The 56378-nt window shown below is 51.3% G+C and overlaps 1 protein-coding gene and 1 pseudogene across 3 annotated transcripts; both read left to right on the top strand.

Annotated features, from left to right (window-relative positions):
- The first annotated feature begins 14312 nt into the window (after window positions 1–14312).
- Window positions 14313–38584, top strand: FGD2 (FYVE, RhoGEF and PH domain containing 2). Of its 3 annotated transcripts, none has more exons than XM_037063281.1 (17): window positions 14313–15005; window positions 17724–17955; window positions 19692–19772; window positions 20440–20588; window positions 21690–21846; window positions 22012–22150; window positions 22687–22745; window positions 22977–23123; window positions 23811–23903; window positions 32092–32171; window positions 32255–32285; window positions 32725–32817; window positions 33385–33516; window positions 36190–36336; window positions 37485–37628; window positions 37833–37907; window positions 37995–38584. In XM_037063281.1, the coding sequence occupies exons 1-17, from the start codon at window positions 14938–14940 to the stop codon at window positions 38208–38210; spliced, it is 2043 nt and encodes a 680-aa protein (XP_036919176.1). In that variant the 5' UTR covers window positions 14313–14937; the 3' UTR covers window positions 38211–38584. The 3 variants fall into 3 exon arrangements, with proteins under 3 accessions (XP_036919176.1, XP_036919175.1, XP_036919177.1); XM_037063280.1 differs by having other exon boundaries at window positions 14317–15005; window positions 37482–37628; XM_037063282.1 differs by lacking the exon at window positions 37833–37907 and having other exon boundaries at window positions 14446–15005; window positions 37482–37628; window positions 37995–38583.
- A 4599-nt stretch (window positions 38585–43183) lies between these two features.
- LOC118998984 (phosphatidylinositol N-acetylglucosaminyltransferase subunit P-like) lies at window positions 43184–44204 on the top strand (annotated as a pseudogene).
- The last annotated feature ends 12174 nt before the right edge of the window (window positions 44205–56378 follow it).

The raw sequence follows: 56378 nt of genomic DNA, 5'->3' as shown, positions 1-56378 counted from the left end.
TGATGATAAGGTCAGCATGAGAGTTCAGGCCTCATCTGGAACAGATGAGGCACTGTGGTATCAGAAGAATTTACCCTGGTGTAAAGCCTGGATGTGGGCTCCCTGTTCAGTAGTTCTGGGTGAGAATGTTCTGGCTGCTGCCTCTGTTCACCTGTTGGCCTGGGTGTGGGTAGGGAGCACTGGCCTCCTGTCCCAAACCCCCCACCCAGGGACCAAGCATCAAAAGGAGCCGACTTCAGGTTCTGGCATGCCTGCCCCCATCATTCCTCCCATTCCCCAAAGAGCATAGGATTCTACTGAGCAATTTCAAGAGCTAAATTCAACCAGCTATCCTGTATTCAGGGGCTCTGCTGCTGTGTGAAGTGAGGCGTGCCTGTGCAGGTGCCCAGGTCCTGACACACACAGTTGCTACTGGCTTTACAAGTATTAACTCCAGTGATGATTGCAATATGAGGCCAAAGCTATGAGGATCACCTTCATTCCACAGGCGAGGAAACAGAGACCCACAGTTCAGTAACTTGCCCGGGTCACACAGTCAAGAAGTGGCAGAGCCGCGACTCCGACCCAGGTCTGCCTGAGTGCGATACCTCACACTCTTAAATGGAAGTGAAAGCAGGAAATGGACGGATGTCCAGGGGGTGATCCTGAGCCTCCAGCAGCTGTTGCCAGGGGGACCAGTCCCTTCACCATCACTGACGGCGCAAAGGCCTTCTGGATGCACAGGCTATGAAGAAAGCAAGACTTCAGCAGCTGTGGCACAGACCCTGTTGGCCCACACCTACGGATACACACTCAATGTGAGCACCATGCACTCGTGAGCCAGATGGCTGCCTGACGCCAGCCTCACTCTGGTCTTCCTCCCTCATGTCTTCATACCTCCTGTGGAGACAGCACCTCCTTGAAAGCTCATCAGTTTCCCCCGAGATCACACTCTCCGCAGGCTTAGTCCAGCCCGGGGGCTCTGCAGTCACTGACTTCTCCAGAAGCGGCCTACCCGCTGAGGAAGCGTGCTCTCTGGAGTCAGGGCTGTCTGGTTGTGAATCCTGGCATTGCTGCTCCCAGCTGTGCGGTCGAAGCCTCTCTGAGCTTTGGTTTCCCCAGGTGTGCAGTGAGAACTGGGGATAAAGAATGTGACAGAGTGACAGAACCACACACTCAATAAATGTTATTAATGCAGAAATATCCAGGGTTTGACATTTTCCTCCAGGGATGGCTTTGAATATTTTCCCAGCCTCCCATCATTCCCTTCTTTGTGGGCAGCTCTTCATGGTTATAGTCCAATGGTTTCTGCACAAAGCCGGTTGATTGCCTTGCTGGTGTGGGACCACCTTCCCCCTGGAAGTAACAGGGCTCTGGCTGGCTGATTGACAGCCCCAGCAGTTCCTGCCCAAGGGGACTCTCTGAATGAAGGGAGCAGAGCACTGTGCTCAGGTAGAGCCACTCAATTCAAGAAATACCTCTTGTCCTGATTATGCTAAAAGAAGGTGCATTGTAACTGTGATCGTCTCAAGAATCCTGGCCCATCATGCAGGTCACCAGAAATGTATTGGCACGAGGAATCACTAAGCCTTCGGGGAAAGACATGGGCGCCAGCCTTGGGAGTGAAAGGCCCCCAGGCCTTGAGATTAAATGTATGTAAGATCTAAGAAGGGAAACGGGGCCTCAGTTCTCCGGGAAAGTGGAGCATGCCACAGTGAGTGCAGCACTCACCCCGGGTCAGAGAGGGTTGGAGGCCCGGGCTGTGTTCTGCTCTGTCATTTTTCCTCTTGGTGGAGAAAGGTGAGTCCATGTAGATCTCTTGTGTTTAATGTCTGTTTATCCTAAGCGGTGGGAAGGCGTTTTCTTCTCCTGCAGCAGTCAGTGAAAATCACACATTAACGGGCCCTTGTCCAGAGTTGGGGTGAGTTTGGGGACCAAGAGGAGCTCGTTCAGTGGGAGACTATTCAGCACTGAAGGGGAAGAACTACTGATCTGGGTAATGATGCGGATGCATCTCAAAAACATTATTCCGAGTGAAATAACCCACCACAGCCCTGGCTAGGTAGCTCAGTTAGAGCATCGTGCAGATATGCCAAGGTTGTGGGTTTGATCCCCGGTCAGGGCACATATGCACGTGTGCCAAACCAACCAGTGGATGCATCAGTAACTGGAACAACAAATCAGTGTTTCTCTCTCTCTCTCAAATCAATAAATTTTAAAAAAAACACTATTAAAGAAAGAAATATTCCAGGCACAAAAGAACACCTGCTGTATGGTCCCATTTATGTAAAGTTCTAAGACAGGCAAAATTAGTCTGTGGGGATAAAAGTCAGCACAGCAGTTGTCTGGGATGGAGGAATGACTACACACAGGCACCCCGCCCCCTAGAACTTTCTAGGGGGATGAAAGCAGTTATGTGATGGCAGTTATGTGAGTGGATGCACTAGTAAAAGCTCAATAAACCATACTCTCAAAATCTGGGCATTTTATTGTGTGACCGTGATTCCTTAGTTATGGAAAACATATTTCAGGACTGAGATTTTTTGTTGCTTTCCCTGAGTGGGTATCTAGGGATTTTAAAGGGAAGGTTCTGTCCAAATGCCTGCTGCACACACATCCATGCGGATTCTAAAGNATCCCCCCCCCCCCCCCCCCCCCCCGGCCTTGGCAGAGTCTGACCGCTCCTGTGCCGTGTGTGCTGGGATTAAACACGTACCAAAGTGTTTAATGACTGGCTCTCTAGGGAACACAAGTTCTGATTTGTGGCCCTTCCTGATTCGTGTGATATAAATGTCCTCACCAGGTCTGACATGAGCTGCTGCTGTGATGTCATAGAGCGCGGGGTGAGGACGAAAGGGGCACAATTGGCGTCTGCGCACCCGTGGGGACTGGCTGCCGCACACCACTGCCGTAAGCCTATTTCAAAGCTTTGAGGCATCCTGGCAGAGCTGAGGGAGCTGCAGATAAGCAGCCTGCGGCTCTGAAGTGAGCAGCCATTCCCTATTAGCTTGAATGTGAAAGGTGGCGGGAAGGGACGGACCTGCCCTGAAGTGAAACACTGAACCCCCGTGTGGGAGGGGTTGGCCTTGTCGGGTATGGCAGTTTGGCAAGCATGTAACTGGGGTTAGTGACCTGTTGGCGGCGTCAGGACTTGTCAGTGAAAATATGCGTTCTTTTATTAAATTTTTCTGAATTCTAATTCCTCCTGGGGAGGACAAAGGAGAAAACCTGGCACCGCAGGTCCTGCATGCCCTGCTGACCAGAGCGGGGCAGGGCAGAGCAGCCCTTCAAGGAGGGCACAGATTCTGCACCCATCTGCACGTCTCGACGACACACCTGCGACGGCAGACAGCTGTGTTACCTGCACGGTTCTGGTTGGCATCTGAATTTGTAAATCCTGGTTTCACTGTGCTCTCTCTCAGAATCTGTCTGCTTTCTGGTAGAACAGTGTGCGCGTGTGTGAACCTGCTGGGTGAACCGAAGAACATCTATGCACACCCACAATTCCCCCAGTTGGAGAAGCCAGATTTGGCATCCTGGGGTACCCATGCTCACTCTGGGTGTGACTGGGACTCTAAGGGACAACAGAACCTGGCCAGGACATGGGCCAGACTCCTCATTCCCAATCCTGGCTGAATATGAGAAGCACTGAAGAATTTAAAAAAGAGCCCAGGCCTCAGCCAAGACAGTTGACTAAGAATCTCTGAGAGGAGTCTGAAAATAAAATGTTTTAGAGACACCCTACAGATGACAACTCTAATGTGCACCTTTTTATTTTTTACTTCTATTATTTATTTAGTTGGTTAGTTAGTATCCTCCCCAGAGGATACATTCTCATTGCCTTTAGAAAAAGCAGAAGGGAGGGAGGGGAACATCAGTGGGAGAGAAGAGCATTGACCAGCTGCCCCTGCGCACCCGCACCAGGGATCACAGGCACTCGGACTGAGGATCGAACCTGCCACCTTTCGGTTATGGGACAACGCTCCAACCGACCGTGTCACACCAGCTGGGGCTGTTCTTATTTTTATTTTTATTTCATTTCATTTCATCTCATCTCATCTCATTTTATTTCATTTATTTTCAGGAGGGCCCCACTGAAGGTGCTTTTTCCTGTGCTAGGAAGTCACAGGGAGGAGCAGTGTGCATTCTCATCCCACCCCAGGTTGGAGTTCCTATTCCTCCGCTAACCAAGTGCCAAGGCAGTAAGGGAGGTGTGGCGTGTTCCCTGCCACCCTGGTGGGTACCAGGTGGAAGCCAAATCCTGTCCAGGAAATGAGGGCTGGGGGACCCAGCACAGACGAGAAGCAGAATGAACTTTGGCTCACGGTGAAGCTGGGCACCCTGGAGCTTCTGTCCCGTGAGAGCTCAGAAGGGACAGAGTAAAAATTCCCAATTCCTTCGACTCTATTTGTTGAGCACCCACTACATGGCAGGCGCTGTCCTAGATGCCAGGGCTACTGCAGTGAGCAAAGTAGACAAAAACGCCTGCTTCTGTGGAGCTGGCATTCTAATGGGGAAGACCAACAATAAACACAATAAAGAAGTCAGTACATTAGAAAGTGATAAGTGAGAAAAACAGGGCAGGGAGGAGAACTGAGAATGGGTAGTGGTGCTACAATTTTGGAAGTATGTGGGGGCGAGGAAAGGCCTTGGTGAGAAGGTGACACTTAAATAAAGGCAAGAGGGTGCGCCATGCAGCTGTCGGGCAGAAGAGAGTTCTAAATAGGAACGGAAAGTGCAAAGGCCCTGAGGTGAAAGTTTGTCTGGCAGGTGCGGGGGCAGAGAGGAGGCCAAGTGTCCAGAGCAGAGTGAGTGAGGGGCAACTGGTGGAAAAGAGGCCAGGGAGTCGGGCCTTGAGGCATTGGCTATGAACTTGGCTGTCACACCCAGTGAGACATAAACTAGACATATCCCTAACGTAGACCACAGGAAGGTGGCCTTCCAAAGGTGGGAGGAAACTGAGGCTAGAGGAGTGGCCATTCAACCAGCACATCTTTCTGATTTGCCCTGTGGGGGACGGTGAGGGGAGAGGGCTGGGCCTTGATGGAGCCTGGTCAGGGTGGACAGCGAGATTGGGGGACACCAAAGCCAAACTCAGGGAGGGCAGAAGATGGAGGAAAGAAAACACGACACTCTCCCTCAACCCCTCCATCTGCTCCCTACTCACAAAAGATGTGCTGAGGGCCTACTGTGACACACGGCAGGCGCTGTGCTCATATCTGGGGACTCAGAAACAAGCCAAGGCCCTGCCCTCTTGGGGTCTTTCCAGGACTAAGGCCCCAGGCAACATTTATAAGTTTTGTTTGTCAAAATTTCCTAAGTCTGAGCACAGGCCCTACTTGCTGAAAGAAAAAAGGGAGAGAGAAACCTGGTGGGCAGGGAGGAAGGAAGCGTGCAGTTCTGTGATGGGAGAACTGGATTTAGTGAGCTTCTGAGTGGTTGGTTACATAACAGCTCTCTTGGAAATAAGTGATAGAGAGGCTTAGAGAAGGTGCATTAACATGGAGTGTCAGGCAGAGAATAACTCCTGCCGTCGTGTGGGAACATGGGAAGAGGTGGCACAGACTAAGAGGTGGGTCATGGGAGGAAGGTCACCAGTGGGCAGGGCGGCTGACTGTGCAGGACAATCGTTCTCCAGTTGGAAACCTGTCGATCGTCTCCAAGCTGCTCAGGTTTCTCTGTGCCCTGCTGTGGGAGGCCCCAGGGGTCCTGGAGAAAGGCCCGCAGCTGTTTGAAACCTGACCTGAGCGGGAGGAGGTGAGCGGGGCCTGCGGCCCAGTGCTAGAGCTCTCCCGGCGCCTTCTCAGGCGTGGCCTGGCTCCGTTCCCGGCCTCTGGCCTTGCTGTGCTGGCTCCCTTCTGGCGCCTTCCTGCCCAGACCCTGGCCCTGGCTCAGCGGGGCCCTCTCTCCTCCCTAGAAACACATCGGTCACTCTGCCCCCTCCCAGTCTGGGGGAGGGGGGAGCAGGGTGGTGGGGTGGGGTATGGCTCCTACCTCCTGCACATTGGCTGATTGTTAGCCCGACCCTGCTGCCATTTCACAGACGCAGCACGCCACCCCTCCTCTTCATTCCTGGTTTCCCAGGACACCTCCCTCAGCCCCACCTGCTGTCTGCCTCTGGTGACCTTCAGTCCTTCCTGAATAGTGGGCCGGATGCCAGGGCCCGGTGCAAGCCTTGTCCAATCCTGAGAATGCCAACTTTGAAACTAGATCGTTCACACTCTGCCAAAGAAAAAAGCTGTTTACGTTCTTCACTGACGTCCTCAGGCCACCCACGTCAGAACTGACACATTGGCTGTCTTGTCTTTCCTCGTCTCTGCACCCCTGAGGGAACCCTGTGCCTCGACGCTAGTGCTTCGAAGGAGGCTCCTTGTGTTCCTCATAGAGCAGAATGGCTTGGAGTCATTGCAGCCCTCAGACTGACGATACGGTTTAGGAACACCCAGACAACTAAGAGTCGGGGGCATTCAGAAGCCAAACGTGGGAGGCATCTGGGAAAAGGTCAAGGGCAGGAAGGCAGGAAGCCTTCAAGCTGGACCCAGATCCTCTGAAGGGGCAGGGGCAGCCCCCAGCACCCCCAGAAGACAGCCCAGCATACGGAGTGCACCAGAGGGAGCGCGTGGGGAGATTCTGGCTATTTGGGTGTGGGAACAGGCCCTCCCATGAGGGAGGCCAGCTTCTTCCAGCCTCCTCCCTCCAATTCAAGGGCTGGTGACAATTGCCCACCACTCCCACTGGCACTGGTCGTGTGGCCTCTGCTCATAGCCGACTACCCAGACGACCCCTGCCAGGGTCTCCTGACGACCAGAGGGAGCAGGAGCCAAGGGGGGAAGAGGAGGCTGTGCGGCGGGCATGGGGGTGGTTGGCAAGGGCTATACCAGCCCCAGGAACAGGCTTCAGCCGGCTGCCTGCATCTTCCCTGGAGCCATGTCATCCCTCGCTCAGAGGGCTGTCTGTCACAGGCCATTAAGCTCTGGCAGGTTCTGTGCTTGGCTGAGGCTGACGCTAGGCGGGCAGTGGGGGTTGGAGACAAGGGGGAGCCTAGGGAACATTCCAGGCAAGCCTGTCTCCTCCTGAGCCTTGGCTTACGGGGGGTAAATGCTCCACTGGGGAGTCCTCACTCTCCCCTGAAAAAAATCACACCCTCACAAACCCCTGCACATACTCACACCACACACAGACATCACATAAATACCACATGTACACTGCACACACATGCACATACCACATACACCAAATATAGCACACATCACATATTCATACACCACACATATGCACACCATACATATACATGCATACTATATACACATCACCCACACACACCACATACCTGCACCACACAGGCATACCCCATATACACCATGGACACACATACCCCACACACACACATATACATGCATACCATAGATACACGCCACACACACATACATACCACATACACATACCACATAGACCACACATAGCACAAACATACAACACATGTATACTATGTGTGCACAGGCATATTACACATACACATACATGTCACACACTCCACAGACACAAAGCTCACAGGTATACATACCACATGTTGTTGGCACATACAAACCATACACATGCACCACACAATAGTAGCATCCAGGCCCCAGATTTTGATATTTTCTCCATGGAAGCTCCCAAATGCCTGCTGCTGCCCCAGGTTCTCAGGGAGAGGCCTTCTGGGTGCCCCAGTGTGCACACTAAGCCCCTTTGCATCCCAGGGCAGCACTTTTCCGCTACCCAGCCAGCCAGCCACGACTGCCCAGCCCTACCCATTGTCCGTGGGTCTCCCTCCCTCTCCCCTCCCTTCTTCAGTCTCTCCCTCCCCCTCTCCTTCTTTCTCCACATCTGGGCTGCAGGGAGCTGAGCTCTCCGATCCTCCTTACTTGAAAGCAGATTATAGGAGAGAAAGCATGAGACTCATTTATGCCAAGGACCCCAACAGCCCTGAAATGGAGACATTGCTCTCACTCAGAGGGACATGAGTTCACGCCCATTGTTTCAGGGGCTCCTCTGCTTAAAATTCTGAGCTCACTCTCCTTAGCTGGCAGGGCCCTCAACTCAGCAGACAAAGCCTGCCAGGGGCAGGCTCCTAGGGCCCCCTCAGCCCATCCCGACATTCCCCAGCCCCTGGACACCCCAGTGTGCTGGACTCCCCAGTCTTCTTCCTGGTCTCATCCTGGTTTCTCAAGTCCACACCCCTGCGCACATGCCGTTCCTTCTGCTTTGAATGCTTTTTCTTACTTTGTCCACCTGGAGAGCTAACTCAGCCTCTACCCTCCAGACTGCTTCTGCCAGGAAGCCTTCCTTAATAGCACTCTTGCTCTCTGGAGCCTTCCGTGTCCCTTCTTTGGGTGTTCAAAACTTCCTTTTCAAAGCATTTCCTACATTGTATTTTCCCATCTTCCTCATTACATTGTGACCCAAGGGGCAAGGGACTGTGATTAACCCATAACCTCTACCATAGTGCTGGCACACAGTAGGTGTTCAAGAATACTTGTCAACTAAATTTATGATGCAATGAATGAGGCAGAAGAAATGAAAGTAATCAAAGAGGAGCACCAGGTCTGAGGAAGGAAAGGAATTTACAGCAGTGGTTATCAAGGAAGTCTTCCTGGAGGAAGTGAACAGGCTGCTGATATGGTATATAACTGATTGGCAAAAGAATTGATTGGTCAAGGCAGGCGGGAGCCATGGGAAAGGTCTCTGGCCAGGAATAGGAGTGTTTGTAGCCACACTCACTGAGTACCTACTCTACCAGGCCTTCCTCTAAGCCCTCACACGTTCATTATTGTCCCATTTAAACATCACAGTACCGTAGGACATGGGCGCTATAATTGTCCCCATTTCACAGACAAGGGAAGTGAAGTTCAGTTACTGGCCCAAGGCATATAGGTCAGATTTTTCTAACAATGTTTTATTGTTTATGCTATTACAGTTGTTCCAATTTCCCCCTTTTGCCCCACTCCACCCAGCACCCCCACTCCCTCAGGCAATCCCCACACCGTTGTCCATGCCCATGGGTCACGCATACAAGTTCTTTGGCCAATTCCTTCACCTTCTTTCAACCAGTCCCTACATCACCCCTCTCCTCTCACAGTTGTCAGTCCGTTCCATATTTCTATGCCTCTGATTTCTGTTTTGCTTTTTGGTTTATTTTGTTCATTAGATTTCACATGTGAGTGAGATCATATGGCGTTTGTCTTTCACTGACTGTTTTATTTTTCCACTAAGCATAATTATCTCCAGGTCCATCCATGCTGTTGCAAAAGGTAAGGACTCCTTCTTTTTCACTGATGCATAGTATCCCAGTGTGTAAACGTACCACTGCTTTTTTATCCACCAATCTGCTGGTGGGCCCTTAATACTGTTTCCAAATCTTGGCAATTATAAATAATGCTGCTATGACCATAGAGGTGTATATATTCCTTTTAATTGGAGTTTGGGGATTCTTAGGATATATTCCCAGAAGTGGAATTGCTGGGTCAAAAGGCAGTTTCATTTTTACTTATTTGAGGAAACCCCATGCCATTCCCACAGTGGCGGCTCCAGTCTGCATTCCCACCCAGTGCCCTAGGGTCCCTTCTCTCCACGGCCTTGTCAGCACTCGTTGTTTGTTGATTTGGGTATGATGGCCACTCTCACCAACGTAAAGTGGTACCTCATCGTGGTTTTAATTGGCATCTCTCTGATGGCTAGTGATGTTGAGCACTTTTCATATGTCTCCGGGCCCTCTCTGTGTCTTTGGAGAAGTGTCTGTTCAGGTCCTCTGTCCATTTTTTAACTGGGTTGTTTGTCTTCCTGGTGTTGAGTCATATGAGTTGTTTACTCATTTTGGAGACTAAACCCTTGTCTGATGTACCACTGACGAATATGTTTTCCCATACAGTTGGTTCCCTTTTGATTGTGATGATGGTTTCTTTAGCCATGCAGAAGCTTTTTAATTTGATGTTTATTTTTTATCTTTGTTGTCCTTGCTCTAGGAGATATATTGGCAAAAATATTGTTACACAAGATATCTGAAATTTTAATGCCTGTGTTTTCCTCTAGGATTTTTATGGTATTGCAACTTGTATTTAAGTCTTTTATCTATCTTGAGTTTATATTGGTGTATGGTGTTAGTTGGTAGTCTAGTTTCTTTTTTCTTTTTTTTTTTTTGGCATGTACCAGTTCAGTTCTCCCAAAACAATCTATTGAAGAGATTGCCTTTACTCCATTGTGTGTGCTTGCCTCCTTTGTCCAATATTAATTGGCCATAGACATGGGTCTATTTCTGGGCTCTCTATTCTGTCCCGTTGATCTGTGCATCTATTATTATGCCAGTACCAGACTGTTTTGATTACAGTGGCCTTGTAACATAGTTTGATATCAGGTATTGTGAAATCTCCAACTTTGTTCTTTTTCTCAAGATTGCTGAGGCTATGTAGGGCCCTTTTTGGTCCACATAAATTGTTGGAATATTTGTTCTAGGTCTGTGGAATATGCCATTGATATTTTAATAGGAATTACATTGAATTTACAGATTACTTTGGGTAGCATGGACATTTTAATGATGTTAATTCTTCCTATCTATGAACATGGTATACACTTCCACTTATTGTATGTTCCTCAATTTCTTTCTTCAGTGTCTATAGTTTTCTGAGTACAAGTCTTTTACCTCCTTGGTTAAATTTATTCTTATGTACTTTTTTGCTATTTTTGTTGTGATAGTAAATGAGATTGTTTTCTTAGATTCTCTTTCTGATAGTTCATTATTGGTGTATAAAAATGCCATAGATTTCTGAGTATTGATTTTGTATCCTGCTACTTCACTGAATTCATTTATTAGGCCCTAGTAGAGGTTTTTCATTTATGTACACTATCATGTCGTCTGCAAGTAATGACAATTTCACTTTCTCCTTTCTAACTCGTATGCCTTCTATTTCTTCTTCTTGTCTGATGTCTGTGGCTAGGACTTGCAGCGCCGTGTTGAATAGAGGTGAAAATGGAGAACCCACCTTATTCCTGATCTTAAGGGGAATGCTTTTAGTTTTTGCCCATTGAGTATGATGTTGGCTGTAGGTTTTCTGTATATGGCCTTTATTATACTGAGGCAAGATCCCTGTATTCCTACTTTGCTGAGAGTTTTTATCATATAGATCAGATTTGATGAGAGAAACACAACCACCAGAGTGAGACAGTATGTGAGATTTGATCTCATGCAGTGGGGAAGCTACTTAAAGAACTGATGCTTGTGAGTTTACAATCATCAGGGCAGGCGGTGGGTTTGCAGAGTTGGGGGTGCAAGACTGATCTGAACCAGTGAGGAAGAGCAGGAACTCTGAAGGATAAACAGGCAACCGCTTCCAAGCCGCCCACTTCCATGACACCGGAGACCTGCAGAAGAAGTTACACCCATTGTCCTGGAGCTAAACGCACACCTGGCCCGAGGAGCCAGATAAGCTAGAGAGGAGATGCGTTGAGAGCCCAGAAGCCTGCATCCACTTGTGAGAGGTGCGGCTGCACTGGAGCCGCCCCAGCTGCTTCCTCCCCTTCTGCAGCCATGGCCGACCTGTGGGAAAGGGGGTCTGGAACTGCGGTTCTGCTTAGCTCGGCTGACGCAGCACAGAGCCACCGCTTTAGGTCACAGTCCAGACCGGGGATGGGGGGTTGGGCTTGAGGAAGAAGTGGCTGGGAGGGTTGGTCAGAGCCAGACTGGGAGTTTGGGAATCCTTCCATGGGATCACAGGCTGGCTTTAGATACTGCATGTTAAGTTGGAAGTGAAAGTGGAACACATCCCTGGTGATGTCCCGAAGGTGCTGGGCATACTCAGTCTGGGGCAGGAGGACAGGAACCTTGGCATAGATTCTGAATTGGGTGTGTGTGAAGGAGGAGACCAGAGGCTGTGGCTGAGCCTCAGGTGATGTCTGCAGGTGAGGTGCCAGTCAGGCAGAAAGCCTGGCAGAATTGTGAGGGGCCAAGGCCAGATGGGGGCCCAGGAGGCAGAGCCCTGGAAGATGTCTGGGGGTGTGGCCATCTTGGCCCTCCTTGCTGGGCAGATGCAGCTTTGCTGGCGCTCGTGTCGTGTTCAGAGCTGGGCTATTAGGTGGCCTCCTGCAGGAATCTCTATCCACTCTTCTGCCTCCGTGTGATGGGCCGGTCCTGCTGTTCAGGCCCAGACTCTGCACTGGAAGCTCAGGCACTGGATGCTAACGTGTGCAAAAAGCCTTCTGAGGCCTCACCCTGTGTGGGACACTGGGCCGGGCCGGGGACCAGGCAGGAAACATATGGGCCCTGGCCCTGTCTGCAGGGAGCCAGGGTGTGGTGTGGGGGAGGCAGAAGAGGAAACCAGGCACTACAGGCGAGGGAAGAGGAGCACCAAGGGAGGAGGCCCCCCAGACCTGGGAGGGCCTCCAGAAAGAGGCAGAGTTTGAGTATGAGTCTGGTCAAGCCCCCAGATCTAACCGTCGTGAGTAGGAATTCAGGAGCCAGTACTGTCACCGTCCTGAGGGAGGGGCCTGTTCGGCCATCAGGCAGTGTCCTCTCCGCTGAACTGTGCAGGGAAATGAGAAGAGCGAGGCGCACCTGCGGATGTCAGAGGGCACAGCTCACAGTGCCGCGTGGGCCTTATTTGGATCCTGAGTTTTTTAAAATGACGATGAATTTCTCTACTCAAATTGTCGTAGCAAAATACCGCAGACTTTGAGGCTTAACAACAACAGAACTTATTTCTCACAGTTCTGGAAGCCTGAAGTGTCCCAGATTGAGGTCTGGCAGGGCTCCATTTCCAGGGAGGGTCGACTGTGGCCCCACGGCCACTTACCCTCACGGGGCCTTTCCTGACAGCCATGCAGGGGTGGGGGAACAGGAGTGTGGGCAGGGGGCGATCTCTTCCTCTTCTTGTGAGTCCACCAGGCCTACCAGATTAGGACCTCACTCATATGACCTTATTTTAACCTTGATGGCCTCCCTTTTTCCAAATACAGCCACACTGGGGGCCAGGGCTTAAATATGTGAATTTGGGGGACACAGCTCAGTCCACAGCAAGTGGTATTCAGGAGTGATTGGGTCTTTGAATGTTGACTCACTATTTGATTATATTGAATATAATCAATACATCTCTAAATATCGCTGAGTTATGATAATGGTAATACTGTTTCATATGTACATAAACGTGTATAGCTGACCCTTGAACAATGCGTGAGTGAGGAGTGCTGACCTCCCACGCAGTTGAAAATCCGAATGCACTTGAAGTTGGCCCTCTGCGTAATCATGGAAAACACAGCTTAACCTTGAAGAAAACGGGTTTGATCTGCAAGGATTGATTGAACTGTGGCCAGTTGAAACTATCTGTGTGTAAGGGGACAAGTGCAGCTCAAATGTGCATTTTTTGAGGGTCAGCTGTATACAGCATGTATGAAATATGTGTGTGTGTGCATGTACAGAATACATGACCATTATATGTATGTGGGGGGGGGAGAGTGTATTGTGTATATGTCTTTATCTTTAAGTTACACAGGAAATATTCATGGGTGAGATCATCTGATGTCTGGGATCTGCTTCAGATGATGTGGGAAAGGGGAGGGAATGTGGCTGCCTGCGGAGGAGGCCTGGCTATGAGTTGATGGTTGCTGGGTGTGGGTCATAGCTTCACGGGGTACCTTATATTATTCTGTATTACAGAGTAAAAACAAGAATTGAGGAGGATTAGTCCAATTTAGGGTGGGGAGGAGCCAGGCATCTGCTGACAGAACTTGTTCAGGAGAAGCTCTGAGAGAGTGAGCTGTCTGTGTATGGGCCCCAGTGCACATGCGCTGGAGCCTCACTCTGTGCCTGCGCTTTGCATACCAAGTCCCTACACAGCAGGACAAGGACCAGTCTCAACAGAGGGCCCTGGCTCAGGAAGAAAGAGACCAGAGACCAGTGGGAGGGCCCCAAAGGGCCTAAGAGGCTTGAAGGGAGCAGAGGCAGTGGCTATCTGCGCTCCAAAGGCTGGAGACCAGGTGGTGGAGGAGACGTCAGGCCCCACAGGCTGGGAGCAGGGGAGGCTGGGGATGGGGCAGTCAGAACGTGGTCATCGAGGCTCCCAGCTGAATCTTTGCTGGCACTGTGCAACATTCCCCCATGCTTTGGAAACATGACTTCTTTGGTGTTTCTACTGGGTGACTTTGAGCAAGTTACTTAACCTCTCTGGTCCTCACTTTTTTCTGCTGTAAATTGGAAATAGTAATAGGATCCACCTCATAGGCTGTCATGAGATTAAATGAGAAAATACTTGTAAAACACTAAGGAGTGTGTGTTAACTATTATTATCATCAGAGTTTCAGGGAGGAAGCTGCCCTCCCCAGGGGGCAGTGAGGTGGAGACAGCAGCCATTGAAATGAGAACCCCAAAGGGGAGGTGAGGGCACCAACGACTCCTCCCTGCCAGCCCTTAAGAGACTTGTGGTTATTTTTAATTTTTTAAAAAAAGCTGTTTTCTTACAGTAGTGAACAAGGTCAGAGGCAGAAAAGAAGTTGCTGAGAGAGGACCAAGTAGAAGTTCCTGAATCTTGTAAGGGAGAAAGTGTGGTTGGCCAGAGATGCTCGGGCCAAGAATGCAGCCAAGGGCCTAGCTCCACAAACTACCTCTGGGCCCTGTTGGCCCCTGTTGTGTGGCTTCTACAAGTGGGGGTCTACAGGAGTGAAAGGTCAGCCCCTGGGAGGGGTCTCGGGTGAGCGAGCTCCTCCCCCTTCGAGCAGCACCAGCCTTTCCCCTTCAGGGCTGCAGCTCTGGAACCACTTCCTCTTTCTTCACTCTGAAGCCGAGGAGCGGGCCTGCCCCTGGGCCTGCTGAGCCCTTGGGAAAGAGCGGAGCAGATTCCTGATGCTTTAGCCCACCTGTGACCCCAGGTGGGGGTGGCTGAGTGTGCTGGCTAGAGGCCTCTCTCCCTGCCTCAGGGGACCCTGGAGGCCTGCAGGATGGAGGCAGTCAGTAAGGAGAAGCTGACTTCTGTGTCCAATCTGGTGACTGCATTTGAGAACAGCAGGTATGGGGTGGTGGGGGTGGGAAGGATCACCATGGCCAACCGGCTGCCTCCCTTCAGCTCCTCTGCCCACCCTGGGCCCCTGGGCAGCACAGGCTGAAGAGCAGGACCAGGGCCACCTCGGCCCCTCAGGGAGCAGCTCTCTCTCCGGATCCTGTCCTGGACACCCCCTCCTGACTGGGCAGCGCCCATGTCGCTTGGTCATGTCGGTTGGTCATGGGTTCCTAAGAGCACGGGAGAACGTTGTTTGGGCACTGAGGAGCTGGGTAGGGATGAGAGCGCGTGCCGGTGTGTCAGGGAGAGTCCAGAAGTGTGTAGTTATAATAAGTGAGAGTGGGCCGCAGACCCCCACCCATTGCCCTTGCAGCGGAAATTAGAGCTAATACTTATCAAGCACTTATTCCTTACAACTAGAATAACCATATAATTTATTACTCAAACCAGGACACGCTTGACACTGAACATGAACACCTTTAATCATTTTTGTGGGGGTGGGTAATGGGGAAATCTGAGAGTACCAGACAAACCAGGATGTATGGTCTGCTTACCTATGGGGCTCTGTTCTGAGTGTATTGTATTACTTCATTTAACCATCAAACAGCCTAACAGGGGTGGGGGGAGGTTCTATTTCTATTCTTGTCTTATAGACAGGAAAATAAAAGCACAGAAAGGTGGGGAGGCTTTAAGTGCTTTAAGTTCACTGGCAATGGGTGACGTGGGGCCTTCCGTCGGAGGGAGAAAGGCTGGGTCAGGTGTGTGGAGGCCATTGCTGGCTCGGTCAGGGGTGGTGTGTGTGTGCATGTGACATTAACCCACTCTGCAGGCATGTTAGGGACTGTCATGGGTGGGTTCTCTGGAAATAGGCTCTGAGGTAGAGATTTATTTCAGGAGATTTCTGGAGGAAGGCAGCACGGGGCAGAGGAAGAAGCTAGACCACTGTGCACTTGCACCAGAGGCCCCGCCGGGCTCAGGGGGCTCTGGGCCGGGCTGCCCATCAGGTTGTTCCAGTTGAGGCAAAGAAAGAGCTGAGTCTTTGTACTCCATAGGCACTAGTCACTGGATGTGGACCTTGGGTGAGGCAGCTCTCGTCCGGGAGGGCAATTCCCAGTAGGAACCCAGCAGCCCCACACCGGCAGCAGCTGTGGGGAAGAGTGCCTCCATCCTGAGGGGCTGTGGGTGGCACAGCCCAGCACCACACAGGAACCGTAGCAGACGTGGGAGCCTAAAGGATGATCCCTGTCAGGAAGAATTCGTCTTCCGATGCTAAGCTCATGGCATTAACAGATGCCAGCTCGTGGACAATAGAGACCCCAGAAGGGGCCCAGACACTGTGCTGGGGGCACTCAGAGCAAACAAAGCCTGCAGTGGGCTTGCTGGCGGAAGTGGCATAGGTGGGGACCAAGAGGGCAGTTCAACTTCCTGAGCTGGGTGACCTCACCCTGCCTCTGCCAGGGTCCTTTGCCAAGCACACTGTGTTCAGCACCGAGGACAGCTCTAAGAGCCACCTTCCTGGCCCACGGCCCCCTTGGGTGTGGAGAGATGGCATGGCCCAGCCAGTGCTCCAGGTATGCCCAGTGGGGACCTTCAGCATGTGTGCCCCGCCCGGCAACATTCCTAGCAGGAGGAGGCAGCCCTCAAACCAGAACTCGGTCAGAGCAGACCCCGTCAAGAGGGTGAAAGTCACCCCTTATTGTGTGAGGGGGCCCCATGCCAGCTGCCTTGGCCAGGGCTTTCTTGTGAGGTCTTCCAGGGCTTTAGCTGATCTGAAACTGCGGGGTGAAGAGGAAAGAGAAGCTGGTCTGGGGCACTGGGAGAGAAATGCAGAAGCTGAAACTACATGTAGAACAGGAGGCCTGAGGCTCGGCTACTTCCACGAGCTGCAGATACACAGGCTGAGGAACTAGGCACCAGCAAGGGGTGGGAGAGCCTCTGCGGGGCTACGGGGGCTGGATCCCAATCTTCTCTGCCACGGACCAGCTGCGTGATTTAGGACAGGCCACACTGACTCTCGGGACCTATTTCTCCTTGACTCACAGGGGCAGGGGCAGTTTGGGGCGAAGGCTCAGGAGCCAGCCTGCCTGATCTGAATCTCACCTTGGCTACCCCCTAGCTGAAAGTGACTTACCCTCTCTGTGTCCCAGTTTCCTTAGCTGAAAAATGGGGGTAGTGAAGCTTTCTCACAAAATGTTGGAAATTTTGTACCTGGCAGACTGTCCATTTCCCAGCCTGTCTTCCTCCCCCTGCCCACGCTACAGGTGTGTAGGCACAGCTCCCACTGGAAAGCCTCAGCTTTGGCAGCTCTACCCTTCTTTCACAGTGTTCTCTGGTTCCCACCTTCCCTCGAGGTAGCAGGTACTGAGCTTCTAAGGCCTTTCCTGCTGCAGAGACTAAAAGCAGGGGTGAGGTCCGCAGGTGAGAGTGATCGGTGGCTGGAGGCTTCGGGGCACTTCAAAACCTCTGTGTGCATTCCTGGCTGCATTTTAAACAGGGAAGTCTGTAGTTCCCCAGAGAAACAAGCACAGTTCATGCTGACTCATTTCGAAGATTGGAGTTCCCTCCAAGAAAGTGTTGGGAGGGAAGTGGATGTTTTGCTTAGCAAACTCCTCCTGAGGGCCAGGCACTCAGGGGTCATGGCACCCCTGTAATTTGCATTAATCGCCCCAAAACCCTGGCCAGGGGACTGCTATGGACAGGGAACCCTCAAGTCTACTCTCTTCTCAGAATGCCAGGAGCAGCGCCTGGAGCCCACATGCTGGAGGCCAAGCATCACCACCCTGGGGATGGGCGTCCTCTACCCACTGGGCCATGGGAGAAGCCCAACACGGAGGAGGCCCTGGGGTCTGGGCCCAGGACGGTCAGCAGGAGGTACCTGAGCTCCCTGAAGGACAAGCTCTCCAGTGGGGCCTGGAGGAAATCTTGCCAGCCCAGGACCTGCCCTGGACCAGGGATACAGGTGCCTGGAGGCTGGGATAGGGGTGGGGAGCTGGGGGTCCCCTCCACTGACCTCTTCCCCACACACTCTTCCCTATCTGGAAGCTACATTGTCCTCCTTGAAGGCTTTTGATTAGCTGTCTAGTGTGCACTCCACTGCTGGCATCATTTCACATATCCCTCAGTGCAGGAGTCTTTTAGGCCAGGAAATGCAAACCCCGATAGCTTCAGGAACTTGTCCAAAGCCACACAACTTGGCACAGTCTCCACTTACAAACCAGGTACCCATTCCAGGTGCAGCCTCAGCTTACCCACTGAAGGAGGCAACAATCCCCACTAGAAATAGAGGTCAGTACTAATTCCTGCCCCAAGACGGATCCGGGGAAGCTCGCCTCCTTTCTCTGGGTTTCAGTTTCCCCCTCTGTGCAGTTCAAAGGTCAGGCTGTACCAGTCTCGGACCTGAAGCCAGCCTGCCAGGGATCATGTCCCAGCTCTTCTGCTTACAAACTGTGTGACCTTGGGCAAGTCACTCGAACCTCTTTGGATGATCATAATGGAATGTTTTGGTTAATAATTGCTACATAACAAACCCCCCCACAATGCCATAGTCGAGTACAATTCATTATTTCTTACAATTTGGGGGTTGACTGGAATACTATTCATTGGTTTTTCTTTTATTTTTTAAGATTTTATTTATTTATTTTCTTAGAGAGTGGGGAAGGGGAGAAGAAAGAGAGGGAGAGAAATATTGATGTGTGAGAGAGGCGTCAATCGGTTGCCTCTCATACATGCCCCAACCAGGGACCACACCCGCAACCCAGGCATGTGCCCCAGCCGGGAACTGAACCAGCCACCTTTCACTTTGCAGGACAAGGCCCAACCCACTGACCCTCCCACACACGCCCCCCCTCCCCACGGTCAGGGCTGGATGGTTTTTGTGCTGGTCTCACTTGAGGGTTTGTCCTACTCAGCCAGGGCTTCCACAACAAAACACCACAGATGAGGTGACTGAAACAACGAATTTATTTTATCGCAGGTCTGGAGACTTGAAGTCCAAGATCAAAGGGTTGGACTTTGAACTTGGCAGGGTTGGTTTCTGGTGAAGCCTCTCTCCTTGGCTTGCAGGTGGTTGGCTGTCTTCTTCCATGTCCTCATGTGGCCTTTTCTGTGTGCACTGTGTTCCTGGTTTCTTTCCCTCTCCCTGCAAAAACAACAGTGGTTAGGGCCCTACTTTACATCTTCCGTTAAACTTAACTACCTCCTTAAAGGCCCTATCTCTGAACAGTCACATTACAGGTTAGGGCTTCAACACAGGAATTTGAGGGAGATACAACTCAGTCCATGACAGGGTCTCCCACGTGGCTGCAGTCAGACAGTGGCTAGGGCTGGGATGCTCACAAAGCTCAGTTCTCCAGCCTGGGACCGCCGAAGCCTGGGTTCCGAGGGAACGCGGCACGGCCGGGAGTCGCAGGGCATCTCCTCTCCACGAGGTGTCTCCAGCAGGGCAACCAGACCTTTGGATACAAGGCTCCCAAGAGAGCACAGGCAGAAGCTTGCAGGTCATTTGGGGCTATGGCCCAGAACCAGCACAGCCTCACTTCTGTCCCATTCTCTCAGTGAAAGCGCCAGCCCAGATGCACTGTGGGAGAGCTTGAATGCCGGGAGGTGTGTTTCATGGGGTCCTCTTTGGAGACCATGCCCCAGGTCCCCATCAGGAGACCAAAGCTGTCCTCTCATTGTCCCCCGAACCTCCTGCAGGAGCCTGAGGAGAAGAGGATCGTCCAGGAGCTGCTGGAGACGGAGCAGGCCTACGTGGCGCGACTCCACCTGCTAGACCAGGCCAGTGGCTGGGCCGCCCCCACCTGAGCCCCAGCACCCGGTCTCCTCACCCGCCCCCTGCTGTCCCTCCCTACTCACCTCCCCAGAGCTGAGAGTTAGGACCCCTCGGTTTGATTCTGGGAAGCCCGTGTCCTGTAACCACGCTGGCTAGAGTTGGGGCAGCAACCAGGAGCAGCCCGTTAGCGCCACTCCCCGTTCCAAACGCGGCGCCTGGGCCTCACCTGCGCACAGGACACACCAGCCAGGCCTGCCAGGCCCCACACAGCGTCCTCATCTGTCATTCCAAAGCGAACACCCTCAGCATTGTCACCCCGTCACACTGTCTTAAGGAGCCCCCAGGCTAAAGGGTTCAATCACTGAACCTCAGCAGAGGAATCTTTAGCCTGATGAAGCCTAAGGCCCAGACAAACTCCAGACTGGCCCATTTCTGACATTCATCAGCTGCCAGCCTTTGGCCCAGTCCTTGAAGGTCTAGGCCAGGGCTCGCCCATCTGTCAAGTGACCAGAATACCACCTTCCCCGCCTACATTTTCTGGGGCTGTTGTGAGGGTGATGGGAGAGTAGGGAGGTGTTTTTTCACACACAACCCTGGGGCTGTGTTTGTCCCCCCGGTGCTGTGGGTGGCTCCCCGTCGGCCGCAGGCCCAGTGACCCTGTGGTGGCTGCAGGTCTTCTTCCAGGAGCTGCTGGAGGAGGCCCGCAGCAGCAAGGCCTTCCCCGAGGACGTGGTCAGGCTCATCTTCTCCAACATCTCCTCCATCTACCAGTTCCATGCACAGTTCTTCCTCCCAGAGCTGCAGCGGCGGCTGGATGACTGGTGAGGTCCACTAGGAGCCCCGAGCTCCCTGACCGCAGCCCTGGCCAGACTGGGGTGCAGCTCACAGGGCACTTGCTGTGTGGCCATGGCGGTCTCCTGCTCTGGGCTCACTATCTGCACAGTGAGGCACTTGGATGAATGAACCCTGGGAGGCTGTGTGTGTGTGTGTGTCCGGGGAAGGGGGTGGATCAGGTCCTCACTGGGCTGGGTGACCCAGGAGGCTGTACTAACTGAGGGCTTCCTACGTGCCCGGCCCTTCCTACGTGGGCTTTACACCTATTAACACAATCTTCCTATCAGCCCCATGTGACGATGGCTTCGTGGTTATGCAAGAAACACTTTTTGTTCTCAGAAGTGATCGCTGAAGTATTTAGTGGTAAAATTACTTGCTTTACATATCTTGCCAAAGAAATGCCACGATGTCTGGGATGTCCTTTAAAATTCTTCAGCAAAGAAGAATGTTAGTAATTGTTAAATCCAGTGGTAAATATATAGGAGCTCATTATTATATTCACTTTACTTTCATTTGCTTAAAAGTTTTCATAATATGACAACCCTTTGAGGTTACCTACCACCATTTCCGTTTCTCCAGAAGGGAAAACCGAAGCGTAGAGAGGTTAGTTGACCTGCCTGTGAACACACAGCGAGAGTGAGTGGTGCAGCAGAAACTCAAACTCGGGCAGCCAGCTCCTTGCCGCTCTGCTCTAACGGCCCCTGGGCTGAACGACCTTCAGGCCCCACCACAGGAGGGTCCTGGATACGTTCCTGCCCTCTGAGTCTCGGTTTCCTCACGTCTAAGATGGGCCAAGGCCTGTCTGCCTGCAGAGAACTGAATGAATGGAGACATGCGGTGCTTGGCATGTGGCCCTCGTTATCGTTATGAGAATGAGCACCAGGTGGTCCTGAATGCCTGTGCCGGGCGCACTCGGTGCAGAGCCTGTGGGGGAGTCAGTCCGTGGGAGAGAGCAGCATCTGCCCTCGCACAGGTGGGAGGGTGACGTGCCCCCCATGGCTGTACCCAGAAGTGCAGCGGGAAGGCTATTTTGGGGGTTTCAGGGAGGCCTTCAGGCCAAGGACAATGCCTGGGTGCCCCTCCTACAGGACAGCCACCCCCCGTATCGGTGACGTGATCCAGAAACTGGCCCCCTTCCTGAAGATGTACAGTGAGTATGTCAAGAACTTTGAGCGTGCCGCTGAGCTGCTGGCCACCTGGACGGACAAGTCTCCTCCCTTCCAAGAGGTTCTCACTCGAATTCAGGTGAGGTTGGGGTGGGCGCGGGGCGAGGCCTGCACTGCCACCCCCACGTGCAGTGGCTCAGTTCCCCCAGTGTTCTGGGGCACCTCCCAGGCCCAGCAGCTTCCATGAGTTCCCCCACCCCTCCCGCTCTCACCCCACACTATTCCCCCCCTATGGCTCCCCAAGAGCAGCAAGGCCTCAGGCAGCCTGACCCTGCAGCACCACATGCTGGAACCTGTGCAGAGAATCCCACGCTATGAGCTGCTACTCAAGGAATATGTCCAGAAGCTGCCAGAAGAGTCCCCGGACCGGGCTGATGCCCAGAGTGAGGACACCCCCAGGGGACCCAGGGGGCTGGGGAGGCCCGAGCTGTTCCCATGCATTTAATGAGCACCTACTAAAATGGTTATAATGTGCATTGGCTGTCAACTTCGATCGCTGGTACTTGGTAGACATTACCTCTGCCATTAGTCATTTTTTACAGACAAAGACACTGAGGCCCAGAGAGGTTCCTGGTAAATGACTTGCTCAAGGTTACACAAGAGCAGAGCTGGGATTTGAAGCCATGCCTGTAGGAGGCCAAAGCCCATGCCTGTCCAGCACCCACTGGGTCTGGCTTGGTTTGGGGAGCAGTGAGAGACACAGAAGCCAAACGCCTAAGCCCCGTCTTTCCAGGGCTTCCAGTCTCCCCACTGGGGAGGGACACGGCCCCCATCACCCAGACACCCCGTGTGCTGGGCTGCACAGGCAGGGCTGCTCCGGGCGCTCATAGCAGGCTGAGGCAACTTTGTCAAGCCTCAAGGATCTCCTGCCGGCCCAGACGTTCTGCGGTAACTCTGGCTCTGCTCCCCACCCCTTCAGAAGCCCTTGACATGATCTTCTTGGCCGCGCAGCACTCCAACGCAGCCATCACAGAGATGGTGAGCAGCCGGCCCTCGGTGCGGAGAGTGGGCATCCCCGGGGCCCTGTCACCTCCCCCTGTGCTCTCAGCCCCCAGCCTGCCCAGGTCTCTGCATATGCTCCTCCCCTGATCCCTGTCACTGGCCCCACTGCCCCTCACCCCTCACTGCCATCCCTGTCCACACAAAGCAAACCTTCTTGAAGGAGGTGGGCCCCGCCTGGCCTTGGCTGAGGGTATGCCCCATCCCCAGGAGCGGCTGCAGGACCTGTGGGAAGTGTACCAGCGCCTGGGCCTCGAAGACGACATAGTCGACCCCTCCAACACCCTGCTCCGAGAGGGCCCCGTGCTCAAGATCTCCTTCCGCCGCAGAGACCCCATGGAGCGATACCTTTTCTTGGTAGGGGATGCCGGGGGTGGGGGGGGCCCACTGCCCCAGGGAGGGAAGCCATGGACCTCACTGCCCAGGTCCTGCCTGCCTGGGTCTACCCAGTGCAGCAGGGGGGAGAGGGAAGAGCCCATTTCTTGGCCCTCCACTGCTCCTCGGCCCTCGGCTGCTTTGGCTGACTTTGGACAAGTGCTGCCTCCAGGCCCTTGGGATTCCCAAAAGAGGGGCTTCCTAGGCATGCCCTAGGAAGCTGCAGGGTCAGCGTCTGAACCCAGTTTGTTTGGCTCCAAAGCCTGTGGTATTATTTGTGCTCTAGGAGCACACAGCAGGAGAGATTTAAGTTAGCTACTAGGAAGAACTGCCTGGGTTTGCACTGAAGAAGCCAGAGGTCCCCTGGAAATCTGGAACCTGATCCTGCCTGGTGGTCAGGAGAAGGGAGCTAGCCTTGCATAAGCCCCCGTCCCAAAGCCCCCGTGAGGAAGGCCTCAGGTGTCTGAGCTCAGCTGTGGTCCCTGGATTCTCATGGGTGAAGCAGCCCTGCAGGGACATCCTAGTTGGACTGGGGGCCAGGCAACCCCTTTCTCACAACCTGTGGCATCCTGGGAGCTGGCCAGAGTGTGGCGAGAGGGGCGGGAGAACGGTGGTGCTGGCCCCCTCAGGGAAGCCGCCACTGCACACGCTATGTTGTGTCTCCTGCAGTTCAACAACATGCTGCTCTACTGTGTGCCCAGGGTCATCCAGGTGGGCGCACAGTTCCAGGTGAGGACCCGCATCGATGTGGCCGGGATGAAGGTAAGAGGTGCCCTAACCACTGTTGGGCTCAGTCCCGAGCGTGGGCCCAAGTATGGGGAGTAGCAAGAGGTGCCAACCTGTGTTCTCAGTCCAGGAACCCAGGCCTGGCAGGGCTTGAGCCAGTGTGAACGGGGAAGTGTGAGGGGTGAGAGCTGTCTCGTTTGTGCTCCCAGCCTTCCTGCCCAGGGCCCTTCCCAGTCCCCAGAGGCCTTTGGGGCACCTCCGCCAGCCTGGCCCCACTTGGCTTTCCCTACCGTCTACACCAGTGCTTCCAAAATGCGCGTACATGCAGGAGCCCCCTGTGGGGGTCTTGTTCAAATGCAGGTTCTGACTCGGTCGGTCTGGGGGTCCTGAGATTCTGCATTTCTAGTCAGCTCCTGGGCAATGCCAACACTGCCCATCCACAGGCCACACCTGAGTAGGAAGGGTCTCCACTGCGAGCTCGGCTGGGTCTACACTGCCATCTCCCCACACAGAGATGGCCGCAGCCATGCGTAACGGTGCCCCCTGACAAGGCGGTCGCTGTGGATGGGCCCTGCATCATTGGATCCTCATAACAGCCCCGTGATGTAGGGGCTTTTATTATCCCCTGCTTTGGGGCTTTTAATCTTTAAAAAATAATACTTTCATCACTTTAAAAATACAGACCATTCCAAAATCAAACAATATAAACATAGATGCAATCAGTCTCCTCCCCACCACATCCCCTGGGTGCCCTTCCTGGAGGCGGCCTTGGCTTCTCGGGAGGCCTTCCAGAGGGATCTTTTCGAACACAGACTAACACGGTATTTACCATCGCTTCCTTTTCTTTCACATAAACAGTGAAAACCGTTTTCATGTATACTATTCGGCACTTAGCTTTTTTGACCTGCTGGAGTGATCTTGCTCTGGAGAGTGCGAGTCAGCACAGCAGGAGGTTGCCTTCCTTTTGCTCAGCTGCGCAGTGTCCCAGGTGTGGGTGAGCCCTGCTTCACTCAGCCAGGCCTCTACTTGGGACATTCACACTGTTTTCAGTTGTCAGTCTGCAAATGAGTTGAATGACTGTGTACAGTTTGCCTGTGTGTGAGTATATCTGTACTTAATCCTATTTAAAAATTTTTTTTTATTTCTTTTTAAAGAGAGGAGAAGGGAGGGAGAAAGAGAGGAAGAGAAACATCAATGTGTGGTTGCCTCTTGCACACCCCCTACTGGGGACCTGGCCCACAACCCAGATTTGTGTCCTGACTGGGAATTGAACCAGTGACCCTTTGGTTCGCAGGCCAGCGCTCAATCCACAGAGCCACAGTAGCCAGGGCTAATTCTATTTTTAAAATAAGGAAAGAAACTCTAATACATCCAGACAATGGAATGCTATAAAACAAAATGAGCTATCAATCTTAAGTGCATATTACTAAGTGAAAAAAGTCAATCTGAAAAGGCTACATGATACCAACTGTATGACATTCTAGAAAAGGCAAAACTGTGGAGACGGTAAAAAGACCAGTACTTGCCAGGTGTTAGGGGAGAGAGGGATGCATAGACAGAGCACAGAGGATTTTTAGGGCAGGGAAACTACTTTGTATATTACAATGGTATGTGCATGTCATTATGCATTTGTCCAAACCCACCATGCACACGGGCGTGAACCCTGCCGAGCATGAACCCCGGCGCACACTGTGAGCCTTGGGTGACAGTGATGTGCCCGTGTAGGTCCCTCCGTCATAATGAAGCCCCATTCTGCAGAGGGGTGTTGATAATGGGGGAGGTTATGCATGTGTGAAGGCAGGGAAATCTCCACCTTCCTCTCAATTTTGCTAAGAACTCAAAACTGCTCTAAAAAATTTGTCTTTAAAAAATAAAGAAATCAAAGCCCAGAAGGTGAAGTAACTTGCCTGGAGCCCAACCAGGACTGAAGACTCAGGCGCAGCCGAGTCCAGAACCCCTTCCTGTACGAACACCACAGTACGTGGACACCTACTAGGGCCTCGCCCAGAGGGACAACGTGTGTGGCGGAGTTGCTGGCACTGCAGAGGAAGTGCTGGGGGCCTTCCTGATCACTCCTCCCCGATCCCCCCTGAGTCCAGATGTCTCCTGAGGGCTGGGGCTAGAGAAAGCACGTGCAAGCTCTTTTTTCAAACATGTTCAGCTACAGTTTATATTCAGTATTATTTTAGTATTTATGTTAGTTTCAGATATACAGCATAATGGTTAGACAATCGTAAACTTTACAAAGTATTCTCCCCAATATTTTTGGTACCCATCTGCACCGTGCATCGTTATTATGATATTATCGGCTATATTCCCTGTGCTGTACCTCACATTCCCATGGCTGTTTCGTACAATAACTTCCAACCTGTACTTCTCAATCCCTTCACCCCTTTCTCCCTGTCCCCCAACCCCCACCTCTCTGGCAACCATAAGTCTGTTCTCTGTATCTATGAGTCTGTTTCAGTTTTGTTTGTTCATTTCTTTAGTTCTTTAGATTTCACATGAAAGTGAAATTATATGGTATTTGTCTTTCTCTGACTCAATTATTTCACTTATATCACTTATATAATACACTCTAGGTTTACCCATGGTGTGGCAAATGGTAAAATTTCATTCTTTTTTATGGCCAAGTAATATCCCATTGTATATATGTACCACAGTTTTTTTTATCCACTCATCTACTGATGGACACTTGGGCTGCTTCCATATCTTGGGGATTGTAAATAACACTTCAGTGAACATAGGGGTGTAATTTTTTCAAATTAGTGTTTTGGGGTTTTTTTTTCAGATAGATAGACGGAAGAGGAATTTCTGGGTCATAAGACAGTTTCATTTTAAGTTTTCTGAGGTATCTTCATACCCACTAACAGTGCACAAGGGTTCTCTTTTCTCCACATCCTCGCAACACATGTTGTTTGTTGATTTATTGATGATGGTCGTTTTGACCAGTGTTAGGTGCTATCTCACTGTGGTTTTAATTTGCATTTCTCTGATTAGTGACATTGAGCATCTTTTCATATGTCTGTTGGCCATTTGTGTCTCCTCTCTCAAGAAGTGTCTGTTCAGGTCCTTTCCCCGTTTTTTCATTGGATTTTTTTTCATTTTGTTGACAGTTTCCTTTGCTGTGCAAAACCTTTTTAGCTGATACAGTTTCATTTGTATATTTTTCCCTTTGTTTCCCTTGTCTGGGGAGATACGAGATCAGAGAAAATATTGCTAAGAGAAATATCAGTGATGTTACTGCCTATGTTTTTTTCTAAGAGTTTTGCAGTTTCAAATGTTGCATTTGTCCTTAATTCATTTTGAGTTTATTCTTGCGTACAATGTAAGAGGGTGGTCTAGTTTCATTTTCTGCATGTATCTGTCCAGTTTTCCCAACACCATTGGTTGAATAGACAGTCTTTACTCCATTGTATGTTCTTTCCTCCTTTGTCATATATAATTGACCATATAGGCATGAGTTTATTTCTGGGCTCTCTATTCTGTTATGGACTTATGTCTGTTTTTATTCCAGCACCATGCTGGTTTAATTACTATGGCCTCATAGTATAGATTGACATCAGGTAGCATGATACCTCCAACTTTGTTCTTTCTCAAGATTGCTGTGGCTATTTGGTGTCTTTTGTGGTTTTATATAAATTCCAGGCTTATTTGTTCCAGTTCTGTAAAACATGCCATTGGTATTTTGATAGGAATTGCTTTGAATCTGTAGATTTGGGCATCAAGGACATTGTAATGATGTTAATCCTTCCTGTCCATGAGCACGCTATATGCTTCTATTTATTTGTGTCTCTCTAGTTTCTTTCTTCAGTGTCTTATAATTTTCTGAGTACAGGTCTTTTACCTCCTTGGTTGAATTTATTCCTAGATATTTTAGATGCGATTTTAAATGGGATTGTTTTCTTCATTTTCCTTTTTTGATAGTTCATTATCAGTGTATAAAAGTGCAACTGATTTCTGAATATTTATTTTGTATTCTGTTCCTTTACCAAATTTGTTGACCAGTTCTAGTGGTTTTTTGGTGGAATCTTCAGGGTTCTCTAGATACGGTATCATGTCGTCTATGAATAGTGACAGTTTTGCTTCTTCCTTTCCAATTTGAAAGTTTTTTACTTCCTTTTTTCCTCTGATTGCTGGGTCTAGGACTTTCAGTACTATGTTGAATAAGATGGTGAAAGCGGACATCCCTGTCTTGTCCGCTTAAGGGAAACACTTTTAGTTTTTTCCTATTGAGTCTGATGTTAGTTAGGGCTTTGTCACGCATGGTCCTTATTATTGTGCAATATGCTCCCTCTATTCCACTTTGCTGAGAGCTTTTATTATAAATGGGTGCTACATTTTATCGAATGCTTTTTCTGCATCTATTGATATGATCATATGATTTTTATCTTTCATTTTGTGGATGTGATGTATTATGTTAATTGATTTGCAAATATTGTACTAACCTTGCATCCCTGGAATAAATCCCACTTGATCATGGTGTTTGATCTTTTGAATGCATTGCTGAATTTGGTTTGCTAATATCTTGTTGAGGATTTTTGCATCTGTGTTCATCAGGATATTGGCTTACAATTTTCTCTCTTTGTAGTGTCTCTGTCTGGTTTTAGAGTTAGGATGATGCTGGTGGCACGTGCAGTCGTGTGTTTCTGGGAGCCTCGGAGAGTAGGACTGAGAAAGGCAGGTTTGTGAGGAGTTAGTTACAGAGACCAGGGGTGTCAAATTCATTTTCACCGGGGCCACATCTACCTCACGGGTGCCTTCAAAGGGCCGACTGTAATTTTAGGACTGTATAAGTGTAGCTGCTCCTTAACTGTTAAGTGAGTGCTTGGTGCTGCTGCCAGGTAGAAACAAGGCACTGGGCTGGATAAAACTGGTGGAGGGCCGGATTTGGCCCATGGGCCTTGTGTTTGTCCCCTGCGACATAGATGGACAAATAGAGATGGGCAGCCCTGTCTTAGGACTGGCAGAAACCCAGGCATAGAAAAGAAGAGGCACAGATTGACAGATAGAAAAGCCAAGAAATACGAAGACTAAAACAGAGTCATCAGAAAAAATACATACGGATGGGACTGGGAGTGTCAGGCACTCTGGACTTGTAGGCCCAGTGCGTGCTGGTTCCCTGGAGCCTGCTGGTACCAAAGAGGTGTTCCCCGCAGGGCCCGTTTGGTGCCCCAGAGGCCACACAGCACCCTCCCCTGGATGGCACAGGCCTGCCAGATGGAGAGTGGTCCACACACCTGTCTGCATGGGAACCATTGTTTGCATCTGAGGTTTGGAGACAGATCTGGCTGTTGACCACCATGACATTTCCCACGGGCCTACAAGCCCCCCCTCCCCAAGGCTTCCTCCTTCCTGGAAGTCAGGGAGGCCTGGTTCTCAGCAGCTGCTTCTCCCAAGGTCTGGCTTGGCCCTAAGGCTGTGCCATCCCACCCAGGGCCAGCCTGGGAAGAAAGAAGGGATATGAGATACACACACACGCAGGGTCTCCATGTACAACTGTGCAGGTCGTCCTCTGCACAAGCACACCTCACCTCAGATGAGCATACCGCATCCACAGCAGCCAGCATAGATGGTATAGTCACAGCTGTCATCGTCCAGCAGAGGGCAGTCAAGTATCTTGTTCCAGGAACACTGGAGTAGCATGCCAGTTTGCCAACAGATGTCAATAAGGTGTTTTGAGGAAGTGGTTTCTCCAAAACTTAGGTTTCTCCCTTCTTTTCCCCCTCTCCTCTCCCTCACCCAATTAGTCATGGAGTCTTGCCAGATTTCCTAATATTGTTCCTCAGGTAGAAACCTCTTCTCCCTCCCCAGGTGCAGGCAGGCCTCCAGCATTCCGGATATCACTTCCACACCGGCCTCTGGGGTACTGGTCTGTCCCATTTCCCCCAGACCCAGCCCTTCATCCCTTACACTCAGCTTCAGAAGTGACTTCCCAAACAGGTCTTTCCACATGAGCTTCTCCATTTACAAACCCTCAGAGCGTCCCCATTGCCAAGAGTGTTAAATCGCATCAGGCCGTTACACAGTGGGGCAGACTGGTTTCATAGGCCTGGCGGGAAGATGAGGCCTGGTGTGAAGAAGGGTGCTCCCAGAGTCGGCACTCTCTGGGATGTGGTGAGCGCCGTCCCCACCCCCCCCACCCCCCGCACATGTGGCAGCAGCCAGCAGAGGGGGCTCAAGTGTCAGATGTATCCTATGACAACAAAATCCCCCCACACGAGGCCTTGTGGGCTCTAAGTTTGTGTCTTGGCTTCCCTCTGTGACTCTCCACACCACCTGGGAGAGCTCTGTGCTTCCAGGACTCTGAGCTCGGGTGGAAATAGACGCTCTTCCATTTTACCCTTGGAGGCCAAAGACCTGAGTTTGAATTCTTGTTCTGCCATTTAGGTGCTGTGTTACCTCAGGCAGATCTCTTGCCCTCTCTGCGTCTCCATTCCCTCATCTTCTAAATGAGAGTGATACTATCTGCCTCACAAGATTGCTGTGAAGGTTTTCTTTAACTTTTTAGGAACATTTTGACTGAGAAAATAGAACCCCATACACTCATCAACTAACTGGCTTCAACAATTGCCAACTCAAAGCCAGTCTTGTTTCCTCAGCATTTCCCCTCTGAATTCTCTTTTATCACTTAAAAGCAATCCCGGTGACATAACTATTTCACCTGTAAATACTTCAGTATGGCTGTCAGATGTTAGAACTTTGGCAGAATAACCCTAAAAGATGACAACAGGACCATTATCACATCTGACAAGTGGATAACAATTATTTAGTCACATCAGGATCCTCAGCCCTGGCTGGTGTGGCTCAGTGGATTGAGTGCTGGCCTGCGAACCAAAGGGTCACTGGTTGGATTCCTGGTCAAGGCACATGCCTGGGTTGTGGCCAGGTTCCCAGCAGGGGACGTGTGAGAGGCAACCACACATTGATGTTTCTCTTCCTCTCTTTCTCCCTCCCTTCCCCTCTCTAAAAATAAATAAAATCTTTAAAAAAGATCTTTCAGTTTTCTTTGACTGTCTCATAAATGTGCTTTCACATTCAAACTGATCTGTTTGAATCATTTGTGACATGCTTCTTACATCCCTTTTAATCCCCTACACTTTCATTTCCCACTTTTTTTCTTCTTTATTTGTTGAAAAAAATTAGATCATTTCTCTGGTAGAGGTTTTCATAATCTGGATTTTGCTGACTGCACCCCTATGGTGTCATTTAACATGTCCCGCGGCCCTACATATTTCTTATAAACTGGTAGAGAACCCAGAGGCCTGACCATATTCAGCCATGCAGGACGCTGTAGCTGGAGAGAGACACCACCCTCGGGGGCACATAATGGCTTTTTAAGCGTGGGATTGATTGGTGGGTTGTGCAGTTGTGTGGATCGGAGGAGAGCATGTGTGGAGAGCCCTGGACTCAGTTCAGGGACTGTCACTCAGTAAGCTCTCTCTGAGTGGCAGCTTTCATAATGGCCTTGGGACCCTGTGGCATTTCTGGGCAAGAGGATGGTGAAAGACAAGGAGGAATTAATTGCCCAGTTCATAGATATTTTTGAGGGTGGATCTCTATGGTCTATGAATTGGGTAATCGATTCCTTCATTTACTGTATGGGGAAGGGCAGCAATTTTCAACCAGTGAGCTGCAAGAATTTTTAAAACATGCACTACCTCACTGTTTAGTCAGGGCACTGACCTTTTTTCCCTTAGGTTGTCAAATTAAAAAATGACAACAGCCAACACAACATAACCATCTGGTGTGAATGGATCAAAATTGTACCTGTTTTTGGTTAGATCAGCAAAAAAAAGTATAGTTTTGGCATGTGCAGAATTTTAGTAGTTTATGTATGCCATAAGATGAAAACACTGAAAATCGCTGGGGCAGAGGGTCTTACTGTAGGCCCTAGATCTGCCCGTGCAAAAGCTGTGTCCCCAGACCCAGTCTGTGGCCCAGTTTTCATTTCTGGTGAAGCATTTGTCAGGAACTGTCACCCTTACTCACGCTGGGCCAATTCAGCAGCTCGAATCCCAGGAGCCCTTAGCGCCACTTCTGTAGAGCAAGGCCCAGTGCAGGTGCGTTTGTGTGGCATCAGGGAGACGATGGACAAGCTCCCTACCCCTGGCCCAGGAGTCTGAATTGCCCCTTGGGCTCGATCCATCTCCCACCCCACAGTCAGTGCCTGGGGGGTGGGGCAGGGAACAAGTCTGAACCGCGCCCTCTGATTTCCGAGCAGGTGCGGGAGCTGACTGACGCGGAGTTCCCACACTCCTTCCTGGTGTCCGGGAAGCAGCGCACCCTGGAGCTGCAAGCCAGGTAGGCAGAGAGCTATCGGGGCGGGGAGGCCAAAAAACTGGGAGGGGCCGCTTCCCTAACACCTGTGTTCACTTTCCGAGCAGGTCCCAGGAGGAAATGATTTCCTGGATGCAGGTATCAGACCAATCCAAGGCCCCTAGGATTCTGACCCCCGCCCCACCCCCACCCCTCACGGGCTGAGGAGGAGGGAGGGCTGTATTCCCCGGTAAAGGGAGGGGAGAGTATGTGCGTGTCTGCTCCTGCCTGGCTGCTCCCTGCTCTTGCTCAGGAGTAGCTCTGTAGCTCTGTGGCAGTTTGAAGGCGAACCTAAGTCCAAACCTTGCTGTCCCTCACTGTCTAGTTGGCACAAATCACTTACTATCCCTGAGCCTCAGTTTTCCCATCTGTAGTTTGGGGTGGTGCTCTCTGTTCCTCAAGTCAGACGATGTGTGCTGAGAGTCCAGTGCCTGGCACCCAGGGGGCTTTCGGCAGTGTCTGTTGAGTGTGTGGATGGATGGCGGATGAACAAGCTCCCTCCCCCCACATTTAACCAGCTCCCTGTGCCCCTGTCCAGGCCTGCCAAGCAGCCATTGACCAAATCGAGAAGCGGAATGAGACCTTCAAGGCTGCGGTCCAGGGCCCTGAGGGAGACGCCCAGGGGCAGGAGGTGAATGAAGCCTTTTTGTTCTTCCCTGGGGACTTACAGGGCTTGAAGGGACCAAGGAAGCCCACCCGCCCACCCCAACATCACCTGACTTGGAGGCTCAGCGCCGAAGGTCCCCCATTAGCCAACAGTTCCTGTGGGAACCTGTGTACGCAACTCGCTGCAGGAAGGACTTTGTGACTAGACGGCCCTGGCTGAGGGGGTGTTGCAGGTTTGGGTTTGAAGGTGCCTGAGAAATGTAAGACCTGGAGTAGGTCTCCATCCCCGGTAGTGGGGGAGGATGGGGTTGGGGACACTGTCGGAGACTAGATTTCCAATCTGAGCTCTGAACTCTGGCTTGCCGGGTGTCTCTGCTGAGTCACTTAACCCCTCTGGCCTCAGTTTGCCGGCCTGTAAAACAGGAGTGGTAGCACCTGACCTACCACACCGCCCTCATCAGTTCAGTCAGCCCCATGTGGAAGGCACGGGGAAGCACCACGCACAGCATCCCCCACAAGCAGGCGGAGAGGGGCCCAGAGCTCAGGGAGTGGGCAAAAGGGGTCATGAAGTGCCCATCCCACGACCCCACAGCTGCAGTCTGAGGAGCTGGGCCTGCGGGCGCCGCAGTGGGTCCGGGACAAGATGGTGACCATGTGCATGCGCTGCCAGGAGCCCTTCAACGCCCTGACACGCCGGCGCCACCACTGCCGGGCCTGCGGCTATGTGAGTACCCCCGCCAGCACCCCCGCCTCCCCACTGACTCGGCCTGCCTGAAGCCGTGCAGCCCAGGAAGGCTGGCACTGGCAGGAGCTCTGAGCCAGTTTCTGAGCTGGGCCTGCACAGTGCCCACCTGTGAGGCAGGACCTGCATCATCCCATTTTACGTACGAGGAGGTGGTGAGGCTCAGAGAGTCTAAATGACTTGCTCAGGGCAAGGTGACCCTATTAATTCACCTGCCTTCTTTCTGCCACTTCCCAGAACCAGCAGCAGGAATGGTCTCCAGTTTGAGGGTGAGGGTCACGCAAGCCCCTCAGCTCCTCCCCTCCAGCCTTGCACTCCCCATGTCATCAACCCTGTGCCTGTGACACACACCCCTCGTTGTCCTCGCTTCATGGCTGACCTCCGCTAACTGTCCTCTCCTCTTCTTTGCAAGTTCTCAGTGCTCCGGTGTCTGCCCAGTTCTGTTGCTGACTCTGCCCACCAGGTTCGGGCCTCAGTTTCTCACCTGTACCATGAGGTTTATAATACCTCCCTCCAGGGTGGTAGCGAGGACGCAACAAGAAGCGCACCCTTCCCTCTCCTCTCCTCCTTTCCTTCCCCCTCCTCAAGAGCTCAGGGCAGGCTCACCCAGAGGAGGAGTCACCAGCCGACTGAGGAAGGCACCTCCCCAGTCCCAGCCAAGCTTGCTCGGCTTTTTAACTGCCCGCTGCCCTTGAGCTGGTCCCTGCTGACATCACAGCTTCCTCCCTGTACTCGGCAAACAGAGAAGCCCTGACGACCTTAGTCTTCAATGAACTCTGGGGCACAGGGGCCAGCTGGCAGGTTGGGTCAAGGAGGCGTCCCCGTATTGTGTTAACATACAGTAAGAACACCGAGTAAGTATCTAGGGTGCGGGACACACCTATGCTGGGACTCAAGCCGTGAGTTTTACCCTGGATCTGGGGATTAGCTACTGTTCTTGGTGACTTATGTCTGTAAAATAAGCGTGGAGTTCATTCACACTTGTGACTTTAGTAAAGTACTTCCTAAAAAATAAACAAATGGTTAAGAAATACAAAAAGCCACAAGAATAATATAACAACTTGGAAAGCAGGTGCATGGAGGAAATAAAATATTCTGACAACTAAATAAAAGGTATGATCCTTGACTGGATCCTAAATTGGAAAACAAAACCTGCCAAAGAAGTCATTCTCGAGACCATAGGTGGAAATTTGGTTACGAGCCATGGGTAAATAGTAAGTTTGTATCAGTGTTACACTTGCTGAGTGTGATCATGGCATCATGGATGGGCCGCAACTGTTCTTGTTCCGAGGAGGCACCAGCTACGTATTTAAGGAGAAGGCGTCATGATGACTCTAATTTACACTCAAATGGTTTGGGGAAATAAAACACAGAGAGAGCTACAGCAAGGGCGGCAAAAGTGTTAACAGTGGGGCACTGAGTAGCATCAGGGTGTCGCTGCACTACTCTTTGAACTTGTCTGCAGGTTTGAAACTTTTCAAAATAAAAAGTTGGTAGAGCAGAAAAGAAATACTAATCCTATTTTTCAAAGTAAAAAGATACTCCCAAGGTAGCTGAAGTCCCTGTGTGAGGATAGGAGGAGTCCTTGGCCCGATTTTGTTTTTTTCTGCCTGGGCATACCTCTGAACTCCGTGAGTCATCCTCTCGTGCTTTGGTGCCCAGTTTCTGTCTCCCGCTGGCCAGGTGGGAGCCGCGGTGAGGGCGGGGCAGGCCCAGGCCTTCTCCTGCAGGGCCCTCCCAGTCACCGTCTGTGCTGGGCACACCCAGGAGCTCCCCAGGGAATAGCCCCTACCCTGGTCTCTGTCTCTTGCTCTCATTTCCAAGCCCATATCCTGGACTCACAGTGACACCCCAGTGTTCCTGGAAGTCACGTCCCGCAGCACCCCATGTTTCTTGCCAAGTCTTGTCATGCCTCTTTCACCTGGTCTCCCCAGCACGATCCATGTCGGCGTTCTTGGGGGCCTCTCCGAGGTGGACCCACTCCACAGCGTACCCATGGCAGATTTTCTTGGTGAAAACAACCAGCCTATCATTCTTACATTAGAACATGTTTGACTCTAAGATTGAGCAGAGTGCAAAATTTGCATGTACCTTAAAGCTAAACTGCGGAACTTGAAGGACATGTCCTGTTCATGGAGGGCCAGTTGCTGCCTGTGAGCTGTTCGGCCCTTGGCAAGGGGCTGCCCTTCTGGGATGCCCTGCTGCTCCCTGTGAGACTGAAGGGGATAAAGACCCCAGCGCTGTGCAACCAGTGGGCCGCTGGGAGAGTCTGGTGAGATGATAGAGAGGACAGAGTGCACTTGGAGAAGTGAATCAGATATAAGAGGTGTGTGCAGGGCAAGCCCCTGGGGTTAACAGCTGCCTTCACTGAACGGGAATCTGAAGGGGAGAAAAGTTGAGGCACCTGCAGGGGGGCCAGGTGTCAGCTCCCAGCTGGGGAAGCCCAAAGTGTGAGCTCTCCTGCATCTCCATCTCCAGGCAGCTGGCTCTCTGCCAGGGCAGAGCACTTCCCCTCTCTGCCTGCATTCCTCTCCTGAATCTTGCTTTCTTCCTGTTGCCTCTGGTTGCTCTCACACCCCCACCCAGCCAAGGCACAAACACAATCCTCCCAGCCTCACCCGAGGCCCCAAGTCCCTCCTGCCTCTCCTCCCCCAGGTGGTGTGTGCCAGGTGCTCCGACTACCGGGCTGAGCTCAAATATGATGACAACAGGCCCAACCGAGTCTGCTTCACCTGCTACACATTCCTCACCGGAAACGTGCTCCCTGAGGACAAAGACGACAAGAGGCGGGGCATCCTGGAGGTGAGGGCCAGTCTTCCCCACATTCAGCAAAAGTTTACAGGACTCTGGCCACAGCAGGCACTGTCCTAGGTGCTGAGGAAAAGCCAGCCGTGGCCATGCTCTCCCTCCTCTCTCTACCCTTCACCCCTTCCCCCACCAGAGCCGGGCCTGTCACCAAAGGAAAGCGATTTTGGACTCCAGGCTGTCATCCAGGCCCTTCCACTTCCCCCCTGGTCCCCATGCAGACAGCACAGCCTCTCTGGACAGTGTTTGTTCACATTCCCATCCCTGCCCCAAAGTCCTAGGAGCTGAGGAGAGCTGTTGTTACTGAGTCCTTATTACAGATGGGGAGACGGAGGCTCCAGGTCAGGGTCCCACTGCTAGAGAAGGCAGACTAGAGCCTCCATTCTGACTAGAAGGGACTTCAGGGACCAGGCCCGACATGGTCTAGTCGCCCAGTGAGTTGGGAGCCAGCTCTCTGACCTTGCCACAGATGTCCTCTCTGCCGCCCTCGGGACCTGGCTGAGCCCCTCCCCACCCCACAGGTGCCCCCCAGGCTGCTCCCTCGCTGCTGGTCAGTGCCAGTGAGGCACCAGCTGTGTCCAGCTTCATGCTGCAAATACAGTGTAACCCAGCCCGGATGCTGATTACCACTGCCCTCTGCCCCTCCCCCACTAAAGGCCAAGTGGACATCCCACGTCCCTGAAAGGGAGACGACCCCCACCTATTCCAGGGTATATGGCACCCAGGTTTCAAGTGGGTTCCTTTCCGTGGGCGTCTACCTGCTTTCTGACCCTCCTCATTGTTCTCAGTCCAGCCCCTGCTCACGCCCTTCCTGGCCATCGGGCGACACAGCCTGCTCCTGGAAAGAGGGAGTGGCCTGCCCTTCCTTCGGCCCCAGCTGTGTTCCCTGGGGGGGGCTTTCAGGTGATAAGCTCTCCCAGCACCTGCCCCAAGTTTAGGTAGCCGGGGTTTGACTACGACTCTGCCACCGGCCAGCCGTGTGACCACAGGCTCACGAGGGGACCTGTCTGAGCCTCAGGGACGAATAACCCCTCCTTGCAGGGTTGCTGCAGGACTACAAACAGTGACTGTCCCGCCCCCAGGCCAATGCCTGTCCCCTAGTGTGTCTGTCCCCTAGTGTGCCCTCTCTTCTCTGGCTTCAGAAGGGGTCCGTGTCGGGGTCTGAGGAGAACCTGGTGTGCAGCTTCCTGCAGCTCCTTGGGGACAAGTGGGGCAGGAGCAGCACCCGGGGCTGGTGTGTGATCCCTCGGGACGACCCCCTCGTGCTCTATGTCTACGCTGCCCCTCAGGTAATGCCTTCACCTGCCCCCACCCCCGCACACAGGTCTTGGCCTTCTCACGGCGTGTAGGGTGGGGGAGGGTGAGTATTGTTGGCCCCATTATCTCGGATGCAGAAACTGAGGCCCAATGAGGACATAGTTCTCTGCAGTCACAGGATTAGTGGCTTTCCAAGTTGGGCCCAGTCTCCAGGACACAACGGCTTTGTTCTCAAGGGGCAGCAGATTCTCTGCCCTGATGCCCTTCTGGCAGCCCTCCTGCCTCATGGCTGTGTGGGAAGTGGGAGGCAGGTGTGTGGCCGTGACCTTCGAATGACTGTCTGGGGTGGTGGGGCCGAGTGGGAGGACAGCGGCGCACAGCTCTCTCCTCCCTCTCAGGACATGCGGGCCCACACCTCCATCCCCCTGCTGGGCTACCAGGTGACTGCTGGACCCCAGGGGGACCCTCGAGTCTTCCAGCTGCAACAGTCAGGCCAACTCTACACGTTCAAAGCCGAAACCGAGGAGCTGAAGGGCCGCTGGGTGAAAGCCATGGAGCGGGCAGCCAGTGGCTGGACCCCCGGGGAACCGGGCGACGGGGACCTGTCTGACTGAGCCCAGCCAGCTGCTCGCCTCAGTGCCTGGCTCCTGCCGTGGGCCGCCCCTGTGGCCCCTGTGGCCTCTGTGACCCACCACCCACACTGAGCTTTACACATTTGATTTCTGGTCCCAGACCATGTGTCCTTTGGGAAGGTGGGCATGGAGGCCATGCTGGTTTGCCCAAGGTTGAGGGGACTCCTAGGACATGGGACTTCCTGTGGTAAACCAGGGAAGTCCCAGGTCACCCAGGGCTGGTGGTCACCAGCATGGGTCTCACCCTGGGCTACACATCAGTATCACCAGAGATCTTTAAAAAATGTGCCCATAAAAATATATAAGTAAACTAAAACTACCAGTGCCTGTAGCCACCACCAAAGATTTCTGATTTAATTGGCCTGGGGTGGGGGAGGCCTGGGTGTGTCTCCGGAGCACCCCCACAAGTCCACCGTGCAGCCTGGGTTACCCAGGCGAAGGGGGGAGAGAGCAAACGACCACTGGCGGGGCTCCTACCGTGATAACAGTAACAGCAAATAACAAGAAACATCCGCTGGTCCAGGCACTGGGCTACTTGACACGGACGATCTCATTTCACCCTCAGGAGTTGTGACCCCGCTTTCCAGGGGGACTCTGCATCTTAGAGCCGTTCAGTTGTTGGCTCGCGGTCCCACAGCTAGGGGACGCCAGGGTCAGGGTTGAACCTGGCACACCAAGGTCAAAACTCTGTCAGGTAGTACGGCATTGGGGCAAGCAGAGAGGGGAGTTGAGTGGAAAAGGAAAAGGGGGGAAGGAATGAAGAAAAGGTGGGGGAGACAGGGGGAAGCAGTGAAAGGAGGAAGGGGAGGCAGGTAACTCTGTCAGGCCCCTGGCTGGTGGGTGAGGCTGCTTTTTCATAAAGAACCACCAGGGGGTGGCAATGGTCAGCCAACTGCATGCAGTGGCCCCAGGCGGGGCCCTGACACCAGAAGTCCTTTTTTTTTTTTTAAGATTTTTAAAAAATTTGTATTTAATTCTTGTTCAAGTACAGTTTTCTGTCTTATATTCCCAGCCCTGCCCGCCCCGTGCTCCCCACCTCCCTCCCTTTTCCACCCCCCACCTTAGTTATTGTCCATGTGTCCTTTATACTTGTTCATGTGAGTCCATCCCCTTTTCCCCTATGATTCTCTCCCCTCTCCCCTCTGGACCCTGTCAGCCTGTTCCGTATTTGAGTGTCATTGGTCATAGTTTGCTTGCTTGCTTGTTTTGTTGTTCACATTCCTGTTAACGGTGTATCATATGGTATTTGTCTTTCACCGCCTGGCTTATTTCACTCAGCATAATGTTTTCCAGTCCCATCCATGATGTTGCAAAGGGTAGGAGTTCCTTCTTCCTTTCTGCAGCATAGAATTCCATTGTGTAAATGTACCATAGCTTTTTGATCCAGTCATTTACCGATGGGCATCTAGGTTGCTTCCAACTCTTCAGAAGTCCTTTCTATCAGGTCCAGACACGGCCAGGCTCTGCCCGTCAAGAAGGGCAAACGGACAAGTCACAGATTTTTGCCTGCTTCCTAGCAGTTTGCCTGTCCCCAGCCTGAGGCTGCCTCCTTCCTGTGGGGTGTTTTGAAAGCCCAAGGAAACCTCACTGGCACAATCCCTGGGAACCAGGCTGGCCACAAGTTCATCCAATCATTCAACAAGTATTTGTTGAACATCTTCTATGAGCTAAATGCGGTTCCTATACTGGGGATACAGCGGTCAACAAGACACAAAAATTTCGGCCTTTATGGAGTTTGTGTTCTAGTGGGGGAGATAACCAACAACATAAGTATGTAAAATGTAGAGCACATCAGTTGTGATAAGTACTTAAATATGATGATGAACCATCCTGGACCTTCCTAATTTTACAATCAAAAGTCTCAAGTCCCAGGAAACCCTGCAGTTCCAGGCGAACCAGGATGGTTGGTCACCCTAGCAGAAGCAAAAAAAAAAGCAAGAAGGGGAATGAGGGAGAATGGGATATGTGTGGGTGTGTGTGTTTAAAAGGAAAATCAAGGAAGGCCTCACTGAGAATTTGATATTTGAAAACAATCACAAGGAAGGAAGGGAGCTACGCAGATATCTGGGGGAAGAGCATTCCATGTGGCGGAAACAGCCAGTGCAAAGGTCCTGTGGTGGGAGCCTGCCTACTGTCTACAAAGAACAGTGAGGGGGTGAGTGTGGCTGGATCAGAGAAGACAGGCAAGTGATCACAGGAGAAGACGCTAATCATCACTAAACTAAGGTTAGGGGTCGGGGAGGCAGGTGGGAGGCCTTCAGAGGGCTGAGGGAGAGCGGGAGTCATTGGAGGGTCAGCTTCATTTTAACAAACATGCCTGCTGCTTGTTGTGCTGCAGAGCCCGAACAGAGACCAAAAGGCGTGAGGGTGGAGGCAGTTTACAGGCGATTGAAGCAGTCCAGGTGGGAGAGGTAGGGTCTCACATCAGGCTGCAGCACTGAAAGGGGGGGAAGGGACAGCACTCTGGCTGGGTTTTGAAGGTAGATGGAGGAGATTGCCCTACAGAGTGAATGTGTGGGAGAGGAGGAGCCAGCGGTGACCTGGGGCCTCTGACCTGAGAGCATGGAGGACCGAGCTGCCACTGACCGAGATGAGAGACTGGAAGGGAGGGTCAAGAGTGGGAGCACGTCAGGAGCTCTGCCGTGACTAAGTCAGAGCTGAGCTGCCTCTCACAGTCACAGCACCAGGGGGTGCCTGAGCTCAGGGGCCAGCTATGACCTGGGAAGTTACTGAGGGAACTGTCATCCCAGAGATGGGGTTTAAAGTGTGTGTGAGACAGAAGGAAGAGGTCCAACGACCCAGCCCTGGGCACCCCAACATTTTTAATGTGCGTGTGCAAAAATTCTAATTACACTCACGCAGATATTCCAACTACACTCGTCCTGACATTCTAACTACATGTACCCCAACATTCTAATTACACTCACCCTGACATTCTAACTACATGTACACTGACAGTCTAGCTACACTCACCCCAACATTCTAGCTACATGCACCCCGACATTCTAACCCTGCAGTTACAATTCTGAGAATTCACTCCAGGGAGATAGGCCAGTGTGAGAAGACTCCGGCACACTGGTACAAGAGCCCCTAAATTGGAAACTGCGTGACTATCCATCCAAAGGAGACTCATTAAATGGACTTACACCCATGGAGAGGGAGGTCCTCGGGACCTCGGTCGCATCCGCTCACAGAGAGCTGCTGTTCGAGGGTCGTCATGTGCTGGCGTGGGGAGCTGAGTAGTAGCCACGGAAGGAGCTGATCATTCTAAACACTTACTGCATCAAGCCCTGTAATGAGGCCCTGGTGGAGATTCCTTCACTTAATTCTTCATAACATTAGAAATAGACACTTTGTTCAGATCCTCAAAGTACAGAGGAGGAAACTGAGGCGTCAGTGGCAGAGTACTTTGCCTGTGGTCGTGCCCCACGGGAAGAGGCCGTGTCCCGAACCCCCGCACTGTGGCGTTTCTCTGCAGGAACTCCACAACGCACCGCAGGAGTGGTGCTTTGCTTTCTCCTTCAGATGCTCTGCAGCATTTGACTGTTTCCAATATCTTGCACTCAGTAATCACAAGAGCAAAAGTACCTTCCCCACACTGGGGGGAAGGTAAAGGAAGAGGCACCTGCCCTGCCCAGGAGGCCTGACCTGCCACCACTTGGGGTCAGTAAAGCATCAGTGCCAAGGCCAGAGACTGTGTGTCCCAAGGGCCCCCGGGAAACACCCATGGGAATGGGGTTGCTTGTTATTTCACCACTGAGTGTGGAGACGTGGAAACAAGAAGTGACTGGGGGTAGAGAAGAGCTGGGCCCGGCAGTACCCAGGGTCTCCCTGGGGAGGAGAGCCGGGGACACTGCAAGGGTGCCACCCCCAAGGCCCTGCTCCTGGGAGCTGAAAGGCGCCTGTGTGACCTGGGGGAGCCCCAGCCTTCCCTGGCAGCTTCTCACCCTGGATTCCCTCTCCGAGACACACTGCATCCCAGGCTCAGGCTGCATCAGGCAGCACAGACTCGAAGGCCTTCAAAGTTTTACTACTCAAAGTTTTTACTTCTAAAAGGCTGGAGGGTCCCCAACACCTGGTGGCTGCCCCTGAAGGGAAGGCTGGGGGTGGGGGTGAGGAAAGCTGGCATTCCTCACCCCGACATTCTAACTACACTCACCCTGACATCTCTGGGGCATCTCTGGAGAACCCAAGTCCGCTGGAAGACCTAGCCTCTCCCTCCCGGGAAACTGCCTTCCCAGGAGCTGGTCTTGCAGCTGGCATGCTGGGCTTCTGGGCCTTCCTTCCTCCCTCCCTCCCTCTCTCCCTTCCCCTCTCCCTATGTTCATCATTGCTAGCACTGAGTATTTTACTATGCAGGGAGCTCTCAGCATACATCATCTCATTTCCTTCTGTAACAGCCTTTTGACATCCGTTCAAGGGTCCAGGTTTTACAAATGGGAGGTAACACCAAGCAAGGCTAAATAAATATCTTGTTCATGGTCCCCCAGCCTGTAAATAACGGACCCAGATTCATACTCAAGCCCATCTGATTCCAAAATGTTGCCCCACCTGGCACTGGGGGGCAGCATCTCCCAGGGGTTAGTGGTCCAGGCCACCAAGTAGCTCTGCCACTTACTGGCTGTGTTGTCTTGGGCAAGACTTCACTACTCTGCGTGCAGGTTTCCTCACCTGTTGAAGGGGGATAACCACACTCCTGCCTCCCTGGGGACAGGGGAGGGCATCAACTCAACGACTACGTGTGTCCGGCACTGAGAACAGAGGTGGCCCCACATGATTGTTGCTGTTCAGCTCGTTCGCACCATTCGTCTGCCTCCACGAGCTGCAATGCACGTATTCAGGGGGTATCGAGGCAATGCAAAGTTGAGTAAATCGCAGTCCCTGCCATTGGGAGCTCATCGCCTAGGTCATCAATCACCTGGGATAGCCGAGCCTGGCTTCTTTCACTCGGCATTATGTATTTGAGACTCATCCGCAGTGTCGTACGGATTGGTCTGTCCTTTTTCATCGCTGAGTAGTACTCCCTTGTGTGGGTGTACCACCATTTACCTATTTACCAGCTGAAGGATATTTGGATTATTTCCAGTTTAGGCAGTTATATAATGCCACTATGAACTATAAGCATTCACATTCAAGTTTTGTGTGAGCATATTCTTTAAAAGATTTTACTTAGCCTGCAGGGGGAAGGTTGAGGTGCTTCTGTGCCTGGGCGGGGGCAGGGGATTGTGAGCTTTTGCCCAGGAGACTCCATGCTGAGATTGTCTCAGAGTCACAGGAAAAATGGTGGAAAAATTCGCCATCGCCATTGCCCAGGCAGAGTGATTTATGTTTTTGTTCTTTTCTTAAGCTCCCAATTTGGCTTCATACTGTAACTCATGTGGGCTTTTATTCCTGAATCTTGGCCGAATGACTTAAACTTAGCCTCTTGGCCTCAAAATAGGGAAGCCAGCGAGAATATTTGTGCCCTAAAACTGCAGAAAGGCTCGGAAATTGGACATGCCAGGTGGTGGGCAGTTGCGTTACCTGCCTACCTCCTCATTACTGTAATAATCGGGTATGTGCTCCCATTTGGGGTAAACACGATGAGTACCTGCCACTCAGTTCCACTCACACAATCACAGGTAACTATGCTAACAACCGACAACAGACGAAATACCAACAAGAGGCTATTCCAGCATTAAGAGATATTCCTATTAGTGAAGTAAACCAAATGTTCTTTTTAAAAATTTTTTAAAACATTTTGTTTATTTATTTTTAGACAGAGGTAAAGGGAGGGATAAAGAGATTGAAACATCAATGTGTGATTGCCTCTCACACACCCCCTACTGGGGACCTGGCTGGCAACATAGGCGTGTGCCCTGACGGGATGGAACCGGCGACCCTTTGGTTTACAGACTGGTGCTCAGTCCACTGAGCCACACCAGCCAGGGCCAATTGTTCTTTCTTCAAGCTGAAGAACTTTACACCAAAAACTGAATTGTATGTAGACCACCTTCAAACATTTATTATAATATTTTTATTATAATTATTCCTCTTGTTAATACCTGGTATTGAAATATTTTGAAAAATGTCTCAAGAAAGAGTTCATTTATTTATTTTTAGAGAGAAGGGAAGGGAGGGCGAAAGAGAGGCAGAGAAACATCAATGTGCGTGCAGGAGAAACTTCAATCAGTTGCCTCTCGCACACCCCTTACCTGGCCCTCAACCCCAGCACGTGCCCTGACCAGGAATCAACTGGCAACCTTTTGGTTTGCGGGATGTGCCCAGCCCACTGAGCCACACCGGCCAGGGCATGAGCATACATTTTCATTTCTCTCAGGTAGATATCTAGTTTTGGGCTACTAGGTCATATGGCAAGTGTATGATTAACTTTCTCAGAACTGCCACGCTGTCTTCTGGGGTGGCTGTACCATTTTGCATTAAGATCAGCAACAAGGAACATTCCCATTGCTCACATCCTTGCCAGCAAATGAGTGGCTTATTAGTAAATGGTTCTAATTTTAATTTTCTCTTGCCTCTCAGAAGATCTCTTTGTCTGCCTCAGTGGTGCGGTATGTGCGGCACGCAGCAGGCTCCCTGTTGCAGGGGCCTCAGTGAGACTTCTCTTTCCCTGTCCTCCACTGGGTTCTTATTTTTCAAGCTCTCAGGGAGACCGAGTACCTCTCCCCTTTTGTCGCTATGGTTATGCCCAACCGGGCGGGTGGGGAGCACCCCAGCAGGCTTCCAACACTCAGGTCCAGACCAGCACCGGAGTAAGCACACTCAAATGGAGGCCAGTTGGAAAGTATGCTTCACTTTACAGAAACTGGCTTAAGTAAACTTTTCAGAAACACATCTGCTTTTGTGGAGCAAGGCAATAAAGGCTAGTCTGACTTTTTTTTAACATTATTTTTAATATATTTAATTTTTTTTCATTAAGAGACATCAGTCCCTGCCAAAACACATAGTTAAATTTAGTCTATGCTTTCATAAATATTTAGGCCCTAATTCAAACATGATGTAAGTCATTTTAAAACCTATTTGTTGAAAAATCATACTCTATGTTACATAATTAACTCAAAATAAATTAAACATTTTATGTTACCTGTTAAATGGTAAAAAGATGGCTGTGTTTTTCTTGATGTATTATAAATATCAAATGTAGTAATAAAACCTTTAATACATAAAAAAGACACCACTCGCTTGTACGTGGAGCAGAGAGCATGGTCCTCAGGGGTGCGGCCTGGGGACTTTTCTCGTGCTCGCCCACACTGCCACCAGCAGGCAGAGACCCAGAACGGCCCCAGCACCGGGAGGGGCCCTTGTGCCCCCACAGTATTGATTCTTGATAAAAAATTAGAAAAGCACAAAGGGTAAACTGGAAAATCTCCCTCCCATTCTGCTGTCACGCACCCGTTTTTTTCTCCCGAGTCATTAGCACTGTTTTCTTATAGATACTTTACAAGGAAAGGAGGTAAGTACACACACACACCACATGTTATGTCATATTTTACATTTGCTCCCCTTTTACACAAAAGGTACTTAACTACGCAGTCATTGTATACCTTACTTTTTTTACTCAACACATCTTAAAACACAAGACTCATTTTAATAATTAGCAAATTAATATCTTTACAAAAAAGCTGCCTCTTAACAGAAAACTTGGCTTGTAGAAAAATCCAAATTTTATTACCAAATAATTCTGTCTGCCTTACAGACTTCTGAGGGTCCTCAGGCAGCAAGTTCTGCCGCTACATCAAAAGAGGCAATTCAGTTAGGGAAATGTGATTCATGTAACTCTCAACAGCCCACCCAACTCAGCATTCTGTGAGATTCTGTTTGATTGGTATTATCTTCTCCTTTTATAGCTCTTAGCAATAACAACAGTATAACTCACGAGCTCTAAATGACTGGCGTGAGAGACCAAAAAAGTGATTAAAATTTGGAGCATAAGTTGCAGCATTTCTCAAAGTCCTGAGTTACTGGAGTTTGTTAGGTTGGGGTGAATAAAAAGGGAGAGAAGTGTTTTGTACTTGCAGGTAGATTAAGCAGTTTTCCTGGGAAATGGGTCAAGAGAATGAACTTCCCCCAAAGGAGGGCAGGCCCTGCCAGAGGGCAGCTGGGAGGGCTGGGCTGGGCTGTGCGTTCCAGGAAGCAGGGAGAGGCCAGCGGGAGCAGGAAGGCTGGAAGGGTAATCCAAATCGAAGTCCTCAGGTACATCAGCAAGGCCAACGGGCAGAAACAGGGCCCCGAACCAGAGACACAGCCAACCTGCAGAGCTTCTGGGCTGGACTGGGTGAGAATGGAGTCAGGAACAAGTTTGGAGGCACCAGGTCGTTGCCAAGAGTAAAGCCAAAGTTCACTGGTCTATGGGTGCATGTGTGGGGCATGCTGACTCAGCAAATGCACTTTGTACACCATCCATATGGAGAATTGATGCAATAGTGACCCCTAACAGAATTATCCCCACCCCGGTGTCCTTGCCTCTTTGCAATGGACTTTGCTGTTTCTGCTATCACATGGAGGAATCTATGTCACCTCCTCTTGCGACTGGGTTGGCTTTGTGACTTGCTTTGACTTATAGGATGCGGTAGAAGTGCGGTGCCACTTCTGAAGCTGGGCTCTCTTCTGGGATGATTCTATCATTGTGTAAAGAAGCCCAGCACGGAAGACCACAGGCAGAGAAATGCCTAGGCATCTCCACCAAGCCAAGCTGTCATGGCAGACTGCAGCCACAGAAATAGGAAAGGCAGGGGAACCACGCAGCCAACTCACAGACCTGCAAGAAATAAGAGATTGTTGTGTTAAGTCATTAAATTCGGGGATGGTTTGTTACACAGCAACAGGTAACTGATACTTTTCTCTACCTTATAAATTACTGCCTGGCTACAAAGGGTCCTTCATGTTAGGCAAACTCAGAACTGTGAGACCCAAAATTACAAATATCTCATGTGTTAATAATTATATTCTCCAAGAGGGGGAAAAGGTACAGAGAATAAGTAGCATAAATGGTAAGTAGAAAATAGACAGGGGGAGGGCAAGAATAGTATAGAAAATGGAGAAGCCAAAGAACTTACATGTATGACCCATGGATGTGAACTAAAGGGAGGGAATGCAGGTGGGAGGGGGTGTGCAGGGTGGAGGGGAGTGGAGGGGGGGAAATGGGACAACTATAATAGAAAATCAATAAAATATATATATTTTAAAAATTATATTCTCCAGAACCCCTTCATATGTACTAATTTAATTGTCATGACAGTACAGTGAGGAAGAGGAAGAGGGAATGTGGCATATTTCCCTTAAATGTGTAAGAAAACTGAGGCACAGAAAGATATGGGACAGCCCCCTAACTGCTCAGCAAGTCAGTAGGGATGCTGTTAAGGTCTGACGTGTATGACCCCAAATTCATACGTTGAAGCCCTAAGTCCTTACTGTATTTGAAGACAGGGCCCTTAAAGAGATAGTTGAGGTTAAGGGAGGCCAGAAGAGTAGGCACTGCTCTAAGAGGACGTGCCTGGATGAAGGGCCATGTGAGGGCATAGCAAGAACGTATCTGTCTGCAAGCCAAAGTGAGAGGCCTCGGGAGAAACCACACCTGTTCCAGGCTCCAGAACAAAGAGAAAACACGTTTTCGTTGTTTAAGACACCCAGTGTCTGGTGTTTTGTCTTGGGCAGCAAGCAAATGCAGATGCAGATCTATCAGATTCAGGTCTTCTACTTCTTTAGAAGGAATTCTCTTAACACACTGAGATACATTTCTTGCATAACAAATTGGCAAAGAGTTTTGAAAGATAAACTTGGTAGTAGTAAGGGTGTGGAGATACAGACTTTCTCAATCACCACTGGTGAGAGTTTAAATTGGCACAACTTTCTAGAGGGAATTGCTAGTAGAAATCAAAGGTCTTACAATGTGCTTACCATCATTTTTTCATAACAGCAAAATACTGGAAATGACTTTGGCAGGTTGTAATTTCCAAAGACGGAGGCACCACTATATCCTGTTTCACAAGCTCTTCTTACGATGTGATGTCGGCAAGCCTCCACTGAGAGGTGCACCTATTCCCTCCCCTTGAACCTGCACAGACCTTCGTCATTGCCACAAGCAAGAGAAGCCAAGGCATGTGACTTCCAAGGCTAGCTTCCACCTTGGCCTCCTGGATAACTCACACCGTGCAATCTTGTCTAGGCAGCTCTGCGGAGAGATCTGTGCATGTGGAACTGAGGCTCCAGCCCACAGCCAGCCCCCACGTGCCCCTTGCCGGCCGAGGGGCCCCAGAACCCGGCCCTGCAGCCCCAGATGACCGCAGCCCCTACAGACCCCAGGTGAGAGCTGCCCCGCAACTCCCTCTCAAGTTTCTGACCAATGGAAACAAATAAATTTTTTTATTGTTGCTTTATGTCATTACATTCTGGGGTAATGTGTTATACAGCCATATATAATTAATACACAGGCTATATGCCCATCAATAGGGAACTTTTTAAATATATTACACTATGTAATTATAATGAAACACTGCAGCTATTAAAAAAAGTGAAGTTTTTTATGTGCTGACATGGAAAGTTCTCCAACAGAATTTGTTTAGTGGGAAATGCCAAGTGCACAGTAGTATATAGAGGGTTGACTACCATGAAAAAGGATGTGTATACACATAGTTATTTATATGAACATATGCATAGTTATGGAGAATACACACACTCTATGTATTATGTATATACAAAATACCTGTGGGAAGAACTTAAGAGGTTGGTAATAATGATTCCCTCTGGGGAGGAGATCAGAGGCGGAGAGATGCTTTTAAATTTTGAACCTTGGAGCCCTGGCTGGTGTAGTTCAGTGGATTGAGCGTGGGCCTGTGAACCAAAGGATTTCAGTTCGATTCCCAGTTAGGGCACATCCCTGGGTTGCAGGCCAGCCCCCAGCAGGGGACTCATGAGACCTAACCATACACTGATATTTCTCTCCCTCTCTCCTTCCTCTCCCCTCTAAAGATAAATACACAAAATCTTTAAAAAAAATGGTAAGGTTATACAAAAATAAATAAATAAAATAAATTTTGAACCTTGGAAAATAAAGTTCAAAATTTTTGACTATTGCTTTCTCTTCAATTCAGCTATTTTACTCCTAGGCATGTATACTTGGTAAGTACTCATGACAAAGATTTAGCTGTGTGACGTTATGAGATGTTACAGTATTATCTTCTCAGTAGAGTGAATTTGACCATGTGAGTGCAGATGGAGACGCAGGTTAGGACACACGGAGACACACACACAGACGTGCAGAAACCAAATGTCAGTGGTGCTTATCTTTGCCAGGTCATATTATCTTTCATTTTGTTTTCTTCTGTTCTGTGTTTTCGACCATAAATGGGTTACATTTGTAAAAGCACAAATGCTAAAAGTTGATCCCTTTTTTAAAAGATTCATGGATGATCCTATAGATAGCAGCTCCAGGCAGAGAATTTGAAACTTTGTTTATAGACAGCAGTGTTTGGAGGACAAAGATGCCCAGACCCCTACCTTTGGGTATAGAGAGCTGCTCACCCAGCCTTTCGGTCCCAGCCCGATGGCCATGGGGGCTGTGTGCGGAGGCTGTGACCCGGAACCACCCCGGATCAACACTGGGAGGCGGGAGGCCCCACCCCAGGCCACAGGAAGGGGGCCAGGTCTGAGCGTTGGTCGGGGACCAGTCTCCAACCTGCGCGCCCAAAGCCGGCGCACCGCCTTCCCCTCCACTGCAGGTTAAGGGCCAGCAAACATTCTGGACTTGACTGTGTTCCCCGAAATTCATGTGTTGACGTCGCTAGTCCCTCAGAATGTGACTGTACTTGGAGATAGAGCCTTTAGAGAGGTCATTAAGGTACAATGGGGTCACTGAGGTGGGCCCTAATCCAGTGCATCCTCATAAGAAGAGGAGGTTCGGGCACAGACAGACACAGGGGAAGGGCCACAGGGAGGCAAAGAGGAGAGAGGCCTCAGAAGAACCAACCCTGCCACGACCTTGATCTCAGACTTCCAGCCTCTGGGACTGTGAGAAAATAAATTTCTGCTGTAAATTTAATCCACCCAGACGGGGGCGCTCTGTTACGGCAGCCCAAGCAAATGAATACACCAAGTTTCCCAGAGATACACTTTCACACACAATTGAGAAAGCGTCCATTGTCCACAGCGAAGACTGTTATCTCCTGCGATGGCTCTGAAATGCCCAGCTGATGGTGACTGTGGGGCCCTTGGGTGCCCTTATCCCTGCCACCACTACACGCTGTCACTCAGCACCCGGCCCCGCCCCGGAAGCGGGGCAGTGATCCCATTACCCATCCAGCCTGAGGCTCGCCCTCGACTCCTCAGGAGATGTGGCTTCCGGCTCTCTGTTCAGACTGCAGCCTGGCCCTGAGGTCCCTGGCTGGTCCTTCCAGTCACCTCTTTAGGGACCACCTGGGACTCTGACACTCTTCTCAAAGGGGGCCCCGCCTGCCTCTCGGACCACCCTCATCTCTAGCCCCAGAGCTTCTGGCTGCTCAACTTCACCCCACTCTGCCTTCAGACTCAAAAATGTTGCTGATCTGGAGGGCATTCCCTGTCTCCACAGCCCAAGACTGCCCTTTGTGGGGCTGGAAGGCCCTGGACAGTCTCACTCTCAGAGACCACCTCCCTCAAACACACTCAGATGAACCCACACGCCTCATCACATACAATTTACATGAACTATAGCCGTTGAGTCAGAATTGTCTGGTTGACGTTGCTCGGACTTTGCACCGTTCACCTTTACAACAGCACACTTTTCTGATGTTGGAGCTGCCTGCGATGCCCACTCTGACTCAGGCATTCCCACGGGTGTCCGAAAAGCTGGCTGACTCTAGGCACCGCGCCGAGGACCCAGCTGCGGGTCCTCCCCAGGGCCCCTTCCAGGGGGTCTGGTGAGCACTGGGCATGCCTGCCCCGAGGGAAGCCCACCAAGCACCCAGTGGCCAGTTGCGGTGCCCCAGTCCCCTGTAAGTGCCAGAGGGGAGCCTTTGGCAGAACTGCCCCCCTCCTCCAAACTTGCCCCTCGGCCAGGTCGTACCTTCTCTTGCTTCTAGCAGATTTCCCACTAGGCCAGAGAAGCCCAGGGCTAGGAGGGCCTTCCTTACCCATCACAGAATCCAAACCTCCTCTCCATTACAGAGATGAGGACACTGGCGTCCAGAGAAAGGAGGGTCCCCTTCAAGAGCACCCATGCGTTTTTGTGGAATTTGAACGCAGGACTCTGCACTAGACTGAGACTGATTTTGAGATTGCTCAGAAGGAACCCGTGAGGCAGCGTGTTTCCACTCTTCTCTGACCTTGGACACCCCCCCACGTGTGCTGCGCCCCAGGCCAGCGGACTCCATCTGGCCTCACTGTCTCTGTAACACCCCCTGCCCCGGGCCTTGGGGAGGGCTGGAAGTTTGCCCCAGGTGCTGAGTGTCCAGGGTTGCCAGATACAAAACAGGATGTCCAGTTAAATTTGAATTTCAGATAAACAATTTTGTTTTTAGTATAAGGATATCCTAAGTATTGCTTTCTGCAACTCAACTTTAACTGGGTGTCCTGTGTGTTTATTTCCGAACCCGGCCACCCTCCTGGTGTCCCCTGTCCCCTTCACCCTGCAGCTGCGAGGTTTCCTGCCACCTCATCAGCCCATGAGTCACAGCTGTGGACCTCTAGGCAAATGTTTTGAACGGAACAGCATCATGGCTTAGGGAAATCCCCCTACGGTCCCCATTCGTGTGTGTTGGCAAAGCAGAAGCCCGAAAACAATGCCTGTGAGAGGAAAACAGAAGAGGCGAGGGGAGTTCCTAACGTCTTGGAGGGGCTTTAGCTTGCCCCCCCCTCTGTCTCCTGCCTCCCAGGGAAGTACAGCTGCTCTGAGATTGTGGGGATATCGAGACCAGACCTTCCCAACCCCTCCTCTGAGGGGCAGATATTCTCCCTGCCCTGCCTTTCTGAGAAAAAGCCTACCGAGAAGAAGGGGCTGGTGGGCTGTGTGGGCCGGGCAGGGTGCTGGCCCCGGGGGGCAATGACCATGTGTCGTCATGGCCCCGTTGTGGGGGTTAGAGGGGGAACCCCTGCCAGATGCTGGCTGGGCAGGGCGCTGGTGCACTGTAAGTGCTTACTGCCCTCAGCAACCGCTGCTGCAGTGTGAGGACCTTCTCTTCACCACCAAGCCGGTGGGTCTTCTTGAGAAGGCATGCTCTCAGTTCTCCAGGCTCCCAAAACTTGTCCTCAAGAAACTTTGGCCTTCCAAAATGGTCACATCCCCTGAATGAGAATCAACATGAAGCAGTGTCACCTGTCACTTCCTCATCTGGCTTAGATTTTCAGTCACCCAGCAGAGCTCCGAGGAGCAGGACGCAGAAGACATTGGCTTTGTGGGGTGAGGAAGCATGTTTTCCACCCAGGGTGTCTCTGAGAGCGGGAAGACCATGTCGATCGAGGGGGCCATTGATGGGGTTGGTATGTCCCTGGGTGTGGGAAAGGGCCTGTAAAATGCACGCGTCTCATTTCCTCTTCTGGAATGTCCATTACGGGACTGAGCATCGGTGGAAACTGAGGTGGGGAAGCCCCTGAAGTTGCAGTTTTCCCCCTAACACCTGGCTCTGCCAAGGGCCCTGGGGTTGGGACAGTCCAGCTTCTTAGAAAGAAACTGAAAGCCCTTAGGAGAAACTCCACCACTTCCCCTTCCTCGATAAGAGGAACTTGGAGTTGCCCTTACAGGAAAGTCTTGGTGGGGCTTCTCGGAAATAGCCGCCGCTGCGCTACTGAGGAAAACCGCAGGACGGAGGCCAGTCCTGGGTCCAGGGTGGTGGAGAACCAGCCACAGACAGAGAGCCATGGCCTTCAGCTTGGCTCGCAGAGGCAGACGGAATTGCAAAGCTGCCAACGTTTTCTCTTCAGCACCACTCGCCACCTCCTCTTTGGGAAGTCTTCATGCATTCACCTCCCTCTCAGCTGCTCGGGGTGGCCTCCCTTCTCCTCCACGACCCCCCTCACCAGGATCGTCCTTATGTCTGTGGTCTAGACCCCTTACTCTATTCTCTGTCCGCCAGTTCTCACCCATCCAGCTGCCACCCCTAGAGAGGCACTGACCCTCCAGTAGGCGCAGGGAGCTATGTTTTGGAACAGGCCCCATCTTCTGAGCTGTCTAGGATGACTTGGAGAGTTGGAAAGAGGGCATCTTCTGGTCACCCAGGGGTGTCTGATGTAACGGTGACTGCTTCATTTCTAGACTGGACACAGGCTTGCTTCTCTCTGCAGACTCAGGGGTGGCCCTCCCCATCTCGGAAACAACCATGGGCAGCTGCCGCAGGGAGAGGAAATAACGCACAGGGACAAGTGACATGCAAGGTCAACCCCAGAAGGGGCTGAGACACTTCAGTCTCAAGCCTTTAGTACAAGTGCATCAGTGTGGCGTGCACTAGGATCTGGCCATGGCACTCCTCTGCTGAAAACCTTCCATGGCTCCCTACTGCCTTCAGGGACCCTACTGTCTGTGTACAAGACCCTCTGCAGCAAGTCCCAGCCCTCCCCTCCAGCTCCTCCTCTGGGCTTTGCTCTGGGGAGCCTCTGCCTCCTTCACCCAGCCGTCTCTTGCTCACATGCTAAGACCCAGTGGGGCATGAATTTGCTGGAGGGTCTTCCCTGCTCCCACTCCCAGTCCAGATGGGTTAAGGGCTGCCTCCACGAGCTCACTGGGTGCATCCTTTACCAGGTGCGTCTCTGACCCACATCATCTTGTGATTGCCTAGTCTACTGACCATTATTACTTGGCATTTAGGTCCCCAAGGGACAGTGACTGTGGGCTTGACAAATCTTAATGAACATTTGATGAGAGAATAAATGAATGAATGAGTGAATTTAGTTCCATCTGCCAGGCCGTGTGGCTGAGAGCCCCACGTGTCCACAGGCCCAGACATCCACGTGTGAATGTGTAGGCCCACGTGTAGTGGGAGGAGACACGTGCAGGGCTGCCATGGAGTTCCTGAGATGTGTCTGTGGGTGCCTGCTTTTACCCATCAGCATCACTGACAGTTTTGGACAGCAGGTGGCGCTGCACCCCTCCTCTGTGGAATTTGTCCATCCTGATGGACTGCTGTCATCACTGGAGTGCTGGCCAGCACACAGAGCCTGCCTCCTGCCCACAGAGGGACGGGGCTGCCGGGGTCTCATGGGGAATCAGTCTGCTTTTCTGACTGAGCAGCCAGGGCACTGACCCCGCAGCACCCAGACCTCAGTTCACCCCATGTCCATGGCACTCCATATACCTGACCCCAACTGCAGGCCACAGGAGACTTTGAAGTCTAGGCAGCTCTAAAGCACAGGAGTTAAAATAAAAGCATGTGCTCAGAGTTCCAGCTCTGCCTCTGACCAGCTGTGTGACCTTGGGCAAATCCCTTAACCTCTCTGAGGTCGTTTCTATGTCTATTAAATGGAGGTCTTGGCAATCTGTAAAAAGAAATAACCATGTCCAACATGGACCACAGCACGGCTGTACCCTAGGGCAGTGGTTCTCCAACTGTAGCCCTGGAGGGTTCATTAAAAGACAGATTGCTTGGCCTCACCTCCACAATTTCAGATTCCGGGGGTGGAGGTCTGTGAATTTGCATTTCTACGAGTTCCCGTGGTGCTGATGCTGCCAGTCCCGGGACCATGCTGGGAGAACCACTGGTTATGGGATGCTCGCAGTCATCAGCGGAGACACACAGGGCTATACACCCGGAGCAAAAGAAGCAGGCTTCCCAGGAGGTGTACTGGAAGCAGAGGCAGTGGCGGGTAAACACTGAGGGCTGCAGAGGCCCAAGGAGGGGGACCCCCACCCTCCGTGGCCTGAGGAGAAAAAGGGGCCTCAGCTCTCTCCCGCCAGAACTCTCGGCCCCGCCCCCTGGGCAGCCCCGCGGGAGGAGGTGAGCCCAGCCCAGTGCTGGCTGGCAGGGCACCAGGCCTGCCTCCCTCCACGTGGCTGATGCCTTTCCCTGGAAGGGATGGGTCTCTGGTTTTCCTTTCTGGCTTGGCCTCTGCTGTGCTTCCTCAGCTTCTGGGAACTCACATTTACTTTCTCTTTCTTTTTTAATCAAATTATGGTAAGGATAATGTGTGTTCATCTTAAAGCATTAATACGACACAGCAAAGTATAAAGAAGAAAATAAAAGTAGCAATCCAAGAGTCAGTCCCTCAGAGGTAATCACTGTCTGTTTCTTCCTTTGTGCATGTGTCTCCTGTGCAATATTGCATCCACTTGACATGGTAGTGTAAGTGTTGTCCTTTGACATTAAAACTCAGAGGACACACAGAGATTCAGGGGTAGCGCGACTACCTAAATGAAGGTAGTCATTTTTCTTTTTACGTTTGTGAACTTTAAAGATTTTATTTATTCATTTTTAGAGAGAGGGGAAGGGAGGGAGAAAGAGAGGAATAGAAACATCAATGTGTGGTTGCCTCTCACATGCCCCCCCAACTGGGGACCCTCCCACAATCCAGGCCTGTGCCCTGACTGGGGATCTAAACGGAGACCCTTCAGGCCAGCACTCAACTCACTGAGCCACACCAGCCAGGGCTATGTTTATTGATTTTAAAGAGAGAGGAAGGGAGAGAGAGAAAGAGAGAAACATTGATCCGTTGCCTCCTGCACCTCAGCCAGGTAACAAAGCTGAAACCTGAGCATGTGCACTGACTGGGAACCGAACCCAAAACCTTTTGGTGTGTGAGACTGCTCCAAACAACCGAGCCAACCGGCAACGGCTACACAGCGGGTCTTGATGCACGAAGGCCTATCTACATTTCAGGTGACTTCCCAGGGGAACTTCTTAGAAAGAGACTCACTGGGTCAAAGGGTATAAAAAGTAAACACTTAGGGAAATAGTACAAAAAAGTGTAAGATCCATACACTGAGAACTTCAGAACAACATTTTTAAAAGATCTGAATAAACGAAAAAGCATACCATGTTCATAGATCAGAAAACTCAGTATTTTTAAGTGGTAATTGTATCTAAATTGATGTATAGATTTAAACACAATTCTTAATCAAAATTCAAACAGGACTCTTTTAGTATAAATTAGCAAGTTAATATGGATGGTGTCAGATGGATACTAGACTCGTCAGGGTGATCACTTCATAAGGTATATAAATGTCTAATCACTATGTTGTACACCTGACAT

This window comes from Sturnira hondurensis, unplaced genomic scaffold, assembly GCF_014824575.4.
Source record: "Sturnira hondurensis isolate 20B ecotype Veracruz unplaced genomic scaffold, ASM1482457v3 Scaffold0014430, whole genome shotgun sequence".
NCBI classification, from domain to species: domain Eukaryota; kingdom Metazoa; phylum Chordata; class Mammalia; order Chiroptera; family Phyllostomidae; genus Sturnira; species Sturnira hondurensis.
Note: the sequence above shows the minus strand (reverse complement) of the source record. Positions and strands in the feature narration are given on the sequence as shown.

Bases quoted from the DNA above. Each gene is read 5' to 3' on its own strand.
- FGD2 (XM_037063280.1), top strand. From the start codon at position 14,938: ATGGAGGCAGTCAGTAAGGAGAAGCTGACTTCTGTGTCCAATCTGGTG. The intron at 15,006-17,723 runs GTATGGGGTGGT...CTCTCTTCTCAG, and splicing joins ACTGCATTTGAGAACAGCAG to AATGCCAGGAGCAGCGCCTG. The intron at 32,172-32,254 runs GTAGGCAGAGAG...CTTTCCGAGCAG, and splicing joins ACCCTGGAGCTGCAAGCCAG to GTCCCAGGAGGAAATGATTT.